Genomic DNA, 69,540 nt, shown 5'->3' on the forward strand with positions numbered 1-69,540 from the left:
TTCTTCTTTAATACACATCACTGATTGTTTAAAATCATGACATATTTTATTTTTGGATTATGTCTTTCCCATACAATTCCTCCCCCTCCCCTGACATTTCTGAGCCTCAAAGTTGGGAGAAGCTAATAAAAATTGCTAATCTTTTTTGAGCAACTGCCACACGCTGGGCACATTACAGAGTGCTTGACACATAATAATTAATTTAATCCTTACAGCTACCAAAGAGGAAAGTACAAGAGTATCCCCATTTTATGGACGAGGAAATTGAACCACAGAGAGGTTAGGTGGTGGAGTTGGGGTTTAATGCAGACTCTGCCTGGTGCCCATGTCCACATGCTTAACTACTATGCTCTTCTCAAAAGGGACGTGAGTCACCTTCACCACATTCCTAATCCATTCTAGCTCCCTACTCACTCTGTGTATTGCTCCCCTGTTCTAATTTAGATCTGTTTCTTTAAATTTTTTTTTTTTTTTTTTTTTTTTTTTTTGCGGTATGCGGGCCTCTCACTGTTGTGGCCTCTCCCACTGCGGAGCACAGGCTCCAGACGCGCAGGCTCAGTGGCCATGGCTCACGGGCCCAACCGCTCCGCGGCATGTGGGATCTTCCCGGACCGGAGAACAAACCCGCGCCCCCTGCATCGGCAGGTGGACTCTCAACCACTGCACCACAAGGGAAGCCCTGTTTCTTTACACTTTGACCACGTCTTTCTTGTCCAACTATTAACGTTTATTTTAAATGGGCATGTTTGAAGGGCCATTATTTTGCCTTCCACATCTGTGGAAGAGGTCCATGCAGGTCCTGGAAGTGAGTTGGGACCATTTGGTCAGAGAGTTCTGGGTGCTGGGTATCGCATGCATAGTTTGGAAAGGGGAGATGTCACAGACTGTGTTACCATGTTCCCTTGGTTCCAAAGACTCCTTGGCCCATGGAGAGCGGTGCAGCCAGCAGAGGGTCACAGTGCCCCCTAAAGCATGGGGCCCAGAGAAGACCCTCTGGCCTGGGTCTAAGGCCAGTACTGTTTTCTCCAAGTGGTTTTTGTTTTATTTTATTTATTTATTTATGTTTGGCTGTGTTGGGTCTTTGCTGCTGTGCTCGGGCTTTCTCTAGTTGCGTTGATTGGCGGCTACTCTTCGTTGCGGTGCTCGGGCTTCTCATTGCAGTGGCTTCTCTTGTTGTGGCACACGGGCTTAGTTGCTCCATACCATGTGGGATCTTCCTGGACCAGGGATTGAACCCATTCCTCTGCATTGGCAGGCGGATTCTTAATTACTGTGCCACCAGGGAGGTCCCTCCAGGTGGCTTTTAACAGCTTTTCAAAGTAAACCCATCCTCAAAGCTCAGTGATTTGCTACCACTGAGATGATTCAAAAAAATGTAACTTGAGTTCTGACTGTCCAGTTGTGGGCGACCACTTAAGGGTCAAACCTGCCGGACAGCCTCTGGAGTGCCAAGGCAAAGGGTGCCCAACCCTATCCAAAATCTGATCAGAGGCAGATGCCAGAAATCGCTGAGGCATTTCCCAGGAGGAAGGGATGCTCTGAGCAGCACATCCTCTTGGCCATGGGGACGCCTCACCTAGAAGGGGCTACTGAATACATTGAAACCAGGAGAGTAAGTCACAATGAGTTCCATTTACAGTATGCCCAAGTAAGCTCCAGCTAGACTGATCCTCCTGCCGACTGCAGCTATTAACCTCTGGACAAAAAATAAAAAGATAAAAAAAATTTTTTTTAATAAAAAATAAACTAGGGCTTCCCTGGTGGCACAGTGGTTGAGAGTCCACCTGCCGATGCAGGGGACACGGGTTTGTGCCCCAGTCTGGGAAGATCCCACATGCCGCGGAGTGGCTAGGCCCGTGAGCCACGTCCGCTGAGCCTGCGTGTCTGGAGCCTGTGCTCCGCAACAGGAGGGGCCACAACAGTGAGAGGCCCGCGTACTGCAAAAAAAAAAACCAAACAAAAAAACCCTAAAAATCTTATCTGAAGCACTGGAGAATAAACAAAGGCAGACAGATTCCAGAGAAGAGTCAACACCTGGAGGAAGGGAATGGCACAGGATGAGTTTCTCATTTTTTAAATGCCTTTCATTATACTGCAGTCAGCACCAGTTTGAGGTGTTGAGTAGAACACCTGCAGTATTTCTGGCCTGAAAACTTAGAGGACAGAGTTGAGGGCAATCATAGCCACTGGAAAGTGAGGCGGAAATCTTGGAAAGGTGAGAGTCAGAGGGAAGACTTCTTTATAAACTCTGTACAAATCTCTGGCCAACCTCTAAATTACACATACATAGGACAGACTACAAGCAGATCAGCTAAGGATAAAAGAAGTGAACTGACGTTTGAGCAGCTTGCCAAAAGACTGTTTGTATTTTTAGTCCAACCAAGTTAATTACCTGACAAAACGAGCACAAAAATCAACACTCTGTAGTGGAAATATAACATAATCCAGGGTCTTCATAACATAATATTCAAAACGAAATCCAGAGTTATTTGACATACAAAGAAAAGGAAGATGTGATCCTTTTTCAAGAGAAAAGATAGTCAAAAGAGACTGACCCTGAGGTGACTGGTTAATGATTTTAAAGTAGCTATTATAGCTGTGCTTTTTGCTGTAAAGGAAAGTATGCTCATAATGAAAGAAAAGATAGGAAAAGCTTGATAGAGAAATAGAAACTATAAAAAAAGAACCAAATGGAAATTCCAAAACTGTAAAATTCAATATCTGAAATTTAAAAAGACATTGGGTAGGCTTAAGTCTCAAAGGATCATGAAGTGAGGGTGTTAGGTAACATTGATGAGTGAATTACAAAAGCAAAAAAAACAAAATGAACCAGGAAAACAGAGAATAAGGAGAGGCTAGTTTGGCAGAGACAGAGTGTGTATCTGTGGTAGCTTTTAAAACATTCAAAAAAAATTTTTCTCTCTTCTGTTTAAAATATAATGCAAGTTTATACAGATTTTGAAAATGCAGATGAGAAAATAAACATCAATTATAATCCCACCACTAGAGAATTCACTGTCAATATTTTGATGTTTACCTTCTAGTCTTCTAAAATATATACAATTTTAATTTTCATTAAATAAGTTTACACTTTATATACTGTTTGAAATCTGCCTTTTGATTTTTAAAAAAATTAATTTAATTTAATTTTTATTTATTTTTGGCTGCTTTGAGTCTTCATTGCTGCCCACAGGCTTTCTCTAGTTGAGGCGAGCGGGGGCTCTCTTTGTTGCGGTTCTTGGGCTTCTCATTGTGGTGGCTTCTCTTGTTGCAGAGCACGGGCTGTAGGCGGGCGGGCTTCAGTAGTTGTGGCACATGGACTTCAGTAGTTGTGGCTCATGGGCTCTAGAGTGCAGGCTCAGTAGTTGTAGCACACAGGCTTAGTTGCTCTGCGGCATGTGGGATCTTCCCAGACCACGGCTCGAGCCCACATCCCCTGCGTTTGCAGGTGGATTCTTAACCACTGCGCCACCAGGGAAGCCCTGCCTTTTGATTTTTAAAACCTATCCTGAATATCTTTTCATGCCTCTAAATATTTTTTTGCATCATTTTTGATGATAGCGTACCAGTCATGATATGATTGGATCATAATTGTATATTAAGCATATTAGCCTTATATTTTCCATAGAGATCACAAATATTTTTCTCATTTGGTTTTTGCTTTTTAGCTTTATGATGAGCCGCTCCTTTCATCAGTTGGCCATGGTTTAATAAAAACCAGTCACCATCTTTCTGGGTGGCCATCTGAGAAATGGTATTTCCCCTGTGGGCAGGGCCCATGTCTGTTTCAGTCATCATTGTATCGCCAGCATCTAGCATAGTGCCTGGAGTGAAATAGCTACTCAATAAATATGTGTTGGATGATTGACTAACTTCTGATTTGTGTCCCTGAGGGGAAGGCCAGGGTACTATCAGTTAGTTCCCTTCCACTCCTGCCGTGTAGCTAGTCTGCTTTTGACCTAGTAATTCATGTCCTTTGACTCAGTAATTCCTCTTCTAGAATCTACACAAGAGAATTTTTCAGAGATGCAAGCAAAGATTTATATATGAGGATGTTCATCCCAGTCTCATTGACTAGTGAAAAATTGGAAACTATTTCTGGGAACATGGAAATGATACAAGTTACATGATAGATAAACACTGGAATGCTTTTTGGTGATGTGAGAAAATTTTTATGACATCATATCACAGGAAAAAAACTCAGAATGTAAAATGATATGTAAGACTTCTCAATTCTGTTAAGACTGGTAGGAAATACATCCAAAAAAATGTTAACAAGTGGTGTGTGAATTGGGAATGCTTTTAGCTCACAGGATGGGAAAACCTGACTTACGGTGCCTTAGGCATAGAGGGATTTATTTTTCTCTCATAAGTTGTCTGGGGGTCTGAAGGCCTGGCATCAGCAGCATGGTGATGTTGGGCTGGCATCTCTGCAATCTGCTTTTTATAATCACAAGATGGCCGCCCAGCTTCAGGCACCGTGTCCACATTTGAGGCAGGAAGGAGGAAGGGGGGTTGTCTGGGGCTTGCAGTGTCTGTCCCTTCTGTTGAGAACGTAAGCCTACCAAAGAGCCCCAGCAGATTTCTGTTTATGTCTCTTTGACCAGAACTGTGTCCTGTGGCTGCCCCCAGCTACAAGGGAGCCCGGGAAAGTGAATATCTCGTTTTCCAGTCTTGCGAGTGGAGGTGGCAATGGGGAAGGGTTGGAAATATCTGTTAGGCTAGTTAATAAACAGTGTCTTCCATTGTATTTATTTCTGGTTGGAGGGCTTATGGATATATTTTAAAAAAATTTTATTGAAGTATAGTTGACTTACAATGTTGTGTTAATTTCTGCTGTACAGAAAAGTGATTCAGTTATACGTATATACATTATTTTTCACATTCTTTTCCATGATGGTTTATCACGGGATATTGAATATAGTTCCCTGTGCTATACAGCAGGACCTTGTTGTTTATCCATCCTATAGATAATGGTTTCTGTCTGCTAATCCCAAACTCCCAATCCTTCCCTCCCCTCCCTGGCAACCACAAGTCTGTTCAGTTTATGAATATTTTTACTTTTCTTCTTGGTTCTCTTCTGTCTCGTCCAATTTTTCTACAGCAGCCATTTATCATTTCTATCATTGGAAGAATACAACAGATGCTACTTTAAAAATCCCTTGTGAGGTTGTGGACTCCTGTCTCTGGAAGTGTCTGTACTGTCATCAGTCAGAAAAGTGCAGAAGGAACTGTTGAATTCTGTGGGAGCTGGATTAGTCCATCTATCTTCCCCAGCAACTGAGACTACGGGGAATGGGTGGGTGGGGAAATCTGTCATTTATTTCGATCCTCTCAGGCACCACGCTAGCTACTCGGCAAGCATCCCCTCATTTAATTCTCACAGCAGCCCTCCTTTACAGACGAGACACAGAAACTTTAAATTACTTAATTAAGGCACATATCAAGTAAAGCAAAGCTGGATCTCAGATGATAGCACCAAGCTTTAAATCTGTATATTCCTGCCACATAGTAAGCTCGGGAAACTTGTGCTGAATGAATGCAGTCAGCGAATCAATTGGATGTATAACGTTTTTTTTTAAACTACAGCCACGACTTGATAATTATTTCTTGTAGAACATCTCTGGTACCATTAATTTTAATTAGTGTGATTGAAAAATAGCTGGCTGTATACATTGCCTGCCAGAGAGGAACCCTGTGCTCACTCGCCTGTAACTAATGTCCTTGACTAATTGCTGGATGAGTAACTCATATGACTCCAGATGAAAAGACTGCCAAGGGTTTGTCTCCCTTGGCAATGGAGTCTTTAAGTATTTTTATCATGAAAAAAATTCCAAACATATACGAAAGTAGAGAGCATGGTACCCATGTACCCATCACCAGCTTCAAGAATCATCAATGTTTTGCTAACTTTTTCATTTATTTCTCTTTATTTCATTTATTTCTCTTCCTCTTACTTTTTTTTTTCTTCTTTTTTTAAACTGGAGTATTTTCAAGCAAACCCAAAGTCTCATTTCGCCATGAACATTTCTATAATTGGAATGAAAAGGCTTTTGTGTGGCCCCGCGTTTCTCTTTCTTTAGATCTGCTATAGCACAGGAAGCGGTGATATAGAAGTCAGCCCAGGGGCACAAGGGTTTCTGGGAGGCCCAGGAGAGGAGGGGCGCATTCCTCACGGGCTGTGCAATTTGTTTTGCTCTCAACCCAGGGCACTTCTTGGCTGAAACTCCTCCCGCCTCAGAATTGAAACTTTTCTCAAATGCTGAAAATAAACTATCTGGCTTCCTCTAGCTAGAGACATCTGGGAAGTGATGCTTCTGAAACTATTTTTGGCATGAAAATGTCACCCCAAGCTGCTGGAAGTGATTTGGAAGTTTTGAGGTATTGAAAGCATCTGATGAGAAGTGGCGGAGGCCAAGTGAGTAGAGGTTAATTATTACACAGGCCAGGCGTTTCCCATCAGGGTTCTTATTCGTCATGCTCCTCCTGTTTACGGCTCTCAATTCTTTAGGCCAAGGATGGCACTGGGATTGGTATGTGAAAGGTGGCAGAACAGGTGTGGGGAGGGGCGGCAGGTATGATAAAGGGGGAACACACTGGCTGGCTGGCCTTCCTTCAGCCTGCACGCCCTGCCTGGCTCCCTGGAAGTCCAGCGTGCCAGGAGATCCACGGAGGGTTCCTGGAGAATGCCAGGACCATGTGTTCGCTGATGGGTTTCACGAGATAAGAGACAAAGTTTCTGACTTTCTGAGTCCCATGCAGGGTACCAGGGATCAGGCTGGACCAGCTGAGATGCTTCCCAGGATGAGCCAGTAAAGAATAACACAAGGAGCAAGTGGGAATTGTAAATATGGAAGAATCAGAGGGGTCCAGAAATGGGGATGCTGGAAGTGGCCCAGGCCAGGGGCAGGAGTGGAGGCCACTGGGAACAGGCTAAGGAGAGGAGAATAAAGTCAAGGCCAGTGAAAGATGTGAAGATGTGGAGTCTGGCTTTGTTGGATGATGGTGTGCCCCCGCTACCTACCCTGGGCTCAGGAAATATAGAATAGATGAAGATGGGAAAGACCCCTGGGGAGGTGGTTGATTCATAACTCTAGCTGGTTTGGCTCACAACACTTCGGACACCAAATGCGTGGGTAATTTTAACACCAACAACCAGTTCTCCAAATATCCAGATACCAACTGGGTGTCCTACAATTCAATTTTTTTTTTTTTTTTCTTTTGCAGTACGCGGGCCTCTCACTGTTGTGGCCTCTCCCGTTGCAGAGCACAGGCTCCGGACGCGCAGGTTCGGCGGCCATGGCTCACGGGCCCAGCCGCTCCGCGGCACGTGGGACCTTCCCGGACCGGGGCACGAACCCGTGTCCCCTGCATCGGCAGGCGGACTCTCAACCACTGCGCCACCAGGGAAGCCCTTCAATTCAATTTTGACACTAACCACCCACAGGTAGAGTCAGACTCCACAAGGCTGTCACCTGTACTTCTGACCAACCGGCAATAAGTCAAGGGTTCCCTGGGAATCCTGTTGCTTAGCAGTTTTTAATGGAGCTTTCAGTACTTAGGCATGATTCTTTAAATCATTGGCCATTGGGGATTAACTCAACCTCTAGTCTCTCTCCCCTCTCCAGAGGGAAGTGGAGGTGGCTGGGGGCAAAAAGTTCCAACCCTCTAGTCCTGCCTTGGCCTTTCTGGTGACCAGCTCCCATCCTGAAGCTATCTAAGGGCCCCCAGTCACGCCATCTTATTAGTATACAAAAGACGCTCTTTTCACCCTGGAGATCCAAAGGGTTTTAGGAGCTGTGTGTCCCAAACCAAGAGCAAAGACCAGATATAAAATTTTTTAATTTTATCACAATGTCCTTTAGCAAGGTCCTTTCTTCCACCTGAGTGGCACTTGGGGTTTACTTGGGATTAAGTGGGGGGAGCTAAGACAGAGAACAGAGAAAGGTCTCAGGGACCTCCATCCCCACTGCCCCACCCTGGACCTGCCCTGTCCACAGTCTTCCTAGGTAGGAGGTAGCGTCAGCTGAAAGGACCCTCAAAAATGACCTTTTAGACTTCTTGCTTTATAGATGGGAAATTGAGGCCCAGACAAAGGAAAAAAAAATGCCCAAGATCACCCAGTGAGTGCTTGGCTTCAAGCCTGGGTGTGTTTGCCTCCAAGACCTGCGTAATCCTCCATACTCCTTCCCAGCCAGGGCACGGCAGGACACCTGGCCCCCTCGCCCCCCTCACTGAACACCTGGCCTGACTGCACCTGTAGCTGCTGGGGGTATAAGTTACCCATCATGCCTTGATGCGCGTGTAGGTGGTAAATGTAGGAGTGATTCATTCTACCTTTAAACTCAGAAATCATTTCAGAAATCAGAGGTGGGTGTTATGTTTTGATGTTGGGAGTACAGATGAGTTTTATTTTCTCCTTCAACATTTTTAAGGTTTTCCAAAATTTTACAACAAACATCTCTAACTTTATAAACCCCACCCCTCCCAATCTGATTTAAAAAAAGAAGGAAACTGGAGGGTGGTGAAATGCCCAGCTCCGTACAGAGGTCCAGTAAGCAAGGCCAACCAGTATCTGTCCCGCCAGGCAGAGGCCCTGAGCTGGAAGTACTGAAGGTCATCCAACTCTCTAGCCTGGCATCCGGCCACCCAGGCAGCATCACCCCTACGCCTCACCTTTGCTCTCACCATCCCCTGCTCCTGAAATCTCTTCCCACGACCATCGCCAAATCCAACTTATTTTTTCCGGGCCCAACAACCAATTCTGCTAGTTCCGTGAAGGTGTTTTAAAGCTCACCTTCCGTAGTTGGGATGAACACCTCTCTCCCTCCTCTGACCACCCGTGGAACTTTACGTGGACCTGCTTTATAATCCTGATCATCTGACTTGTCCTGGAGTCGTTTGCACCCAGGTCTGACTCTCCTCCTAGGCTGAGGTGTCCTTGGGGGCGGGGTCTGCATATCATGTATCTTGGTGCTCCCAATGCCATCCGCAGCCTGGCACAGGCTAGACTTCACGTGAATGTTCGTTGAACTTAAGTGAATTGAAAATACAGTATCCAAAGGGGGGTATTGTGATAAATCCGTTTATGGGGGCGGGGTACATCAACCTCGGCACTATTGTCATTTAGGGTTGGATTCTATGCGGTGAGGAGCTGTCGTGTTTAGCGGCATCCCTGGCTGCTACCTACTAGACGCCAGTTGTGACAACCCAAAATTTGGACACTGCCAAATGTCCCCTGGGGGACGCAACTGCCTCCTGTTGAGTATCACCGGTGTACGGTTTCAAGTGTTTTCATAAACAATCCCTAGGAGTAGGAATTCCCATTTGATAGATGAGAAAGGCAAGGCTCGTGGAGAGTTTAGAGTTGGAACAGTTTTGCACGTAGGCCTCCCATTCCAAGTCCAGTGCTGAGGCCTGGAGGCCTCCCAGAACCCCAGCAAGGTCTATGCTTCTCCACTTTGGTGTAGCTACTCCCCTCCCATGTCCCGGGTCCCACAATGTCCAATCCCCCCGCCCCGCCTCCGTGGCTTGTGCCAGGCTGTGAGCCACTGGTTGACCCTTGTAGTCCATGCAGACCAGACCTCAGGCTGTGCCTGAATCCGACCGTCACATCTTCAGCACCTTGTCCTCCTCCCCGTGCTTGAACACGCTGATGGTGACCTGGCCCTTCTCGGAGCCATATTTGTTCTTGACGAAGACACCGTAGCGCCCGCTGTCCTCACTGTTGACCCTCTCGATGGTGATGGTGACCTCCAACCCCTTCACCTCCATGTGGTAGCGGTCAAGGAAGGTGACGGGCTGGTCATTCTTCAGCCAGGAGACTTCAGGGATAGGATCTCCTGAGATGACGCAGGTCAGGCACAGGGTCTGTTTGAAAGGACAGGAAGGGAACGCTCAGTCCACACGCTTGGAATAACCCTTGGTAAAGTGTGAAGCTTATAAACCTTCGCACTCCCAGGGAGCTCCCAGTATAAGCTGCTCCTTGTGGTAAGTTCATTATGTGTGTTTTATTGTGACCCATAAAGTAATAACAGTAAAGGGAGATGTTCTACTCTAACCCCACATCCTCCATTCTCAACATTTCTACGGGAACACTTAACTATTTAGACTGTCGGGCCATTATTACTTTAGCAATTACCTGCCCCAGAATGGCCTGGACTTTGCTTTAATGCTTTTATTGTATATTTCATTATGATTTTACCATGCAAATAAGGCTAGATTGCTTTTTTTTTTGCGATACGCGGGCCTCTCACTGTTGTGGCCTCTCCTGTTGCGGAGCACAGGCTCCGGACGCACAGGCTCAGCAGCCATGGCTCACGGGCCCAGCCGCTCCGCGGCATGTGGGATCTTCGTGGACCGGGGCACGAACCCGTGTCCCCTGCATCGGCAGGTGGACTCTCAACCACTGCGCCTCCAGGGAAGCCCGGCTAGACTGCTTTAACATAAAGATTTAAGAATTGAGTTTGAAAATTCTCAACAGAGCAATTCTCACTGCAGAGGCACTCTAGTGTAATGGCCGTCTGGAGCTGGGCTGCCAGGCTGTGAATCTCAGCTCGGCTCCTTTAAGCTGTATGACCTTAGGTAAGTCTCTTAACCTTTCTGGGCCTCAGTTTCCTCAGCTATAAAGTATGGCTAGTAATAACACACTATTTCACGGGGTTGCCTTGATGGTTAAATAATGGAATAGTGTCTGGCACAAAGTAAGCAACATGAAAACGTTAACCATCATTTTCTAGAACATTAGACTTGAAAAACTTCAGTCCTCAAAGGGCTTTTTAGGTATCATCTAGTCAAACTCCTGTGGAAACTGAAGTTCACACAGAGAAGTCCGTGACACCCAGGGCCACCTGGAGAGATGGGGTAGAACTGGGGTGAGCACAGGCCTGTCACCGCCCCCCCCCCCCCCCGCCACGGGCCTGACACCAGGCTCAGTGTCTTTCCTTTATACTACATGTGACCAATGAGGTGTGGTCACTCGGCCAGACTCTGGTGCATCCAGCCCCTTCGGCTCTGGAATCCACGGTGCTGCGTTGCTTCGTGCTCTTGGATGGATACAGGAGGGAACCCAGGGTGGGACTGCCGGCTGTGGGCTGGGGAACAGTCAGTACCTTATCTTCCATGATCGTGGCCACGTCCGGCAGGCCCCTCACCACTTTGGCACGATCTGGAAGGGAAAAACGAGACCCCCAGTGATGAATGTTTTCCTGCCAGCTGCTTCCCAGCAGCAGGTTCCACGAAGTTGAGGTTTATTTTGAAGCAATGCTTCTTTTTCTTTTTGCATCATTTTGGGTGGACATCCTTAAACTTGTGTTACGTTACTTCCTTGCCTTTATAAACACAAGATAGGGACGTAATGTGTTTCTGTCGTTGACCTGAGGTTATTATTATGGCTGGTGGTACCTGGAGGTGACAGTGAGGTGCCCCTCCCCTGAGGACCGGGAGAGAAGGTGATAAGGTTGCTCTGAGCCTTAAACTGGCAAAATGCACACAACAGGTGTGACGAACCAGCTCAGGGAGTGAATAGGAAGGGAGCTTCCGGGACACTGACTCTGGTCAAGGGAGGGGACCTGGTGGCCATGGCGGCTGGGCAGGAAGAGACTGTGGTTGTAAATCACTGAGCAGAAAGCCAGCATGTCGCAGTCGAGGCTGTGGGAACGGACCCTAGACCACGATCAGGGATGTGCCAAGAGCCTGAAGTGGCTGGTGTCTGTGCAACAGAGGTAGGGGAGGAGGAGCCTGAATCAGGGTTGAAGGGGGAGGGGAAGGACGGCCCCAGAGATGGACACTGTTGTGGGAGGAACGTTCACCAGGCCCATCGTGGCGGGCGAAACAATCCACTTCCCCTGACTCTCAACTCGGCCAGCCCTAGCAAGCACAGGTGGTGAGCTTAGGCCCCTGTGTTAGGGTCCTGGGGGGGTGTCCTGTGCAGAGACTCGGCATTCCAGGATGGGGGGGCAGGTGATTAGGAGGTGTGACGGGCTGAGTCAGGTCTGCAGGCTGCGCTCCGCCCACCGAGGTGGCCGCCCGCTGCGAGGGCTCCTCACTGCTCTTGGACCCCAGATGGCCCCCTCCCAGATGGCTATTATGAACGGCCTGCACTTCCCGCCAAGTGGGGACACTCAGGGACAAGACGCCACATAGGGCTCGTGCCCCCTCCTACCAATGGCCCCAAAGGGTCAGTTTCCCTCCTCACTGTCAGGTTGAATGGGGCTGCTCTGCTCTGCTGCCAGGAGGCTTCCCCTCATGGAAGGTCCTCCACTGACCGGCTGGCTCACTGAGACCAGAAAGCCAGCCTCCGGGAACTGGGTGCTTTAGAACTGGTTGCAGGGACCCGGAGAAGCTCCAGTGCGTGGGCCTGGTGGTCCCCCTGGGCAACTCAGAGGCTGTGTCCTGGATTAGATGAGGCCCTAGGGCCCCACAGCCAGAACCAGCTTCAGCTTTGCAGTCGTCCCCTCCCGGGCCTCGCTTGGAAGACAGGGCCTCGGTCCTGTCTGCCCCTGCCTTTGGAGTCCCACCGACATCGGCCGTGTGCCTCCTCGCCACCAGGCCCGCACCAGGCACGTCCACATCCACGGTCTCAGGTATCCTCGGACTCCTCATCCACCTGTCTTCACGCTGCCACCATCCGGGTCTCCCGGCAGCTCTGTGACGGCCCAGAGCCACACAGACCCCATGGGAAACTGGGACTCCAGCTACCTGCCAGGAGGCGTGAGCAGCTGGGAAGCCGCCCCAAACTCAGAAGTGGAAACAACAGAAATATGGCTGGACTTACTCTTCTCGATGATGGCCAAGGCTCTGAAAAACGGAAATGGGAAAAAGCCTCGGTGTTTCATTTGTTAAAGGACAGTCCTGCCCGGGTAGGGGGGAGGGGGTGACGGGGGAAAGGTGGAGCTGTCCGGCCTCCCAGGAAGGGTCCTGTGCTCGTGCACCCCAGGGGCCTTGATCACACTGAGAAACGCCGAGGACACTTACTTCAGTCTCTGGTGCTCAGCCAGGGCGTCCTCAAAAGCTACAAGAAGGAAAAGGGGAAAAGGTGCGTCAGGGCATCTACCCCCAATCTCCCCCCTTCCTGCAACCCACAGGTATAGAGCTCAGCACTGACTGTTCCTTCACTCTGTTCCAGCATTCTCTTGGGGGCAGTGCTAGGATTGGGTGGGGAGATGGGAGCCCCCCCAAAAGACCATGGGGTTTTCTAAACAGGTTTCACTGAGGACAGACAGGCGGAGCGCTCACCTTGCCCCGAGAGATCAGCTGAGAGCTGCCGGACTTCCTTCCCGGCCGCTATCTCTAGGGTGTATTTGCCCTTGTCTGAGTCTTTGGGGTCCAGGATGTGGAGCCAGATGTCATCCAGGGTGGTACCAGCCCTCACCCGATCACCACTCTCCAGGCGCTTCTCTCTGAACGTGAGGGCGAAGAAATGGTTAACACAGCTCAGTCCGGGACGGGCTGTCCGCCCGCCCATCTACAGGCACCCCTGCCCCAAACTCCTCTCCCGGGGTTTTGTTCCCAGATGTGTGAGCTGACAGTGGTGACCATGCATGAGCTATTTGATATATATCTATCCACTCATCCCCTCATCATTCATTCATTCATCAAACCTTGTGGCCGTGCTGAGTCTATATTTGTGACATGTCCTGCAGGCTGGGACTTTGAGGAAATGGTGCTCCAGGGTCAGTGACCACCTCCCCACACCCCACCAGTGGGAGCCGCTTCCTCACTTCATCCTTTTCCTCATCGTAAAACCTCCGAGCATTTCTTCCCACAATCACTCTTACGTAATTCTTATAAACTATATAAACTCCTTTCCTTTACTTAAATTTCATTCCTAAAGACACCTGGCCCATGTCAGTGTTTTGTCACAGAAGTGACACCTCTGGGCTTCGTCATGGGGCTCAGAAACTCTAGAGAAGGAGCTTCACTGTTCTGAAATTCAGCCTGGCCTTGGTCTCACTCACATGACCAATTTGACTAAGTCCGTCTAGCCTTCTCCATAGAATGGGTGCAGTAATGTCTGCTCCACAAGGCTGAGGTTTGCAAGTAAGAAGCACTGGGAAAATTCTGCTCCCAAACTCTCTGGGGTCACTTAGCTCCTGGCGGAGTCTCTGATACCTGATCCTGCCTTCAGGGCCTGGCCCTCAGTTAGTCGTCAGCCCCCCAGGTCCCTCTGCCTGCACCTCTCCCCTCAGCCTGGCTGCCTGAGTTTGCTAAGGCTGCAGAGACCCACAAGGGCACTTGATCATCTGGTTCCCCATCGTTCCTGCATCCTTCTGTCCCCCAGTTTGCAGATGGTGCTCTAAGACAATGGTCCTTCTCTGCCATGGATATTCTGGGAAAGTGATCTTAGCGCCAGGGTTCCCACCTTTCCTGGGGAGCCTCCCTTCTGTGCCTGTAATAGCTGTTCCCTGTCCCAGACTCCCTCTGTGGACAGCAGGACCGGCGAGAGACCTGTCTCTGCCAAGCCCTTGGGACTGGGCTCTGAGGTGGGTGCTGGGCCCCCTCCAGCCTGGCTAGGGCTCCAGGGCAAGGCCAACCTACTTGTGGAACCAGGTGGTTTTCATGTAGCTCGCGTTGTAGTACTTGACTCTGCTGAAGAGCCGGATCCCCTCCTCGGTGCCCTGGATTTTCAGTGGGGTCGCAGAGAGGGCTGGGGAGGCACGGGAGCAGGGTGAGTCCTCCCCAAGGCCCTTTGGGCAGCTCATCTGGGGGGCAGCCAGCTCGCCCCTGCTTTGGGGCGTGGTGGGGGGAACACAGTGTGGTGAAGAGGCAGGAGCATCTCCCCCCAGTCTTTGAGGCTGGAAACTAACCCCACCCCCAGCAGCCAAGGATGGCTAGAGGCCCCCCGGAGGCTCTGCGGCATCACGGCAGCGCTGAGCAAGGAGGGGGCCTGCTTACCACCAATCCTGCCCAGCTCAGTGAAGATGGCATCCAGGGCTGGAGGGAGACAGAGGGAATGGTCAGCTGATGCACCAGGTGGGGCCGTCCTTGGAAAAGGCTGGGGGACCTTATGAGCAGCTCTCAGAACACAGGCTGAGGGGTGGGGAGGGGATCTGGGGCACTGCGTGACTGATGGGGCAGGGGGGCAACACAGATGGAGGACGAATGGGCCGACACGACAGTCTTCCTGCAGGCTGAGACGACCAGCCTGGTGACGAGCCTGGGGTCCGCTGGGGGTGGGGGCGGGGGGCAGAGCAGAGAACTCAGGCTCCGGGTCTGGAAGCCTGGGCTCGCTGTGGGATAGTGCAGTGAACATGGGCACCAGCGTCACACAGACCAGGCCCTGCCACCGACCAGCTGTGCAGCCATGGGCAGGTCACTTAACTCCCCTGGGCCTCAGTTGCCCCAAGTGAGGATCCCAGACAGTTTCCCCACAGGTCACACTGCATCTCTTGGTTCAGTGTGAGGCCCTCCTGGCCCGTCTCTGATGTCGCCGGCTCCTACCTTCACCTGTGAGGTCCAGGATGGTGTCGTCCTCCCCTCGCTCATCGGAAACCTCTGCTCTGTAAATGCCCTTGTCCTCTTTGGAAAGCTGGAAAGAAGGATGTGAGAAGGCGGTGTCAGCATGAGTTCCAGAAGGAGCGATGGACAGCAAGTCAGGAGGCCTGGGCTCTAGGTCTGCCGCTAACTCTCCTCCCTGGGCCTCAGTTTACCCCCCTGCAATGGGTGATCTCTGAGGCTCCTTCCAGCTCCAGAGCCCTTTGATCCCAAGCCCAGGGCTTGTCTGGGCCTGGAGGTGGGGCGAGAGGGGGAACTGAGGGCAGAAACAGACGCCCCGCATGTGATTCTCAGGCAGCTGCTCTGAGCAGAGCAAAGCGAGCCCTCCTAGCAGAGCTGGGCCGAGCAGGGCGCACCCTCCACCAGCGCTGCCCTGCTTCCCAGGGGCCCTGGATAGAGGGACCTCTCTGCATCTCTCAGAAGGAAGTGTGCTTTCTTTTGCTCAGGACAAGGGGGTCCTTACTGGCACATGCTTGTCAACCCCAAGTGAAGCCCGGGTCAACACTCAGCAAAGCAAGAACTTGGGTCATGCTTTGAAAGCAAGGTCAGAAGTCCGCTGTGCCCTCTCATTACACAGCATCTCCTCCAGGGGCTGCGGGGGTGGGAGCGTGATATCTGCCTCCCTGTCCCCTCAAAGGGCCCCTCTCACCCCAACCAACTCTACATAGTGTGTTTTGAGGCAGGATTCAAGGCAGAAGCATCTCTCAACTGGGGTATCAAAGGGCTGAAAACCCCAACAGTCTTCTCCCATGTCCCCTGCCCCCTCCCTCAGTGAAGGCTCCGAAGTCCCAGCCAAATTCCGGTGACAGTGCTTGGAGAAACTTCCGGCCCCGCTCTCAAGCTTTGTATCTTGGTATTTAAACCCTCTGAGCCTCAGTTTACTCATCTGTAAAATGGTGGCATAATCCTTGCCCTAGCTACATACTATAGTTGCTGTGAAGATCAAGGGAGATAACTTCGGAAGCCAGAAAGTTCTGCACCAATAGGCTGGATGATTATGACAAGACTCAGTAGCTATAAAGCACCTACTCGATGCCAAGCCCTGTGTGAAGAGTTTGCACTGTGATGACAAAGGCCAACTTACTATCGTCTTGGCCGGGATTTGGGAGAGGACCCTGAAATCATTATTTCCTTCCTAGTCTGCAAACCTGCATCTGCCATAGTCCTCCTTGGCACACGGTGGGGCCACAGAAATCAGGGACAAGGCAGAAAAACATGGAATGTTTAAGAATAAGTCTTGCATTTCTACCTTAACCAGGTCACACTCCTCCAAGGGCCATGGGGAGGTCGTGGGTGGGAGAAGTGAGCTCCAGGCCCTGTTTTGCTCTGCCCAGACCTGCCTCGCACGGAGACCGTCTTCCTGTCCTGAATCTCAGGCTGCAGGGGCAGGAAGGAATCTCTGAGACAGCATCCCTCTGACCCGCTTGTGTAACAGATGAAAACTGAGGTCAGAGAGGGACAGTGACTAGCCCAGGGCCATGCAGTCAGCGGCAGGGCCAGGACTGGAATCCAACTAAAAGGAAAAGTCAGTATTACTGAGCCTGTTTTTATTTAAAGTTTTGGTATTGTTTTCCCTCGTGGTCTTTTTTTTGGGGCATGAATTTTGATCCTTAAAAATACTGCGTGAAATACTATTTATCTTGAGTACTGAGCCTGTCAGCGCTTCCTGAGAGTTTGTGCGTGAGGTCAGTGCCTCACTTGCCTCACCCTGGTCCTGACTCCCTGCCCAGTGCTCCTGGCACTGCCTGGAGGCTGTGAGCCCTGAAGTCAGAGCTGCACTTACCTCTTCCATGCAGAGAAGCCCTGTTCCAGTCTGCGGGTCGTACTGACCATCTGGGAACTCTTTCTTCTGGAAGAACCACTGGAAGCGGGTTTCTTTCTTGGTGTTGGTCACCTGAGGAAGGTGGGGAGTGAGGAGACTCCTTCAGGCTTTCTCTTTTAAGTGAAGACTCAGATCATCAGAACTTTTTTTTTTTTTACAAACATGACTCCCCCCCCACCCCCAGGCTAAATCTCAGCCAACCCCTTCCTCACACCATATGTCTCCTCTGATGGTTTCTGGACTCAGGACTTGTGCTAATGCTATTCCCTCTGCTTCTTGATCCCTTTCCTACCCTACTTTTTCTTGTAAATGCCTGTGTCACCTCCTCCAGGAAGCCTTCCTTTATGCACCCCAGAGTGTGCCCCATTGTGAGTAATCAATTTCCTGCATGTCTCCATCACAGCAGGAGCTATGATGTTTTCGCCACGATCTTGCTTTGGACTGTGGGATCTTACAGGCCTAAGGAGACCACTTCTTCACCCTTGTATGCCCAGTGCTTGCAGAGTGTGTTACACAGAGTAGGTACTTAGGTTTGCTGAATGGATAGGCTTCTAGGAGTGCACCTCCCCTCCCCTGCCCTCCCCCAGGTATCTAAAAGGCTGCAGGGTGCTGAGAAACAAAACCCGCTTTGGAGTCAGGCGCATCCGGTTAAAACCTGGGCTCTAGACTCGGCCTGTTACCATGTAGCCTTCAGCTAGTTCCCCACTTGGTTTTTCATCCTACAGTGGGGATTGTAACACCACTCTCACAGATGATTGTGAGGCAGATGAAATAAAATAATGCTCTGAAGTGCTGAGAACAGTGTCTGGCAGGGCTACTGACAGACACAGGGACTACCACTCAACGTATAGAGCCCTCACTTGCTCCCAGACCCGTGACCCCCAGAACCCCTCCCGGAGCAGCAGGGAGATCTAACTCAAGGCTGACTCAGCGCACTAATTCACACTAACTCTGCTCCCTGGGTTTTTGTTTTCCAGTTAAATGCAAAATCCCTGGGGCTACTTCCTCTGCTTGGGATCACACCAGCACAGGGTGTGGAGTTGCAGGGAGTGGGGCAAAAGACAGCCACGGGGCTTGGGGACAACCACAGGTCTTGCCCCACCGGGCCTGGGGGCAGGGCTGGAGGCGGGGGCGGGGCTTTGCCTTGCACATCAGCAGCACTTGGCAGTCCTCGGTGACCTTCCACTGCAAAGGCTCCTCGAAATACGGACCTATGAGGGCAAAACAGCACGCCCAGCGGTCAGAGCGCCGGGCTCGGCCCGGGCGCCACCTGGTGGCGAGATAGGGGAAGGCAGCTGGGGAGAGGCACCTAATGACTACTGGCCCCTCGGATTCTGGGATTCCGCCCCCACGAGGAAGGGGACTGGGGTGAGGTATCTGGGAGGCATCTAGGGTGCAAAGTTTAGGGCGCGCACTCTTGGGGCTGGGCAAGTGCTGTTTCGTTCTGGCACAGGGACAGCACTAGATCAAATGGCAGTGGCCCTCCCTCAGGGGGGTCCAGCAGGGCGGAGGGATCTATTAATCCACTTGCCCAGCGGTTCCCCGGCGCTGTCTGCTGGCCTGCTGGCCGAGGTGTTTGAACTTCGCCCGAGCAGTTCTTACCCTGCTTTCTCTTCCAGTCTCTTCTCTTAGCATCTGCCTCCCTTAGAAGTTTGTCGAACTCTGTGAACACAGAGGGGGGAACGGGTGTGAACCAGAAGTAGCGCAGGTCCAGAGGAGGGCGTCCGGATGGATAGAGACGCCCAGGCTGAGACCTGAGGCCGGGTGCATGGGGCAGGGCGGGGGTCAGGGCACAGCTGACCGTCATCCACCAGAGCCAGGGTGATCTGGTTCTTGGCTTTTCCGTCTTGGAGCTGAGCAGTATACGACCCTTTGTCGTCCTCAGTCAAGTTTTGGATGATAACTTCCACCAGGCCCTTCTCTCGGACAAAATTGATCTTGCGGTTCTGGGGAGAACAAAACCCGAAAGTCTTTCTGCCCTTTTCCAATCCCAGGGAATTTGTGCTGTGGGGTGCAAATCGGGGTGTGGTTGGACTTGGGGGTAATAAATGCAGAGTTAGAAGTCTTCAGAGACTGGGGAGGGGGCCCAAGGTACCCCTCTCCTGTGTATAGACTGGGCTTTTCTCACACCCGGCCCCTGAGAACACCCTGGGCCCGGCAGACACTGGAAAGAGTCTTGTGTGCTTGTATCAGTTGCAATTAATAATAATCCCCAACCTCCTACTGTGCCATGTTTTTGGGTTATTTTCTACTTCTTTTGCAATTTAATATAAAAAAAATCTCCCATAAAACTGTAAAGGATAATATAAAAAAGCCTGGGAACCTGCTGCCCAGAATTAGCACTTATTTACATTTTGTCACATTCTAACAGCTTTCAAACGTTTTATTTTCCACATTTAGGGTGTATGTGTGATTTGAGAGAAACGTCTAATTTGATTTCTCTGTAGCGGCACCTGCTAGTATCAGCACTGTGTACCAAGAGTCCAGACTTTGTTACCCTGCCTCTACCATGAGCCAAGGTCATGCTTAATCTCTGTGCAGAACTTTCAGATCTATTTTTTTTCCAATTGCTCCTCCTGATTCTGGGGCAACCAACCCCATTGTACCGATGCAGAAACTGAGGCACAGAGAGGTAAAGAGACCTGCCCAAGGGCGCACAACCCACAGGAGATGAATATGAGTCTTCTGACATCTAGCCCTGAGCTCTTCCTCCTCTGTCAGAACCAGCTCCTCTCTTTATAACACACATTTTTTGATGGTCATCTGGAGATGAAATTCACAAATAAGATCTTCTCATGATTGAATCTCTCATGAGAGGTTTTACTCATGTACATCTTCATGAGTGCAAGAAGAACAGGAAAACGAATGAAAGAGCATAGGTAATGTGGCTAATAGAATAAAAACTCTCTATTCAGTGTATGTTAACACTGCAAAAAAATTTCTTTGTGTTTATATCTCAGAGTTAGGGTCTAGGCTTGGATAATTATAAGCATGAATGTAGGTTTTTCACCTTACAAATGTTTGACAGGACAGTGAACAATTGTGGGAGGTGTGGGAAGTTCTTTGTGGGAGTGTTCCTTGCGTTGGCAAGTGTCTAGCATCCCTACCACCCACCCCCCAGGTACTAAAATCCAGGTGTCCTCACCCCCCACTCTATCACTGTGACAGCCAAAGCTGGTGGCCGTTTCTGAAAAGTCTGCTCGGGGGAGGTGCAGCCAGTGGAGACCACTGCCTGTGAGACCACCTCCTGGGCCAGGAACCTCACTCAGGGATTCTGAGCCCCCAATTACCGGTGAGCTGAAAATTTCCTGCTCGTTGAAGATTAGATGCAGCTCAGCGGCTGGAGACAACTTTTCTACTTCCAGCCAAAGCCGCACCTCTCCTTGCTCGAGGATGTCAACGTTCCAGCCGGAGATCAGCTTGATCACTGGGAGGCAGAGGACAGGAAAGGGTGGGCAGGGAACCCTTCTCCCCTCCCCCCTCCCGACAGCCCCACCTTGCGCACACTGTGGGCATTTAATGTGCAAAATGTTTCAGAGTCTGACGCAGACACGACTGGGGATGAGGGGCTGGGGAGGGTTTCCCACATTCAGTCCCCCTAGATTGAATTCATCTCAGGGAATTCATCCTCTTCCCACAGCTTTGAGGTCATGCTTCTCACCCTGGCTGGACACTGGATCCCCAAGGGCTTTCAAAAACACCAGTGTCTGGCTCCAGACCCAGAGGTTCTGATTTGTTTGGGGTGTGGCCTGGGCATTGGGATTTTGAAAAGCTCCAGGGGTGATTCCAATATGCACCCAAATTTGCGACCCCTGTGCCAGGGCCTGCAAAAGCTACTCCTGGCCAATGGAGGGAAGCAGGGGTTTAGATGACCCACAATCCAAGAAGAAAAAACCAGCCACTCTGCCCTCCCTTGCATCCCATGTGCTCTCTGCTGGCCGCTCTGTTCCCTTCATGGACTGAGGACTCCCTGGGTCTCTGGCCTTCCAGCCCCAAGACATCCCCATCCTTCCCCCCCCCCCCGCCCCCCCCCACCCCCGGCTAGTTTCTGGCTCTTGGCTGACTCAGCCCTGCTCAGAACACCCCGGTGGGCCTGGAGGGACTGCCCAAGGCTGCTGGCTTGGACCACTTACCTGGGTTTCTAATCTCATGGCTCAGCTTCTTCAGCCTGTTCAGCTCTGGGACAGGGAGGAGCAAGGAAGAAACCAAAGAGAATGACATACCCGGGCCGGTGGGGCCCGTGGAAGCCGTCCTAGCGTCCACACTGGGTGAAAGTCCCGAGAGACTCGGCTTGGGGTCACTTGGCTACTGAGGGGTTGATGATGACCACTGTGGGCCTTGGCTCTGGGGCACTGAGGGGGCTGCGGGGGCTGCCGCAGGCCACCCTGAGGTTGCTTATTCTCCTGTCCTTCAAGACCTGATCAAGTGCCACCTCCCCAGAGAAGCACCTACTGTGTGCCAGGCTCTGCGTGATCTCAGCCGTCCTCACACCATGCTGTGGGGTGAGCATTACTGTCTGTCTCCTGAGGCTGAGCCATACTGTCCCAGCATCTGAGGGTCTGTTCTCCCCACTGAGCCATACTGTCATAGTATCTGAGGGTCTGTTCTCCCCACTGAGCCATACTGTCCCAGCATCTGAGGGTCTGTTCTCCCCACTGAGCCATACTGTCCCAGCATCTGAGGGTCTGTTCTCCCCACTGAGCCATACTGTCCTAGTATCTGAGGGTCTGCTCTCCCCACTGAGCATTTCAGTCTGCATGTGTCTAGGGCAGGTCAGCAGAGTGCTGTCTCACTGCTAACTGCTTCTTTGTGTTAGGTTTGTCTGTTCTGCTAAGCTGAGCTCTGGACCTGCATGGTATCTGGCACACAGTATGTGCTCAATAAATACGTGTTGCATGAATGAATTGGCAGGGGCAGGGCTCATATCTCATTTCCTCTTATAAGCTCTAGAGTCCTTACCATGATGAGTCTGGACACATGGCAAGCATCGAGTCCAAAAAAAAAGCAAACCCCATTACTTTTGTGGATGGCTTTAGTTTGCATGGAATCATCTAAGTATATCTGCATAACAACATTGTTTCACTTAGGACAGCAGGGATTATAATCCCCCTTTACAGATGAGGAAACGGAGGCCCAGAGAGGTGTCATGACTTATCCAAGGTCAAGCAGCTAGGAAATTGTGGAACCGGAATTGCACTCTGGACCTGCCTGGCTTCTGCTTCTTAACAAAATCAAATGGCCTCCAGTGCAATCATCAGGGAGGACAATGGGCTGTCCCAGTTGCTATGGAGACAGCAGAGGGTGAGTCTCATAGATGACCGCTGAGGCCCGGCATCCTCTCTCTGGTTTACCACAGTCCCCACTGCTCCCTTTTGCCATCCTCATTCCTCATCCAAATGGCATTCCTCATCCAAATGGCAGACCGACTGCCATTTGCAGTTTATCATTCTACTTATGCTGTTGTTTTTCTTAGGCTACGGAAGGAAGTGAAATAATTCACTGGTACCTTTGCTTTTTATCAAAAGTAGATAAAGTAAAGAGAGAGACAAGAAGAGCGTGAACTCCATCAGGCAGGGATTTCTGCCTGTTGAGTTCACTGGTGTAATTCAGTGCCTAGGACAGTCTCTGGCATTTGGTCGGTGCTCAGCAGATACTTATTCACTGGCTGACTGACTGAATGAGTGGGTGAGGGCCTACTTCCCTGGAAATCTCTGCTTTACTCATCTTTATTGCTTCTTGCTGGCCTCTGGGGTATCTGTGCTTGGGACCCCATGTCTGGGTCGTCTCTCTGGGGAGGTGGCAGTGGAACAGGGGCATCACCTTCCTCCGTCAGCGTGTGGCTTGCTGAGATATCTTCGTCAGCATCGGTGACCACCACCGAGTAGGTGCCCAAATCCTCGAGGCCAGGTTCTTTCAGGATGATCTTGGACCTGCAGAGACAGGAGGGCAGAGGCTCTGAGAGGGGCCGTGTGCCCTGGAGGCCTGGGAGCTGGGGAGTCTCGGTCGGCTTTGCAAGCCCTGCACCCCAGCCCAGACCCCGGCCAAGCCAGTAAGCAGGGGTGGCAGCCTCCTTACACCTCTTTGGGGTCCCCCGCCCAGGGCACGTCTGGCCTGCCACCTTCAGTGGTCCTCACTAGCCAGGCTCTCTGGAATGGTCTTCGTGCTGGCCACATCCCCCAGGCCTGCCTCTCTCCACAGGTCTCAAGCCATCAGCTTTGTCTCCTGCTGGACAGGGCCAAGGCCAGAGCTGCTGGGGGTGGAGGAGGGAGACCTGGGGGCCCTTGACATCCTAACCCCTCTTTTACTGTTGAGGAAGCTGAACCCAGAGAACTTGCAAGAGCGAGTCGCTGGCACTCAGGCTAGAAACCAAGTCCTGAGCGTCTCCTCGGAGGCACACACTTTCCTTCCAGAAAAGGGTCTGCAAATGAACGGCACCGTTTCAGCCTCTCCAGGCACTCTCCCTCACTTCTCCCCGGATGGCAGTCAGCATCCCTCAGGAGAGACCAAGCAGTCCTCTCAAGCTCGTTATCTGGGGGTCCTGCCGGATGGTCTCACCCACGAGCTTCTGCCCGACTCATCCGACAACGTCTGGGACCTGTGGACGAGTCGTGCTGCCCCTCCCTTCACTTACTTGTTAACTTCCTCCTCGACCTTGACCCTCTGTGGGTCCGGCGGGCCCTTGTAGTCCTTGGACCACTGAAACTCCGAGGAGTCGGGGGCCTCGGGGGCTTCGAAAGCCATGTAGATAAAGCCCTCATCGTCCACACCAACCTCGATCTCCCGAGCGTCTGAGGGCAGGATCCAGTGGAGGGCAACAGACATTGAGAAACAATAAACCGGGTCAGCGCCCTCCCCTGCTTAACCCCTCCAGTGGCTGCCCATTGCTCTTGAATAAAATAAGAAACCCCAGACTCCTTGCTGTGGTCTCCAAGGCCTCGTATAATCAGGCTCCTTCTCAGCTCAAACGTCACCTCCTCAGACCACTGAGGCTAGCGTAAAGCCCACCCCACCCTATCACCCTGTTGCACTTCCTTTATAGCACTTATCACTGACTTTTTCATCATTTACTTGTTTACTGTCCATTCGTCCTGCCCCTCCCCCCACCAGCGCAGGGACCTTGCTTTCTCATCACTGCCATGTCCCCAGTGCAGTGTGGGTGTCACCAAATACTTGCTGAATGAATGAATAATTAAAAGAATGGAAAAGAACACACTTTATAGTGAGGAGAGCTGAGTGATTCCATCGGATACTAGCTGCGTGACCTGGTCATTTAACTTCTCTGAGCTGCAATGAAATCAGTTCTAAAGTGGGGACAGTGACGGCTCCCTCAGGGGCTTATTGGGAGAGCCAGACAGTGTAAGGACCCAGCGCAGCATCTGGCGTATGTGGTAGGAGCGGACCTCGGGAGCCGTGACTGCAAGGCAGGCAAAGCCACACGGCATATCTGAAATAAAGTTGGCTGTTCTTTTAGATATCCACGGAGAGTTGTATGAGTTTAAGAATGTGGCACGTAAAGGATGGAAGACCCATCACATGGAAGGAAACCATATGTTCAAATCTTGGGATCCCACAGAAATAAACGAGAGCGTGGACGGGAGAGAAACAGGCAGGAAGGAATGAGGGGCAGGAAGGTGTGGCGGGGTGAGGGCCCAGCAGGTTCTGTCCTCCTGCTGCAGACAAGCGCCCTCCCCCTGCCCCTACCTGGCTTGTCCTCCAGGAGTATGGGGTCGGTGGGCATGGATGGCTGCCCTGGGCCCGCTGAATTCACAGCCTGTACATGGAACACGTAGGTCTTCCCCGGCTGTAAGTCAGAAACCTGGGGGAAGGGAGGGGGCAAGAGTGAGCACCGAGGATGGCAAAGACCCACCCTTCCTGCAGCCCTGGCCACGGGCTGCAGGGGACCCCCAGGAGGGCCAGGCTGCCCTGGGGGTGGGGGGCAGGCTAGGGGCACATTGCTCTCCTGAGTTCCAGCTTCAGGTGAGCCTCTCCCCTGAGATTACCTCCCACGCTTGTGATGCCTGGAACTCCACCTGCTCGGAACTAACGCATCATCAGCCTCTCAACAAGAAAACCCTTTCTCTTCCTGCGCCCCCTGCCTCTCCTCCATCTGTCTCCCTAGAAAGGAGCTTGGTGATCATCGTCTTTGACATCTTTTTCTTGAGCCCTACACATCTAATCACCGAAGTTCCCATTTTATTTCCCTAACGTTTCTTGAACGTGGCCTGTCTGTGTCCCAGCCACGCCTTTGACTGCAGCTTTATTTCTTCTCTCCTGGATTAGTCCAACAGTTTCCTAAATGGCGCCTCTGCCTCTAGACCCTTCTTCCCGGTTTATCTTTCCCTCTGCCAATGTTTCCAAGATGGCAGTCTGAGTACACTTAGCTCTTTCAGTGGCCTTCAGGGTAAAGTTCAGATTTCGAGGCTTGGTACCTAAATCCTTCCTCATCCGTCCATCCTCAGCCTTCTGTCCTCTTCTCCGCGCCCCCTTCACTCCCTGACTCCTCAGGGTCCCCCACGCATCACGTCGCTTCACGCCTCCCTGCCTTTGCCCTTGCTGAGCCCTCTGCCTGGAACACCCTCCCCTTCTCTTGGTCTAGCAACAACAGCTCACCCTTGGCCACTCAGCTTGGCCAGATGGGACGAGGCCAGGAGAGGCCTCTTACCTTCCTCCTTGGAGCTCCCAGAATCCCTCGGACCCTCCTTGATTGTACGGCACACAGTATTGTAATTGCCTGTTCCCTAAGGACTGTGACTATAGCTTTTTACATCCACAATCTAGTTCCGGATCTGGCACTAAGTAGGTGTCCAGAAGTGTTGAGTGAATGACTGAGTGAGTGAATGCCGGCCAACCACCCACATGCAGAAACGGTGCCAAGTCACCGAGGCTCCCCAGCCCTGGGCCAGCCTGCCTGGGGAGCAGAGGGACCATCCATCTTGCGTGGCTCTCTCAGGCCAGCTGTCCAGCACTGGCTGACTCTACTGTAGGGAGCCGAGCCCCGTGGTGGTGGAAACTGCACATCTCAGAGCATTCCATGGGCTGAAGCTTGCCCTTCTTCATTTGGTCTTTTTTAAAATAAATTTATTTATTTATTTTTGCTGTGTTGGGTCTTCGTTTCTGTGCGAGGGCTTTCTCTAGTTGCAGCGAGCAGGGGCCACTCTTCATCGCAGTGCGCGGGCTTCTCAGTTGCGGAGCACAGGCTCCAGACGCGCAGGCTCAGTAGTTGTGGCTCATGGGCCTAGTTGCTCCGCGGCATGTGGGATCTTCCCGGACCAGGGCTCGAGCCCGTGTCCCCTGCATTGCCAGGCGGACTCTCAACCACTGCGCCACCAGGAAAGCCCTTCTTCATTTGGTCTTAGATAGCCTTAATGTTATTGTTTCAAAAGGAAATACTTTTATTTTTTTCTGATTATGAAAGAAATTCATGTTTGTTGGAGGAAATATTAAAGCAACAGAAAAGAATATAAAATGAAGGGGTAAGGCTCTCCTGGCAGCCCCATTCCCAGAGATGACCAGAATTGACAATTTTGTAAAAATCCATTTAGACTTGCACATGCACGTAAACCATGCAGAAACGTGACATGTGCCGTATTCTGCTTGTTAGTATCTTCTTTCCATGTTGTTTTGGGCCTCTCAAGCCTGCTTTCTTTCCTCTTGGTGCTAACAGAGTGCTAACGTGTGGTCTTGAAACCCACACACCCTCCTGCCTGCTGGTGAAAGATGCCTCAGGAAAATGAGGTGGAGAACATACTCCCTCTCTCCCTAGAGCTGCAGAAGAGAAAACCTAATACACATCACAGAACTTTCCTTACAAACTTTCCTTACACAAAGAAGGCCTGTGAGACATGCTGGCTTCAGAGATGGATGCTGTGAAGGCTGTGGTCCTGATGGATTGTCTGTTAGTAATTTGCGTCTGCTAAGAATGCTTCAGTGGACACCTTTGTTTTCTGACATGACAAATGCGTGTGAGTTGTCTTTGTTATGCCAGGAGAGCACTGTTTGCGCTTTCCCTTCTACACGAGTGCAAGTGAAAACAACCACCACAGGTGAAGAAAACCGATGATTCTGCTAGATTTCTTATTTATCCAAAGAGTTTAGAGTTTGCTTCTCATTTAAATGAAGAAACGCACATATGCCTCTATGTTCATTAATATACGGCATGATATACATGTTCTAAATGTTATCTAACATATAAATATCCTGCTCTGGATTGTGCTTTTTTTTTCTCAGCCACATGTGGTGGATATGTTTTTATGTCACAACATACACGTAGCTCTACCTCATTTTTTTTTTTAATTTTTAAATTTATAATTTTTTTAGCTCTGCCTCATTCTTTATATTATTGCCACTCCTTCAGCTCCTGTAGCCTTTACACTCGCTGACACTGAGTCCACATTAAGGATACACTGTGATTTATTTAAGCAAACCCCCTACTGATGGACATTTAAGTTGTTTCCAAATTTTGCCTTTATAAACAACGCTACAACAAGCGTCACTGTCCTTAGGTCTTTGCACACTTGACTAATTATTTCTCTACAGTTCAATCCTAGAAGCAGAATTCCTAGCTCAAGGGATGTGCATATCCAAATGCTAATATACCTTGCTGATTATAAGTGAGGTTTTAGGGAGGAGTCTGCACAGCATGGAGCAGGTTAAGACCAACCACCGGCCAGACCTACTACCAACTCGCTGCGTGACCCTGGCTAAGCCACTCCCCCTCTCTGGTCCTCTGCTGCCATTAAGTGAGGGCAGTGATCTCTGAGGGTCGTTCCAGCTTTGGTGTTCTGTAGTCCTGCCATATCCTGTGGCAGGGAAGGCTTAGGGCGGGCCCATCCTTCATCAGAGGATGAAGGGGCAGGGACTCACCCTCAGGTGGGTGCCAGAGATGGGGTCTGGAGTGACCGGCTTCCATTGCTCAGAGCCTTCCTCCTGGACACTCAAGCAGTAGCCTGTGACCGGTCCGGCCCCTTGGTACAGTGGGGGCTCCCACGTCAGCATCAGGGATGTGGCCCGCACTTCAAACGCCCGCACGCCATACGGGGGTCCTGTGGGAAGACAGGGTAAGAGAAGGAGATGGATATCCAAATGGCCAGCCAGCCAGTCGGGCAGTGGGCGGGTGGCGAGTCAGCAAGCTTGTCAATCTTTCAGTCCCAGCCAGGCCTGGAAGTGCCTGCTCTGGACATGGTGGGGACCTGGCCGGCCTTGGCTTCATGGCAAAGCTTGGTCTGTGTCTGAACTAGAGTTAACTCTTCAAACTGTGCTCAGTATCACTTCCTCTGGGAAACATCCTTGACCCTCCCCATCCCTGTCCCAGACAGCATTAATCTTTCTAATCTCTTTGCCATTTCAGTGTTTAATGTAGAAGCTCAGGGTGTGGACTCCAGAGTCAGATCACTGGGGTTCATGTCCCAGCGAACACCCTTTTTCAGGCTATGGGGACTCTGGGCAAGTTACTTAGCCTCTATGTTCCTGTCTCCTCATCGGTAAAATGGGGCTAATACTAGTTCTTATAAAATAGTGCTGCTGTGAGCATTAATGACATAACTTATGCAAAGTGTCAGTACATAGGAAGTCCCCAACAAATAGCAGTTGTCTATAACTGTCGTTGTCTAAAGCATCACACGTAGTGATTATCTGCCATTCAGGTAAAGGTTTTGTACAGAAAACAGAACTGAGCTGAACAGAATGATGGAAGGTTGTCATCCTTCCTTCCTAAGGGGGAGATGAAGGGCTAGTGTGTGAGAAGGCTGATGGCGCTGCGGGAGTGGTGCAGAGGGGGACCAACCTGCCCTGTTTGTCCAGGATTGGGACACAGCTGGTAATACTGGGATGGTAATACTGCGGTGGTAACACTGGGAAAGCCCTGGGCAAACTGGGACGAGTTGGTCACCTAGCAGTGTGCCTTTGGGGTTTGAGATTGGTCTGTGTTGAGAATCGGAGCTCAGATGGGGTGTTGAGCTAGAGGATAGTTTGGATGGGGGTACAGGGCCAGTCAATGGCCAAGGTCAGGGCTCTTGACTTGGCAGAGTTAAGACTGTGTCAGAGGTTACAGGGGGCAGGGGTCTGGTGTTTGGGACCAACAGAGCAAGCTGGAATGCACAGCGAGCCCGGCGGCAGCGGCCATCTTGTTTGGGGGAGGGGAGGGGAGGGCAGGGGCTGGGCTTTGGCGCCTCCCAGCCGCTCACCTGGCTGAGGCATCGTCCACTTTTTGCACTCAAACAGGCTGCTGGGTGCCGACAGCTCTCCAACACCAGCCCAGTTTACTGCCCGGGCACGGAACTCATAGAAGTGGCCTTCATGAAGGTCACTGACCTTGAAGAGCAAAAGCACAGACCGTGAAGGCTGGGGCTGGGGAGGCAGGGGACGAGGTTCACAGCAGGAGGTCTATAGGAGCTTCACGTAAGACTGGTCTGCACTTGACAATCAGCTGGATTGTCGAGGCACCAAACCTGAGGCCTCTCTCAGCCTCAGGACCTCCAACCCTGACCCCCACTCTCCACCCACACAAATCAGGACACCAGGCCAGTGGCCGCATTCCAGCCTCACCTTGCACATCTGGGTGGGGATGGGCTGCTGGTTGACCGAGTGCCAGTCCAGTTGCTCTGAGTCGTGTTGGTCCAGGAAGTAGCCCAGGATCTTGCCCCCTCCACGCCGCTTAGGGGGTTTCCACCCAATGACCATATAATTTTCCCCACAGTTCAGGAGGGCGACGTCATATGGAGCAGACGGTGCAGCTACGGGGAGGCAGGGGGTGAGGGCCACTGCTCCCGAGGGGCGGCCGGACTGGGCGGTGGGGCCCGAGGGAGGCAGTGAGCCTCCCCCAGTGGGTGCCCACCCTGCTCTGGGGCACGGACTTAGCCAGTAGCGTCCACTGGTAATGCTGACTCAGCTGCGTGCAGGGCACCTGGGCCTCCGAGCTGGTCAGACTTCACCCCATGGCCTCAGGCCGTTGCTACTTCCTCCCCAAAGGAAGGGGTGGTGGGGGTCAGCACCAGATCCCCTGAGAAGGCTTCTGCCCCATGGCCTCTGGAGTTGGACCCTCCAAGAGGTGGTGGATAAGCCCCCTGCTCTCTGCTCAGCCCAGGTCTGTCCCCAGAGGTGTGCAGGCTGCACCTGCCCCGTGGACTTACCCAGAGCCTGCTTGACCTTGACGGGTTCGGTGGCGGCTGAGCTCTCCCCAACTCCAGCCTCGCTGACTGACCTGATACAAAACTCATACTCCTTCCCTGTCCTCAGCCCGGGAACTGTAAACCTGGGAGAGAAATGTACAGCCTTCAGGAAGGGCCAAACCAGCAGCAGGGAGACATTCCTGAACTTTCTAGAACAACCTTGTGGGGATAAGTGGCCACCAGCATGGTAGGAGTTGAGGCCTCAGTTCTTGCCTAAAGACCTTGCCCCTGCCCCCAGAGTGATGCCTGCCCCATGGAGGATGAGGTCCTTAAGGTTTTAAAGGATGTAGCTTCCAGAGCCCATCATTAAGGTGCGAATACGCTGGGAAAGTTACCAGTTGAAGGCCCAGGTAGCCAACCCCTAAACTGAGCAACTGGTACATCTCTAGGACTTTGGGCCTCGTCCTGGAAACACAACAAATGGCTCTTCTGATCTGTACGGTTGCTGTGACTGAAGCACAGAGTCCTTTTAAAGACCCCTGAATTACTAGCCAGAGACGTACAAGGACACTCTGCTTACAGAAAAATGTCCTCCCATCCTGTCTCTTCTTTTTTTTTTTTTGTGGTAGGCGGGCCTCTCACTGCTGTGGCCTCTCCCGCTGCAGAGCACAGGCTCCGGATGCGCAGGCTCAGCGGCCATGGCTCACGGGCCCAGCCGCTCCACAGCATGTGCGATCTTCCCGGACCGGGGCACGAACCCGTGTCCCCTGCATCGGCAGGCGGACTCTCAACCACTGTGCCACCAGGGAAGCCCCTGTCTCTTCTTGATAAGATCCAAACTGTGAACCTCTTTTTTCCCTTTTCACTTATCAACATTTTCCTGTAGCAAATCTTGTTCTACAGGGAGCTTCCCTCGGCCAGTTGACCCCGAGGAGTTGAATGTTGGAATGTCAGAGGGGCCTTTATGGATCAAACCATTCAGTTTCTTCATTTTACAGGTAGGGAAGGGCTTCCCCAGAAGGAATGGGGTGAGCCAAGAGCACACAGCCAGTTAGGAACAACCTGGACTGAGCCCGGGTCTCCCGAATCCCAGCGCAGCGCCCGCCCGTTCAGTATTCATTCATTCAGGTCTTTTTTGAGCATCTCCTGTGAGCCAGGTTCTGAGGAGCTCATGGAACGGTGGTGGACCAGACCCTACCTCCCAGCTGAGCTCCCTTCACACCATCACCCCAGGCAGCACTGCTGGGCTGTTTAGCCTCTTTCCAGCCCTGACACATGTAACCGATGACATGCGCACATGTGACGAGGTCTCTGGACGTACCAGAGGATCACGCCACGCCCCACGTGTGGCACGTTCTTCCGACATGCCACTTTCATCACATGACTCTCCCTCAGCCCCTGTCCTCCCCTTCAGGGACGGACATCTGAATGCAAGTCAGGGGAGAGATGTCATCCTAGGGATAACCTGGACTCTGAGCTCATTTGTCCAAAACCCAATTAATTATTCTCCAACTGGAGAACTTTAGCAGTGACAAAGCATGAGTGACCGTGAGGCACCGTGTGCCAGAGGGGCACCAGGTCCTGTTCCCTTTTCTGGGTGAGATAATCTTGGGGCTCGCAGCCCAGGGTGAGGGGAGCCCACAGGTGTGCTCAGGGCCCAGCCGGTCGTCTGATGGAAAGGGAAGGGGGGGTGGGTGTCACCACCTGAGCCCCTGCCCCCACAGAGCCTCAAAACGGAGAGAAGTCATGAGTCCAGAAGCCTCGAGGGTTCTGCCTGCAAGGACCGGGGCCACCGAGTGAGGAGGGAGACTCAGAGGGGAGTGGGAGTGGCAATAGGCAAGAGCACAGGAGTCTGGGCGGAGGGTCAGAGAGGGCGAGTCTCTGTGCAGAGGTGCCCGGAGAGTGAGGGGCGGGTGTGGAGCCTGAGCCCCAGCCGCCCTGGCTGCACTCTCTGCCTCTCTGTCTCTAAGCTCCTGGAAAGACAAGGCCTAGGCAGTCACCACTACCTGCAAACAGCACGCTCCTAGTGAGTGTTGCCGCAAAAGAGGCCGTCTGGGCCAAGTGCACTTACTAGCTAGGTGAGCTTTGGCAAACTCCGTAACTGCTCTGTGCCTCGGTTTCTTCATCTGTACAGTGATAATAGAAATAATAGTCCTAAGTTCAGAGGATTGCAGCTAGAACTGAATGACCTAATATATGAAAAGAACTTAGAACAGTGCCCAATGCCCAACGTACCGTGAACGGCAGAGGCTTCATTATTATTCCGGCCCTGCCCTAGGGCAGGAAGGGGGTGGGGGCAGACTCACCTGCTGCCCTGGATGGGTTTGTTGTTAACTGTTTTCCACTCAGATGATCCTGCCTCCCGGGAGTAGATGTAATAACCCAGGAGCTCTGGGCTGTCTTTCACAGGATCCCAGGTCAGGGAGACAGAGGTCTGCGTGTCTCGGAAAGCTTGAACTTGAGTTGGAGGAGGGAGAGTGGCTAAAAATCAGAAGTGTGGACTGAGTGAAGATGCTGAGTCACACGGCTGGGGAGGGGGAGGTGTGTGGGAGAGGCGGGGAGGTGCGCACATGGCAATCAGGGGGGGGCACGTGCGTTGCAGACATGCCCTGGGGCTTTGGGCAGCTCTTCCCTAGTCCCAGAGGTGTCCTCCAGACTCTTGTGTTCTGAAAGTCTTCTCTCATCTTACCTCCAAACATCTCCGCTTCCTCACTAAAATCCCCATTCATTAACCCTACTATCGCTCTCTCTCTTTTAAAAGTCACCAGATCTGACAATTTTCCTCAGCCTTATCTTTGATCTCTAGGAAACTTCATTTTATTTCCCTTGAAACTTTAACTTTCATGGCTCCCTGAGACTATGCTCCTTGAGGTAGGGTTTGCCATGATGTGTTAAATGGACAGATCTGGATGGATGGATGGATGAATGGATGGATGGACGGATGGATGGTTGAATGGATCAATAGACTAATGGATGGACAGGTGGATGAATAGATGGATAGACGGATGGATGGATGGATGTCAGATACAGGACCTTCCTAGTTCTCCTTTTCCTTCTCAAACTCCTTACACATCCTTTTGTGGCTCCCCCTCTTTCTTGTTGTTGTTTTTTTTTTTTTTTTTTTTTTTTTTGCGGTACGCGGGACTCTCACTGCTATGGCCTCTCCTGTTGCGGAGCACAGGCTCCGGACGCGCAGGCTCAGCGGCCGTGGCTCATGGGCCCAGCCGCTCCGCAGCATGTGGGATCTTCCCGGACCGGGGCACGAACCCGTGTCCCCTGCATCGGCAGGCGGACCCTCAACCACTGCGCCACCAGGGAAGCCCTCCCCTTCTTTCTTTTGTCACCACATGTGGGACTCCTCCAAGTGTCTGCTCCTTGACTTGCTCCATTTTTCTCCTCTTTTCTCATCTCAAGTGTCCACCTATTCCCATGTCTTCAGCCCTCACCTCTCTGCAGGCGACTCCCCAGGCTTTACCTCCAGGCCTGCTCTCTCTCCTGAATTCTAGAGCCTCATCTTCCATTTTTCCCTGGACGCCTCTCCTTGTGTTCTGGTGGTGCCTCAAAGTCAACAGGCAGAGGCTGAACTCAGCATCAATCCAACATAAATCCTGTAACTACTGAGTGCCTGCTCTGAGCCAGGCTCTGCATCTGGCCCAGGGGAAGTACTGAGAAACAGACTTGGGGTCCTGGGCTCAGGAAGGTCCTGTCAGCAACTTCAGCCTCTCAGGTTGAAGACAGGGTGACAGTGGATGAAGGCTGGGTGGTGGGAGAGGGTAGAAGGAGGGCACTCAGGGGCCCCATGTGTCCAAGAGACCTGATTCTACCCGTAGGCAAGAACTTGAGCTGAGGACATCCATGTAGGGAGTAGTACTCACGCACCAACATCATGATTTCAAGACCTGAGGATATGTTTGTGGTATAATGTTAATTGTAAGAGGTAGAATGCAAAGCTCTACACGTGGTTTGATTGGACTTTCAGAAAGATGCATTGGCGTGCATGCGTCAGAGACCAGAGGCCCAAGCGCCTAGATGTTCACAGTGGTTACCCTTGGTCAGCGGGATCCTCCCTCCCTCCCTCCCTCCCTTCCTCTCTCTCTCTCTCTCTCTCTCTCTCTCTCTCTCGCTTCTTTTGTATTTTCCCATTTTTGTACAATAACTTCACTTTCATAATACAAGTAAATGTCTTTTCTTTTTTCCTCTCCTCCCCTCCTCTCTCTTCTTTTCTTCTCCTTTCCTTTTCTGAACTGTACCAGAACCTTGCCCTAAGGCTGCCTTGTGGTCCAGAGACTGCCCACATCCAATCACAAACCAGTCACTGGCCAGGCCCCTGAGTCAAGACTAAATGTTAACCAGACCAGAATTAAAGAAAAACTCCATTTGCCCACCAACCTATTTATACTTACTATGAATATATATCTATATCTATATCTGTATCTATATCTATATATTTTTTTCTACATTATTGAAACAGTACAAATCTAGGACTTTGGAATCTTCCCAAACAGGCCTTGCAGCGTATCAGGCTCTTTTCAGATGGGCAGCGCTACAGCTGGTTCCTTAAAGGACTAGCTGGTGATGGCAGGGAACCTTCTGATCTTATCAGAATCCAGAGGCCTGAGAGGAGAGAGGGAACCCCGGGAAGTCAGGACCAGGATGGAGCTGCCGCTGGGAGATTCGGGAAGGAGCCACAGGTGGGGGCGATAACCAGGCCTTCAGAACAGCGGGTTTGGCAGGTGAGGACACCGAGGTGCACAGCTCAGAAATGACCTGCCCAGGCCCACGCTGTGCTGCAGATGAGAGGGGTCCCACCTGGTGAGGCGGATTGGGGTGGGACCAGGGAGAGGGCCGGAGGCCTGCCCTGGGGCTCACTCCTGGCTGCACAAGGTGGGTTCAGGCCCTGGTTGGAGACGTTTAGAACTGAGGGACCACTTGGTCACACTCAGATTCTGTGCTGGACCTGGCTGGATTCTGCAACCTGTGAATTGTTGATCTAGAAAAAAATGTCTATACTTTCAAGAGCCTCTTGCCCAGAGAAATGTATCAATAATTCTTGATGGTCTAAAGTTTTACAGGCCTGTGATCATGTTGCTTTTCAGCTTCGTGATAGGTAGAAGTGGTCAAGGACAGAGAAACGGGCACGGCTGCGTCCCTGCAGCCATGGGGTCCCGAGCCCCGGATGCTGACAGCCTGGTCTGGCCTGGCCTGGCCCCACCTCCTGCATCACACAGGTACCTGGCTTCCCCCTCAAGGCGATGGGCTCGCTGGGCTCCGAGGGATCGCTCATGCCGTACTGGTTTATCGCTCGTACTCTGAAGACGTACGACTTCCCTTTCTCCAGATCCAAAAGGGCGAATCTCGGGGATTTCACAGGCGTTTCTGAGTTGATGGCCTCCCAGGTGCCGCTACCTATGACCGACTGTGACAAGGGAGAGAAACTTGCCTTTGGTTAAGTGGTTGCCTTCCCACATGTGCTCTCACTAACTTCTATCCTTGGCCCAGGCTGCCCCTCAACACCTGAACTCTGGATCCACCTGCCTCCATGACGTCTCTACCTGGATGCCCATCGAGCATCTCACATTCAACAGAACTGACCCTGGAACTTGCTCCCCTGCCAATGCAGCCCACATCGAGTTAGTGGCACCCGTCCTTTCAGCTGCTCAGGCCAGAACCCTGGGAGCCATCCTGGACTCTTTCTCTCATTTCTCATCCCCCGAAGATGCTCTGTCAACAAACCCAGTTGGCTCTACCTTCGAAATTTATCCAGAGTCCAACCATGGCTTTTCACCCTCATGCTCCCCTCCACAGCCTTGATCCAAGCCACCATTGTCTCTCACCTGAGTTACCTCAATAGCCTCCTAACTGGTCTGCCTGTTTCTACCTTTAACTACCTTCAGTCTTTTCTCCAAATGACAGGCAGAGGCATCCTTTTACAACACAAGTCAGATCACATCCGTGTCTGCCCAGAACCCTCCCAAGCCCTGCATCTCCCTCAGAGTGAAATTCTCCATGGCTTGACTCCTGCCACCTGTCTGGCCACATTCCATGCCCCCCTTTGCCCACTCACCAGGCTCTGTGTCCCCCTGCTGTTCCTTGATGGTGCCGGGCCCAATCCCTGCCTCTGGGCCTTTGCACTTGCTGGTCCCTTTTCTTGGAATGTTCTTCCCCCAGAAATCTCTGGTTTGCCCCTCACTTCCTTTGGGTCTTTACTCAAAACTCACCTTCTCAGGGTGGCCTCCCCAGCACCGCCCCCCATATGAAAGGTCAGCAGCCCCTCCCTCAACACTTCAAATCCCCTCCATGCTGTCTGTCTTTCTCCTAAGCTCCTACCATTAGCAAATGTGCCAAATACTTTTCGGATTCATCTTCTTTGTCATCCATTCCCCACCCCCTACTCCAATCTCAGCTCTGGAGACAGGAGCTTGTCTGTTTATCCACCACTGAGAACAGTACTGACGCATGAGAGGTGCTCAGTCTATGTTTGTGGGATGAATACATGAGTAAATGGATGAATTCTCACAATAACTCTGCAAAGTAAGGGTTAATTTCCCCACCAATGAGGAAATTCAGGTTCAGGAAGTTTTGGTAACTTGGCCAATAGCTGGCATATTTGGTATTTAAGCTCAGGTGTGGGTACCCCCAAACCTGCTCATTCTACACAGCATCAGGGGCCCCAAAGGCAGCCATAAATCCTGTGTCTCTGGGTAGATAGAGGGTGAAGAGCCGAGGGTGATGCATGTTAATAGGCACCCAGAGGCCACTTCTGCCGAGTCTGGGTGTGAGAGTTAAAACCTAGAAGCCCTGGGGGGACCCACTGACCCTGCCCTCTCTGTGCTTTTCCCTCCCAAGGCCCACCTGGCTGTCAGTAGCCTAGAACCCAGGTAGGCTAAGAAATCGCTACAAAAACCAAGGAACACGGCTGAGCACCCACTGCGTGCCAAGTTCTGTTCTAAGTCTTGACGTGCTTTAGTTAATTTGATTCTCACATCAACCCTATAAGATGTACAATTATTATGTCTATTTCATGGAAGAAGAAACTGAGGCACAGAGAGGTTAAATTTCTTGCCCAAGGTCACACAGCTAGTAAGTAGCAGAGACAAGATTAGAGCCCAGGCAGTCTGACTCCAAGGTCTTAACCATTATACGCTATAGCCTCACAAAACAAATCCTCCATTATCCATAGCTTTCCCATGTCAGAGAAATAGGATCACCTGTGAATGTGCAGAGAGGCCCATCTGGACAACGAGAGCCACAGACTCTTCCCTGGAACCTTTTTATTCTTTGATTCACTAAACCTGTACCGTCCACCTGCCATGTGCCAGGCACCGTGCTGGACCCAGCGAGTAATGAGAAGGTAAACCTGGTGTCTTCCTTTAGGGGGATCAGAGGCAAGAGCATCTCCTTGGGAAGGGTTTACAGTCCCAGGGCTGCGGGCCCTGGCTATGTGCTGCTTTTATTTCGCCCTCACAGGGTAGGGTGTCCATTCTATGCTGGAGGGAACTGAGGCTCAGAGAACTTAGCAAAGGAGCTCACACAGCAGGTCAGGAATGAAATGGATCTTAACACCATGCTGTTTTTTACTCTGCCACAATGCCTCCCCTCCACTGTGAAATCCATTTCACATGAGCTGCCCCCCTCCCCAGTCTCCTGCCCCTACTCTGCCCCCAGGGAGAACCGCCTCCTGGTGCTACCCACCTCCACCCCCCACGCCCTGTATGTGCTGTCTGCCAGTGACCCTGGCAGGTGGGCACCATCCTGGCTTCCCTCCCACCCTGGCCCTGGCGGAGGTTGGGTGTTCGACCCGATGTGTGACCAGGTGCCAGACAGACTTGGGGTGCGGGTGTGCGCAGGACATGGTGGACCTACTGTTGCTATTGTCTGTGTCTCTTGATTTTGTGTATTTCCGTGAACAGCTTCCGGAACTGCCATCAGTAACTGACCTCTCAGGGCTGGAGGTAACCTCGAAAGGTCATTTAATCCACCCGCCTGCCTCTGTGCGGGGCTATGCTCGAGCCTTCCAGGCAGGAAATTCTCTTCTCTTCAGGCCTCCCAGGGGACACTGTCGGGGTCTCCCAGCGCCTCCCTGAACACCCCCCGCCACGTCCTGGTAACACAGCGCGTCTGTTTCTCAGGCCGGCCTGGGGCTGGGGCCCTTGGGGTCTCCGTACCTTCTCCAGGAAGTACGTCAGTGGGGCTTTGCCCCGGGGTCTTGGCTTCTCCCAGCCCAGAACCACATAGGCCTCGTGGATCTCGCTGGCGTGGACATTGGTCGGGGGCGACGGAATGGTCACGAAGTCTGGAATCAGAGCCATCGGGGGTGGGGGGAGATGTGTGGGCCGTCGGAGACCCCAGATCTCAGCCCCTCACTTCATTGAGGAGGGAACTGGGGCCCAGAGAGGGGCAGGAACTTGCTCCAGTCACCCAGCAAGGCCGGGCAGAGCCAGGGCCAGAATCCAGGTCTCCCCACGTCCTGCCGAGACTTTCCCCGACGTCTACTTCCTCCGCGAGGGGCGCAGTCGCCCACCAGAGAGCCTGGCCCCTCAGCCTGGATCCTGCCCGCGCTCGCCTCCCCGCACCCTGCACACGACAGCTTCTGCCTCTGGGTTCAGTTTGTGGTCCAGAGTTTCCAGAACCGCAAAGGGGGCTGGAGTCTTGAGACAAAGCGTCAGGAGGTTCACACGTACCTTCAGAATCATCTGTGCTGACCGTGATCGTTTTTCCTGTATCAAAGGGGATCTCTAGTGGGGAGAAGGGAACATGTTAGGGGAGAGCTAAGGGGTACAGGGTGTGTGTGGTGGGCGGGCTCAGCAGGCCACAGGGAAGGGCCTGCCCCACTCTGGGTGCTGATTCCTCCCCCGCTCCTGGTCCTGGCCTTCCGGCCCCTCACTGTGTGTCCTCAAGCAGGGCCACCTGGGCCCCAGCGATCTCAGGGGTCCAAAGTGCAGCACTGTTGCTCTTGGACCCCAAAGATGCTCTGTCCTCTCGGGACAGAGAGAAGTGATGGGGTCAGATCCCTAGGGCACGGCAAACCCAAATCAGGCTGACTCCTCAGAGCTGAGAGGGCTGTGTTCCCCCCACTGTGCAGGCTGGGGGCTTCTGAGGCGGGACGGTTTTCCTCCTTCAGATTAAGGGCATCCGAGGAGGGTGCTGTGGTTTTACCCCAGATTAGCATCTTGTGTGGACAGGTTTGTGTTTCTTCCATCAGACGTGCTGTACCTTCCCCCTCCAGCTAGGGGTTGCTAAGGACAGCACTGTCTCCTCCATCAGATTAGGGGTTCCTGAGGGCTGGGCTGTGTCTCCCCTCCTGGATCAGGGCTTGGCATGGGGGCTGTGTGCCTGTCTCCTGAGTGAGGCAGTCCTGAGCATGCCCTGACTGATGCTCTGGAATGTCCCTGCAGGGCCTCTGTGCCCACCTGTCTTCTTCCAGGCTTCCTCAGGGTCACCCATGGCAACCGGTTCTGAAGCCTTGGAGGGGATGCTGCTGCCCGCTCTGCTGATGGCTCTCACCCGGAACCGATAGCTCTGGCCTTCGACGAGGCCTTGGATTGGGCACCGACAGGTCCCGCCGGGGGCCTGGTGGCAGGGCACCCATTGTTCGGACTCGCCCTGGCACCTGTGGGAGAGAGGCCTCGGCTGCAGCCCCTGCCCGTGACTCACATCTTCCCAGGGTGAGCCTCTTCCAGGGCCCTTCCCCCGCCCTGGGCTGCCGGCCCAGCTCATCTCTCTCCATTTAGAAGCCCGGCTCCAACCTCGGGCCCCAGGAGGTCTTCTCACCATCCTCCACCAAGCGCGATGCTAATCAAAATAGCTAGTGCCTCCCATGAGCTTTCCTGCGTGTCTGGAGCCATCTGTGTCCCTCCGCACCTGCTATCGCGTTTAATCCTGACGGTCCTCACGGTTAGGTGTGATTACCTTCACTCTACCAACGGGATCCGCGTTTAGAGAGTGAGACGACTTGCCCAAGGTCATATGGCTTGTGAGTGGGCGAGTTAGCCTTTCCCCAGAGGGCTGTCCACTCCCTGTCGGAGTGCCTTCCAGAGTGACCCTCGGAGTCTGGGCTCTCTGTGCCCCCCTGGGTGCCACTGTCCTCAGTACTGGCTGGATGGGGCCATGTACCTCAGTTTCCTCATCTGTAGAATGGGGCACTAGAGAGTCCCCCTGCCCCCTTAGATAGGGATTGTTGGAAGGATTCGAGTGGCTGGTTTAGCTTACCTCCAGCTAGGGCCCCGGAGCCGGCGGCAGGTGAGGGAGGGGGGGTGTTCTAGGCCTCCCCTTTCCTGGTGTGCCCCCTCCCTCCCGCGTCGGTGCTACTCTGTCTCCGGCACTCAGGGAGGACAGCATCCACACGTGCTCAGGTTTCAAGCACTGATGTTTGCCCCTCCCAGTGGCAGCTCCTGCTGTAAAGGGTCTAGAGGGCAGCGGCTGACTCCAGGGGCGGACACCCTTCTATTGCCCCTAAATAACACATTTACCTCCTGCCCTATTCCAAGGACAGGCATGGGGGTCCCTCTTTCCCGTGGCCCCCACGTTTATCCTCACAGAGCCATCTACCCCCATGGGCTCTGCCACGGAAGAGACCGACTCACAGCTCAATGGAGTAGCTGGTGATGGGGTTGCCACGTGTGTCGCTGGGCGGGGTCCACGTCAGGATGAGGCAGTCCCTGTTCACGTTCAGGCATCGAACATTCAGGGGGGATCCTGGAGCCCCGGGCTTCTCGGCTGCAGCATCTGAAGCCCGGGGTGGGCGGGGGTGGGAAGAGAGTGGGGGGAGGCTCTTCCCGTCAATGTCCACTTGGCGACAGACCCCCTCCCATTCTCACCCCTCATCCTCTTCTCATTCACCACCCCCCAGGGGCTCAGTTGGATCTCGAGGAGAACGACCTGAATAACAGCCTCTTCCTTTCAAACAACAGCATCTGGGGGTAGGGGTAGGAGTACCGTTTATTAGGGGCCCATTCTACGCCACACACCTGCACAATTGGCATAATTAATCTCTGAGTCCCGGCGCAACCCCCCATCTTGCAGGTGGGAAAACTGAGTGTCATAGAGGAGAAGTGAATTTCCCCAAATCACCCAGCTAGTGAAGTGGCAAAGCCAGGAGACAGAAATCAACCAGGACTAGAATGGTCCCAGCCCACGATCAGCCCTCCCTTTCCAGCTGGCTCCGCGTCTCAGACTCTCAGGCTGTGTCCCTTTGGAGGGTCATGGGATGCACAGGGATTCTTAGAGAGACTCTACCCCAGCACCCCCAATATATAGCATGGAAACCGAGGCCTCAAGGAGCAGGGATTCGCCCAAATGTCCCACAGCAAATCAGTCAAGGCAGAGCCCCGGTCCCCCACCGCCCCCTCACCTCTCACAAACACATAGGCGCTCTGCTCCCGGAGCCCAAAGGGCAAGGGCACCTGGACCGTGTAGAGACCCTCGTCCTCCTTATAGGCGCAGGACACCTTCAGGGACGCCTGGCGGTCTGCGTAGAGGATCTGCCGGCGGCTGGAGGACTTCAGCAGCCTCCCTGCAGAGGGAGGGGTCCAGGGTGAGCCCGTGGGGGATCTGGGCCTCACCTGGGAACCCACAGATGCTCTGGGGGTCTAGGCAGAGGGGAGTTTGGCCTGGCTAGAGCCTGAGGCTCTGCTGGGCAGTTGGGGAGGGGGTGGTGACCTCCAGGACTCTGCCAACGTGGTCTCTGAACTCTCCTCTGCAGAAGGCTTGAGGCGGGCAGGGGGTAGCAGGGCCGGGCCCAGGGCAGGGGCTGGGGCTTCAGTGAGGTAATGAGGGTTCAGGGAAGTGGTCAGCGCTGGGTGAGCGGCTCGGTAAGGAGTCGGAGGTCCTGTGAAGAAGTGGGACCAAGAGAAATGGGGCCTGTGTGAGGGTCAGGGGCTCATTGGGACGCCTGGGGCTGGAGAAAGGAGGCGGGGCTCGGTGGGCAGGGGGTGTGAGCTTAATGGAGGGAGGGGTGCCAGTGAGGCGGGTGGGGACTGGGCAGGCGGGACCTTAGTGAGGGGAGGGGGAAGGGGCTCTGGGGCTCTAGGCCTCGCCCTGCGGTCCTGCTGTTGCACCACCCTGCTCTTTGTGCCAAGCGAAGGCCCCTCCCTCCTGCCAGCGCCTCTGTTCCGGAAGACCTGCAGGTTTGGGAAAGCTCTTTGCCTGTTGTCGCAGCTGTTTCTCAGGGCTCGCGGCTTTCCCTCCACTCCTCCACTCCAGCCCCCAGCAGGGGCAGCTTCCCCAGGCTCAAGCTCTGGGGTGTCAGGGGGCTGTGCTCCTGGCCCTTTGGCTGCAGGTCTGGTCACGAATGGGGCAGGAAGCCCAGCTGTTCCTCTCCTCCCTGGCTGACCGGCCTTCCCCAGCCCTGGCCCATGACCCCCCGTGAACCTTCCAGCTCACGAGTAGCAGTTATGTACCTGCACCTACAACCCTGACTCTGAAAAGCCCGAGGCAATTGTCACAACCTGCCGGGACCCTCCTCAGGCTGACCTGCTCCTGGCCTTAGCCTCTGTTCTTGTTGCTTCAAATGTCATCACCTACCCCTAGGGTGCTGATGTCGAGTCCATAGATGTAAAGGGCTGGGCTGGTGCCTGGCCAACCACAGGCTCTCAATGGGCAGTGTGCAATTGTGTTCTGGCTTCCTGCTTCCTCCCGGATGGACAGCCCCTTGAGCTTACGCATGTCTGTTCCTAACCCTGCCCCGGCACCCAGCACAGGGCCTGGCACCACAGGTGCTCGGTGACACTTTGCAGGGTGACTTGATCTGAACCCACCTGGCTGTGCTCTGCTTCCCTCTACCTCATCAGCACCCATCGCCCAGCTTGTACCAGTTAGGGGGCGGGTATAGCTGAGTTCCTCTCTCCACCGGGGGTCCCAGGGGTGGGAATGGAGCCAGAGCTCTAGTCCCTCTCTGGCTTCCACCTCTGCCTCTGCAGGTAAGGGGCCAGGACTAGGGGTCCTCACCATCCCGGAACCACTGGATGTTCTGCTCGGCGTCTAATACATCTTCAGAAAATAGGCAGGACAGGGAGAAGGGTTCCTTCTCACGGGTGAAGACTGGTTTCAGCACCGATGTGAATTCCACGTTGGAGCCAAACATCAGTCCTGGGTGGGAACAGAGATTTAGGGCAGAAGTCTTCTAAGGCTGCCAGCTCAGCCTGGGGCTTAGATGCGAGTGAGGACCCTTCTGGGGTGTCCCCGCTCCTCTGGGTCAGGATTCACAGTTTTGCAGGTGGTGTTAACAAAGAGAAGAGGGGGCCTGATCCTGGGGGCCGGGGGTGGGGGAGAGATTTCTCTGGGTGGGACCAGATGAGCTGAAACGGCAAATACTGGTTTGTCTTTTTGGATTTGCCTTTTTCTCATTCAGTCTTGGCCACTGAGAGTGCAGCAGCTGGAGGCAGCTCTGGGGTGCCTAGGGACCCCAGAAACCAGTCTACAGGTATGAACAGTTTATAGGCAAACCACACGTGGACATCCCTTTGTGGGCAGTGGATGGCGATATTCTAAAGGGGACTGTTGGGGGCCCTGACGAGGAGCCCCAGACACCCTCCTCCCTGAGGGCCCATCCCTCCCCAAGCCTCCTTACTTTTAAAGATCTCCGAATCGAAGCCAGCATCCTTCCCCAGGTAAGCTGAAAACCCAGAGCAAATGGAGTTGGAGAAGGCTCAGAGCCCACGTTCCTACTGGATTTTGGAGGCATGGCCTTTGGTCATGGGTCTGAATCCTGATCTGGCAGTGGCTCCCCCTTCAGCTTGGGGAAAGTTCCCTAGCCTTTCTGTGCCTCAGTTCCTTATTGACTCCTCCCTGATGGTGGTGGCGGGGGGGGGTTCTGAATACATGAGTTCACATGAACAAAGCCCTCAGCAGGAACCTGGCATACAGTCAGTGCTCAATAAATGGTGGTTTCCTTCCTTTACCCAAATCCACCGCCAGAATCACAGTCCTACAGGTGGAGCCTGGTCAGACTGGGATTTCTGGTGGGTCCAGGGCAGCGCTAAGAGAGCCTCCTGGAGGCTTCAGGGTGAAGTCCAAGGTGGTGTGGACACGGACCACCAGGGGATAGTGAGAACATTTTTATTCACATAGCGGGTACCACGTGCCGCTTATTAACTCGTTTAATCCACAGCAGCCTTGTCTGTTGTTGTCATTATTATCCTTTCATACAAATGAGGAAACTGAAGCATAATCACCTAGCGAGCACCCCAGCAGCCTGAAGCCAGGACATGACACTGGTCCCTGGGATGGCCTTGATGGAGGAGGGATGGGGATATGTGGATGAAATGATGGGAAGGACGGGTGGACAGAGGAAGGCAGGGCCCAAGGGCCCGATGCCTGACCTTGCAATCGACTCTGGGCACTGCCTATAGGGACGGCTCAGATTCCACCCAGAGAGCCTGGCCTGGCAGCGGGGACAGCTGCCTACCAAGAGCGATTTGGGGAACAAGGCAGAGGGGTGGAGAGGCTGTGAAGGACAGTTTAAGAAGGTCCGATGAGAGGCTGGGGACTGTCTGCTGCTCAGTGTGTGTGTGTGTGTGTGTGTGTGTGTGTGTGTGTGTGTGTGTGTGTGTGTGTGTGTGTGTGTGTGCAGCTTCTCTCAGGGCCCTGAGGGCAAAGCCTTGGGCTCAAAGGTGTGGCCTTCTGGGCTGGGCTCGGCCCTGATCCAGCCAAGTTTTACCTAAACCATCTCATTTAATCCACAGGAGTATCTGAGGGAGGCGGTAGGATGCCCCCTTTGCAGGTGGGGAGGTCAGGTAAGTGAGACGGCACCCAGGCTCACACGGCCGGTCAGCGCCAGAGGCAGCAGGTGGACGGGGGCCTGAAGGAGTCCTGAGTGTCTCCTCTGCCTCCTGCTGTGATTAATCTATAGGAGGGACCTGAGCCCACTGGGGAATATGCACCAGAAGCCAAAAGGGGCAGTGGGGGTCAGGAGGGGACTTGGTAGGCATCGACCTTTGCCCCTGAGGACCGCTGGTAGCCAGGCCGCCCTCCCAGAGGCCCTGAGCTGGATCTGGACCCAAGCCCAGCTCGATGGGATGAGCATGCTCTTTGGGGACAGGCAGGTGGGGTCCCCTTGAACAGGGATATAGGTTGTACAGTCTGAGGGCGGAGGATCTCACTTGCTCTGAAGGCCCTGGGGAGCGGGAATCCCGGTGGCTGCCCTGGTCACCTGATCCCAGACCAAATACCCCTGGGCTGAGGGTCCCTCCCCGAGTCTGGCGCAGACTCATGTCCTCATCTGCTCATCTGGGGTTTGCTGTGGGCTTTCTGGCCTGTTGGTGATGGCAGGACTCACTGCGGACAAGGACTTTGGCGAAGGAGGAGGCCTGGCCGTAGGCGTTCTTGACCATCACTGTGTAGGTGCCTGCGTCCTCAATGGTGCATCTGAAAAGCAGGGAGGGAGATGTTCCCCCTGAGACGGCTGGGCTCCACGGGAAACTCAAGTCCCCGTGCAGGTGGGGTGTGGGGGGAAGGGGGGGTTAACAGGAAGGCCTGGGGGAGGACGTCAGGCTCTAGGTCAGGGCCTGCCTCTGAGAAGCTGGGGGCCTTTGGGCTGCCACTGTCCCTCTCCAGGCCTCCAGGTCCTCCTTTGAAAATCTCGGGATGTAACAGCAGCCTAAACCACCTCAGGTGAAAATACTTTGAAAAGATGATTGTTATCAGAACACTTAAGCTAAGTGACTTGTCCAGAGTCCCAGAGCAACTGGAATTCAACCGAGCTTCGAGGGGACGAGCCCTCCCCCAGGCACGGCCTCTGGCCCTATCAACACCTCCAGAGCAGAACCCTGGAGCTGGAGCTGCCCCAGGTACACTGCCAGTCTGTGCCAGAACCGGGCCGGATGCCCAGGGGTTCTCAACCGCAGGCCTGGTTTTCACCACCAGCCAGGCCAGCCTTGTCTTGTTCCCAGTGGAGGCTTGAGCCAGCTCCACCCCAGGGCACCACGGTGGCAAAGAGGGTAGATGGTAGGACACAAGTCACACATCCAACCCCATCAGCAAGCAGAGAGGCCCCTCGGTGCCCCCTCCCCTCCCCTGGCTGCTCGGGGCAGGAATCCCTCTCGTTTCAAGGGCCGGTTCCATGTGTCCCTCCAGGCTGCCCAGCCCTGCATGCTCTCCCCAACTGTGCAGCCCACGGGGCGCCTCCCTTTGTAGCCTTGGATGGTCAGGTATTTATGTCCATGTAGCCTCACTTTGCTTTTCGAGGGTCCTGTTCATATTTGTGTCTCTGAAGCCCGAGTTGCTTGAGGTGGAGGGTTTGGTGTATTGGAAAGAACCCAGATGGAGAGAACTGACTCAAACCCAGGCCCTGCCCTGTACAGGCTGCGCAAGACACTTAATCTTTCAGAGCCTCCGTTTTCTCACCTGTAACACGGACAGAACAACGCTTCCCTGCATTGTGCAGAATGGTGGTGGGCATTATGTGTAAAGCAGCGAGCGCAGGGCTTAGCACCCGGAGGAATTCAACCCCTGGCAGCTCGTACGCATAACGCACACTTCGGGGCAGACTGCGCTCAAATGCTCCCTCCATACATCCTGCCTCTTCTTTTAAAACCATGCTTAAGACTCACCACCTCCTAAAAGGCCTGCCTAACTCTCTCCTTCCAGCTGCTCCCCCTTGCACGTGTGTGTGTGTGTGTGTGTGTGTGTATACGTGTGTTTTCTCTCCTCCAGCAAGGAGCTCTCCCTGCATGCCTAGCTCAGCATTCATTCAGTCCTTGCTGCTAGCCTCTGAGTCCAAATTTTTCACCGTGTATCCCAAGGCTTTAGAATCACATGGGGCTGTTTTTTAAATACAAATGCCTGGGCCGCACTTCAGAACTATTTAATCTGACTCTCTGAGGGCAAAAGGAGGGTACATCCCACAAATCAGTATTTTAACAAGCACCCCAGGTACTTCTGAAGATGAGGCTGACTTGGTTCATAGCTCCGAGGAAGGGTTTGGATTCATTGCTCTGGCTGTGGTAGTGCTAGGACTGGGGGCCGTGCGTCTCTAGGGCTCATGGTCCTACCTCCTAATCTCCAGTGTCAGCAGTCCATAGTTATTGGTGATTCGGTACTTTCCGGCAGGGAAGAGGCGGAGATCAATTCGCATGTCATTTTTGTACCTGTAGAGACACAGTGGTGTGTGGAAGGCAGTGTGATTCTGTGTGGGAAGGATCCCGAGCCTCTCAGACCTGGATTCCAACCTCGGCTTTGTGCTGCTTACCTGTGTGACCCAGGGCAGCACTTTCACTGCTCTGAACCTCAGTTTTCCTCATCTGTGAAATGGGAATAATAATTGCACTGACTTTGTAGGGTTGTTGTGATGATTAAATGGGATAAGATATGTAAAGCTTGAAGACTGTACATATCACTGGTCCCCAACCTTTTTGGCACCAGGGACCGGTTTCGTGGAAGACAATTTTTCCACAGACTGGGAGGGGTGGGGAGGGGGATGGTTCAGGGGTTGGGAATCCCTGCTGTAGATGCTCAAGGGTTCATTCTCTTCTGGAGGGCGAGAAGAGGGAGCTGTCATTAGGGGTATCTACCCCTCCCCCTACCAGTGGTATCCCCCAAAGACCAGGCCCCAGCTTTTCCTTCCTCTCTGAAGGGGGTACCAAGGAAAGTTCCCCATCCCTACCTTCTTGTCAACCCCAGGGACAGCAGTTCTTGATCTCAGTTCTTGTTAAAATCACTAGAGGAAGCTTTAACAATCTCCATGCTCAGAGTCTGAACATAAGCCTTTGAGAATTTGCACCAGAAACTGCTCATTGGTCTCCAGTAGCCATTCTCCCTCTTATTCTAAAGTAAATATGACATGTTTCTTAGCCTCTCTTTCTGCTAGGTGTGGCCATGTGACTAAACTAAGTCTTGTCAGCAGAAGGTAAGTACGAGCTTCTGATGACATCCTTTGCCCCTTTTCCCATCATCTTTCCCTCCATTCTGCGGCAAGAATATGGCCATGAGGGCTGCATCTCGAACCAGGAAGGCCTGTGCCCTGAAGCAGTGTGAGGGAACAGGCCTGCGTCCCTGAGGAATCTGTGGTGGAGTTGCCACAGCAGCCCTGCCCTGTCTACATCAGACATTTACATGAAAGAAAAAAAAGATCTATCTTATTTAAGCCTTAAAAAAATCTCCATGCCCAGTCTCAAGCCCAGATCAATGAAATCAGAGTTTCTGGGCATGGGAACTAGGTATCAGTAATTTTTAAAATTTCCCAGGTGATTCCCGAGTTTGGCCCCGCAGATCGCCCTGCCCCGCTCTACCCTGGATACTTCCTTTTGTTTTCTGTGAACTCTGGGATCTGGTTTTATCTGCCACAGGCACTGAACAATGAGGTGGCCTTGTGTCTGTCCACAGCCCACTGGGGTATGTTCTGGAGGCCTGAGGAGTCGGGGCTGGCGAGTGAATGTCTGTGAAAATTAGCTTGCTGTGTGACCTTGGGCAAATCAGTCCCCCTCTCTGGGCCTCTGTGTCCATGAGAACTTTGCATGAAAAGTCAGCCCCAGTGGTGGTTGAGTTCAAAGAGGAGGCCTTGGCCAAGAGAGGGCACCCCAACCTCAGTACATCACCTTCCTTGGACAGCACACCCCCCCCCCGCCCCCGTTTGTCTCCATGGCAACCAAACAGTGCTGTGCCCACGCCCCACTACACAGCCCCCAGGCTGTGACCTCTTCTGAAAGGAGCCCAACTAAGTCTCCTGTGGGGAGGATGGTGCCTAATCTGCATGCCCAATCTTTCCACATCTCCCAGGCCTGGGGGCCAAGGTCAGCCCCCCCACCCGCCAGCTGTCAGGAACATTCCAGACAACTCAGCCTGGCCAGCTTTCTGCCTTTCCCAGAAAAAGCAGCAGCTGCAGCTCTGGGCACAACCTGGGCAGCCAGAGACCTGAGGTCTCATTTTGCCCCCCTCTGGGCTTCAGTCTCCTGCCTGTGCGGCAGGCCCTTGAAGGATGAGACTGAATGGCAGCCAATCATAAAACAGCATTAAGTGAGACAGCTAAGGCGAGGCACCCAGCCCAGAGCCTGGCTCAGAGAGGCCCACATAAAAGAGTGAGATTTTTATTATTTTTCTAGGTTTATTTTTCCCCTACATATTCTGGTGTGTTCCCCCCCCCCTTTATTTTTTTAATTTTTAAGTTTTTGGCCATGCGGCTTGTGGAATCTTAGTTCCCCCACCAGGGATCGAACCTATGCCCCTGGCAGTGAAAGCGCCGAGTCCTACCACTGGCCAGCCAGGAATTCCCCATATTTTGGTGTGAGATTTTACTTTTGAAGGCGGCTTGGCCTGGGAGAGTGATTCTGACATTAATGAATTGTGGCCAGGGCCCACTTCTGCAGTATAAACATAGCCAGCCTGGGCCTTGCCTAACTCGCCTGAAGTTGCCCCTGCATTCAGGAAGTGCTCAATAATTGGTGAATGAATGGACTCGCCTGACAAGCCTGGGCAGCCAGTATCTTCCTGCTGACCGGGGGGCTGGGTCTCTACCAGGGCCCGGGCAGAGCTCTGGAGGCCAATCCCAGGATGATGTGTGGCCCTGCCGGAGGTGATTGATGAAGGGAAACCAGATCCCAAAGCCAGGAGCCCCGGGGGCCACCTGAGTCCCTCTGGCTGGAGGTGGGCCTGGCCTTGGCCTCTGCCACTTACAGAGAATGCTCAGCTCCTTGTTGTGGCAACCTTGCTGGCAAGGGTGGAAACAAGACTCCCTCCCAAGAGGCTCCCATGGCATGGCTTAGATGTGGGCCTCAGTGCCAGGGCAGGGCAGGGCTTAGCTGCCAGGCCAGGCCAGCTGAGCAGCTGACCCCCACTTAGCCCAGGCTGGCTGTTGGGAGCAGTCCTCCTACCGGACTGCCTTGGTTCCCAAGGAATGTGAATGAATGCCACCTGGCAACGGCCAGCCCCAAGGCCACCTCCCTCAGAACACTTTTCTTGATTGCTCTTGGCCTAAGCTCTTTTTCTTTCTCTGACTTCCAAGGTATTATATATGCTTTAAGGAAAAAAAAAAGAAAAGAAAAGCCAACTGGAATGATCACTTTCCTACTCTCCACCCCCACCTCCACCAGACCCATTCAGGAGGCTCCTGCCTCTGCCCGCCTCCGCCAGCAAGGCTTCGACTCTGTGGTTCTGTCACGGGTTCACTCCCAGGAACGGCACCTCCTGCTTTCCCAGCACCTTTCAAGTTCTGAGGGCTTCCACGTTGTCGTGGCATTAAATCCTCACCACGTGCAAGCCGGACAGGAGGTCTTCAACCCATTTTACAGAACAGGATATGGAGGCAGGACCAGAGAGGTTAAGAGCCATAGTTGAGACCACACACCAAATTGGCAGAGAGAAAGCGAGGCCTGAGCTCCTTCTCACTGCAGGGCCCCTGCCCTCCCTGCCTCCCCCCATCTTCCTGCAGCCCCAGGGATGTCCAGCTCAGAGCAGCTGCCTTCACATGCCACCAGAATCATATTTTTACAAGCGCTGGCTCCCCAGGCAGCCCAGACTTCTAGCCCCAGGCTGGCTGGGAGGCAGCTAAGAATAACCCCTCTTGAGCCTCCCCAGCAGCTGCTGCTCTGTTTGGGGAGGGCAGAGCTCAGGGTCTGTGGGTCTGCAGCTTTTCTAAGGCGGCAGGAACTTCTAGGGGAGGGGCCGGGTCCCTGGAAGGGAGGTGTTAGGTGTAAGGAACTCACACTCAGGGAACCCCCAGAGGCCCAGAGCATGGGGGCAGGGCAAGGACCCCTTCTCTCCTGCCCCCTGGGGGCTTACCAGGTGACCTGGGGTGGAGGCGAGGCCTGGACGGTGCAGGTCAGTAGGACCGTGGTGTGCTCCCAGACGGCGTGGGAGCGCAGCGGGATCCAGAACCAGGGCCCGCGTCCGGAACACAGATCCCTCAGCTCCTTGGCCTCCCGGACCTTCTTCTCTGTCTGGAGGTGGGAGGGGGCCTGTGACTTCTATGAGCCGGGGCACCACCTCTCCCCAGTCTTTGCTGTTACCTTTTCCCCGACACCCAGGCTCTGGAGTTGGGCCCACGTGGGCTAGAGCCGCGCACCCCCCAACCAGCGGCTGAGAGGCAGCGTGCCACAGAGGGCAGGGCGTGGGGTCAAGGCCAAACGCTGCTACTTACTAGCTGTGAGACCATAGGCCAGTCCTCCATTTCCTTATCTGTAAAATGGGGATGATAATAATATTCCCCCACCCTCCTGTGGGGTTGCAGTGAGGATTAAATGAGTTAATATGTGAAAAACATAGGCACTGATAACACCCATGTAAGTATTACAGCTATTGTTGTCCTGCCCAGGGAGGGGGTATGGAATTGGCTTCAGATCCCTGACGTTTGTTAGGAGTAGCATTCCCTGAGGGTCTTCTGTGTTCCAGGCACTGGGAAAGTGACTTTACCAGCTTGATCTCATTTACTTCCCACCTCGACACCAAGCATTGGTACCACATACACCCATTTTACAAATGAGAAAACCGAGGCTCAGTTAGAATTATTGCTTGACCAAGGTCACGCAGCTAGAGGGTAGGGGCACTGGGATGTCCAGCTCTTCTTGAGAAGGGGGTAGGTTGAGTTGGCTGGCGTGTGATGGGTCTCAGTTTTCAGGGCCCTGGAGGCCCCAGTCCATCCCTCTCACCTGCCATCTCAGCGCCTTCCGGTCTCGCCTCTGGCGCAGCAGCCACTGGGTCCGTAGGAAGGCGATCTCCGTCCTCTCCCACTCATTGCCGAAGCCCACCCGCTTCTGCCCTCTCTCCTCCAGCTGCACGGTGCTGGTCTGGCGCCTCAGCTGGGCCTCCCTGCGGTGACGGAGGCCATCAGGGGTGGAGACCCTGGGGGTGGTGATGTGGGGACGCCCTGGCCCTGCCTTCCCCACGCCCAGCACTGCCGGCCACACTGAAAGCTTCTTGAGGACAAGGGCAACTTTTAATCCTCTCTTGCCTCCAGAATGCCCTGCGTGGGTCCGGCTTTTAGAAGGTGCGTAATGAATACGATTGATCCAGTTCACGAGGCTCTTTCACAAGCCATCGTTTCTCTTGTTTTCACTGCAAGCAGGTGGACAGGTCTTAGTCTCCCCGTTCTACAGGGTAGGGACCTGAGGCTGGATAACCTGCTCCAGGCCAGCCAGGACCAGGACCCAGGCCTCCTGCTGCTCTCAGGCTCAGAGGCCTTCCCATCTCGGGCCTCGTGTCCAAAACATGGGCTGCTTTCCTTGTTCCTCCTCTCCCCATCCCCACCTCCTTCCCCGCCACGGAAGCCGGGTGGTGAAGTACAGACCCCCACCAGCCTCTCCCCCGGGGACGCTCCCTCACTACCGCCTGAGGGCTCATCCAGAGGGTGGTGCGGCGGGCCTTGTGGTCAGTCAGCCCTGGGCTTAAACCTCCGACTAGCCGCTTACTCTAGATGTGTAACTTCGGGCAGGTTCTTTAAGCTGAGTGTGGGAGCCCAGTGGGGAGGCAGAGGACTGGACAGGACGACCTCTTCCCGGCCCAGGGCTCTCTGGCAAGGTCACCTGACTTACCACGACGTCTCTGAGGAGGCCGTCAGAGCCAGGGCTGCTGCGAGGGCGTAGTCTGCCGCGCTGAACCGATACTCTTCCTCGCTGCCCCCGGGAAAAGAGAGGTCATGGCTCCTGCAGGTTTGGCTGGGGGTCTGGCTGGGGGATCCATCCTCCTACCTCGGGGTACTAGCAGGCACCCTCGTTCCTCACACCGGGCTCTCAGAAAGCAGGGCTGTGCCTGTCTCCTCAAACTCAAGTACACAGAGGTCAGGGCTACGCCTCCCCCCGCAGACCGGGGCCTCCAGAGAGCAGAGCTGCGCCTCCCCGGCGGGCCGAGGGCCCTGGGGGCAGCGCAGGGGCTGGGCTGGGTCCCCGAGGCTCCCACCTGCTGCGGAAGGTCCGTTTCCGCGCGGAGGAGCCCATCCGCAGGCTGTGCTGCTGCTCAGATTTCTGCTCTTCCTCGTGGCGGTGCTCCAGCCTGTGCATCGCCACGGCCTGGGGTGCCCGGGGCTCCCCCACACCTCCCGGGCTCTGAGGCAGAGTCATGGCTGCAAGAGCGACAACCTGCCGAGCCAAGGTACACGGTCACTCCACCAGGCGGCCACCTGCCCCTTCCCCGTGGGGTCCGCCAGCATCTCTGGAGGTTTGCCGGTAGGGGTTCTCTCTCCCGTGGGCAGACAGGGGAGCTCAGGCCCGATGCGGGGGGACCCGCCCAGGTGACAGAGGCAGGCTTTGCGCTCTCAGCCTGGCTTGTCTACCACTCCACGTGCTGCCCCAGTGGCTCCCGGCTTCCAGCGGCACCTGCCCCCAGCCCCCACCCCCCCGCCACATGACCTGGGCAAGGCCCTCCCTTCTCCAGGTCTCAGCTTCCCAGACGGTGAGGGATTGAGCACTCTGATGTTCAGGACGTGGAGAGGCAGGCGAGGAGAGTGGGGGACCCCCAGCTAGCTAGCTCTGGGTTCTTTGCACTAAATTCCTTCCCAGATCTGGGGTGCGGTGTCACCAGCAGGCCTCTGAGGGCCCTCTGGTGCTGAAGCTCTAGGATGCCTGGTGGAAGCCCTGGAATGGCTTCCAGTCCTTCTCCAGGTGGGAATTCGGGGCCAGGCCTCTGACCTGGGAGGCCCTGAGGTAAACCCTGGCCGTGAAGGCGGAGGAAGAAGGGGGGCCCACCCCCTCAGCCCTCTCCTGTCTGCTTCCATGAGGCCCGGCTCTGCCCTGTCCGTGCCTCTCCCTCGGGGCCTGTTGGCTACGGCGGAGTGTGTGTGCGGGACTGTGTTCTGACCTGGGTGTGAACTTGCCCGTGGGGGACCATTTCTCTAAGTCCATGATGTGGTAGGTGGGCCCGCTGACCTCATCAGAGATCCTTGGCCTCAAAGGGCCTGTTCTGAGGTGTCAGGGGGCTCAGGCTGCCAAGGGTCAATTTTATTGGGATTTGATCCTTCCGGCTCCTAAAAGTTTGCTCACTTTGGACATCCACAAAGGACACCCAGGGCAGACTGGGTTGCTGCAGAGTGCTCGCCGAGACCAAGGGCTGCCCGTGAGGCTTCTGGCCTCCTACAGCGACCTCAGCTGAACACAACGGCACAGGCACCCCTTGGGCTTCCCATCCGCTTCCTCCTGAGAAGGAGGGTCTGCCTGCACCCAGAGAATGACTGGCCTTCCCTTTCTGTCCCTTCCTCCTCACAGCCAAGGAGAGAGCCGCTGGGTACCACCCTGCGGAGGGAGGCCCCTGGCTTTCCTGGGACACATGGCCCCGGCCCCAGCAGCTGAGGGTTAACGTTCCCTGGCATCAGCTGCTGGCTCCCTTCCCCGGATGCTCTGCTCCTGATTGGCGCAGCAGGGCAGGCCTGGCGCTCATCCCTGACCTCCAGGGCCGCCTGCAACCAGACCCCTGGCTTTAGTGGATGAGCCATCGATTCTTTTTAAAGCGATGACTGAGGCTAAGGATTAGGCAGCAAGGAGGAGATCGCAGCTTCCCAGTCCTGTCCCCAGAGTGCCGTGCGCCTGCTGCGGAGGGGTCAGCAGGGTGTGGTCGGCCAGAAAGGGAAATCGTCCCCCGTGCCCGCCCCGGAGGGTGCAAAGCCGCGGGCCAGGGGTCCTGCTGTGTGACTTTCCCCACCCACTCCACTTTCCTCCCAAGCCTCAGTCTGTCTGCCGCCCACCCCCAGCCCTGCCCCGCCCGGTCCCCTGACAGCATCCCTCAGTGAGAAGGGGCAAGGAGGCCTCTCCTATTCCTCAGGAGTGGAAGAGACGTGCACCAAGCCACAGTGACTCAGAGCCCTGATGGCAGAAAGCTGGGTCCTGTGGGCGGGAGCGGAGACACAGCCTGCCCAGCCTGGGATGTGCTCTTAATGCTCCCACCAGCTTCCGAGGCTGGAGTGCTGGCCTCGGTTTCGTACCAGCGAGCCCAGGCTGGATGAACGCCCTCCCCGCCTTGCCGTGCGGGCCCTCCGGGCTTGCGCTCATCCCCTGCCTGCCGGGCCGGCCAAGCAGGGCTCCGCCAGGACTGCTCTAGGTTTGCTGGACCTGCCGGTCCACCCCGGTCCCTGCTGATGCCTGCTTCCTACAGGAAAGCCTCCACTGCTCAGGGCATCCCCAAGTGATGTGCGCGCGTGTGTGTGTGCTTTGTAGCTTTCGCATCACAGAAGGCTCAGCTCAGAAGACCCAGGGCCACACAGAACAGTGTGATGGGGCAGAGATTTTTTCTAGAATCCCCTCTCATTTCCACTTGGGATGATACCCAAGCACATGTATACTTTTGCTTTCCAAATCTCCCAGGATCCTTTCCCAACACACACACACACACACACACACACACACACACACACACGCACACGCACACACACACACACACACACTCCACTTGCCAAAGGAAAGCTGAGGGTCTCATTATCTGGAGGTCTCCCTCTCCACCCCTGATCCCTGGAGGTGACTCACAGAAGCAGCCGTGCCCGCTTAGTGTCTCTGGGGAGAAGATTCCAGAGGATGAGAGGGTCCTTGATTTCTTCTTGCCCTGGACTCAGCGAGGACCGGGAGAAGAATGTGATCTTGGAGCCTGCACGGGCCTTAAATATAGCAGCGCTGAAGCAGTGTGATGATAATGGATGAGAACTATGGGGGGGGGGGGGTGCCGGCAGAGGGAGGGGCCGTTCCCTGGGTCCAGCATTGCCAAGACGGCAGCAACAGGTGGAGCTGTCCCCACCCCCACCCCCACCCAAAGACAGCTCCTCCCCTCGGCTCCATCCCCACTGCAGTGGAAAGGAGCTCATAGCTCAGACCTGGTTGTATGGAAAACAGATCAGGGGAGGTTTTCTCAGCTGCTGGGAGCTCTGATCTGAATTCCACCTCCCCCCACCCTGCCCACCACCGTGACAGGTGCTTTGGGGAAGACCCTCAGCTTCTCTCATCTGATTCCCCTTCTGAAAATGGAGATAGTGAGACTGGGCCCCCAGACTTTGTGAAGACATGGAGGGGATGTGACCTAAAAATGAGTCTTCAGTGCTCATAAGTTATCACTGGTGAAAATGGAAGTGGGTTTCTTCTCATGTCTCTACACAGCCCCCTCCAGCAGCTACTGACCAGCCCCGCCCGGTCACAGTGGGGTATGTGCGAGGGTGTGTGCAGGGGTGTGGCACAGGCAGGACAGGAGGGGAAGCCTTTTCCTCCTTCACTGTCCAAAGTTCTCAGGCTTCCCGAGTGGCCACTGTGGGAACTTTCTTCCCCATCTTTGCTCGCCCTGCTCCCATCTCAATTTTTTCCCCTCATGTTCATTCATACCTAGGCCTGGTGGGCACTGGGGATGCAGAAGGGAAAAGATAAGATGCCTGACGTTAGGAAATAAGCCCTAATCTAGACGGGGACACAGGCAGTTACAACAGGACGTGATGAGGAAGATACACCTGAGCCAGGTCTCGGGGGATGAGCAGGTTTGGGGGAGGCTGCGCCCCAGTGCAGAGACACAGCTTCCCTCCTGGCCTCCTCCTGGGACCTCGGGGGGGCCCAGCAGCACTGTGCCTGTCATTCTTCCTAGTGCCTTGGGGACCCCTCAGGAGAGGGTGTTGGGGAGAGAATACACAAGTGAGCTCTTCAGACAAAATCTCAGTCTCCTAAAACAGAACCCTCACGCACTACTGGTAAGAATGCAAATTGGTGCAGCCACTATGGAAAACTGTATGGAGGTTCCTTGAAAAATTCAATAGAACTACCATATGATCCAGCAATTCCACTCCTGGGAATATATTTAAAAAATGAAAACATTAATTCGAAAAGATACATGCACCCCAGTGTTCATGGCAGCATTATTTACAATTGCCAAGATATGGGAGCAACCTAAGTGTCCATCAACAGATGACAGGATAAAGAAGGTGTGGTGTATGTATACAATGGAATACTACTGAGCCATAACAAAGAATGAAATTTTGCCATTTGCAGCAACATGGATGGACTTGGAGGGCATTACGCTAAGTGAAATAAGTCAGACAGAGAAAGAAAAATGCTGAATGATATCACTTATATGTGGAATCTAAAAAATAAAACGAACTAGTGAATATAACAAAAAAGAAACAGACTCACACATATAGAGAACAAACTAGTGGTTACCAGTGGGGAGAGAGAAGGGGGGAGGGGGAAGATAAAGGTAGGGGATTAAGAGGTAAAAACTACTGTGTATAAAATAAATAAGCTACAAATGTATATTGTATAACACAGGGACTATGCAGTATTTTATAATAACTATAAATGGACTATAACCTCTAAAGTTGTGAATCACTATATTGTACACCTGAAACTTATGTAATATTGTACATCAAATATACTTCAATAAAAAATATTAAAATAGGGCCTCCCTGGTGGCGCAGTGGTTGAGATTCCGCCTGCCGTTGCAGGGGACACGGGTTCGTGCCCTGGTCCGGGAAGATCCCACATGCCGCGGAGCGGCTAGGCCCGTGAGCCATGGCCGCTGAGCCTGCGCGTCTGGAGCCTGTGCTCTGCAACGGGAGAGGCCACAACAGTGAGAGGCCCACGTACCGCAAAAAAAAAAAAAAAAAAAAAATAATAATTAAAAAAAAAATTCTCAGTCTCCTGCCCTATTTGAAACCCCCTTCCTACGCATCTCCCTTCCTTCCTGGATGCAGCATTAAGAGCATCTTTGGGTGGAGACCATTTGATGGCTCTCTCCCATTTTTTTTTTTAATTTATAAATTTATTTATTTTTGGCTGCATTGGGTCTTCGTTGTTGCACGCGGGCTTTTCTCTAGTTGCGGCGAGCGGGGGCTACTCTTCATTGTGGTACGCAGGCTTCTCATTGCAGTGGTTTCTCTTGTTGCGGAGCACGGGCTCCAGGCACGTGGGCTGCAGTAGTTGTGGCACACGGGCTCAGTAGTTGTGGCTCACGGACTCTAGAGCGCAGGCTCAGTAGTTGTGGCGCACGGGCTTAGTTGTTCCGTGGCATGTGGGATCTTCCTGGACCAGGGCTTGAACCCGTGTCCCCTGCATTGGCAGGCGGATTCCTAACCACTGCACCACCAGGGAAGCCCTCTCTCCCATTTTATACTGACCCAACATAGGAAGGGATTTCCAAGACCCACATTTATACATTCATTGTGAGGAGTGAGTGTGAATCTGTTTTACAGCCAAGAGGTGTGGGCTTCCAATCCAGCACGAGACAGACATTTAAACTGGTTCTATAACCCCTTCCCCCCAAAGCAGCCTGATGGAGGTGCCCCCGCCTACTGGCTCTATGACCTTGGGCAAGTCACTTAGCCATTTTGGTTTTATCACCTGTGCAGTGGGCTCAATGATGCCTGCTTTGCAGTCTGATTGCAAAGATTCAAATAGGGAATGTGGAGCCTGTGGTGCAATGTCTGGCACCCAGCAACATTTGCTAAGTGAGAGCTCCACCAATAACTGCACGACTCTAGGCGTGCTGAGAGCTTTCTCTGCCCCTCCTTCTGGGTGTGGGATTCCCATGTACTCCATGTACCCTAACCCAATGATGGCCTCCCTCCTCCTGATGTGCCTTAATGTGAGCACAGCTAGCCCTCAGGCCATGAGGCTGAGCAGAGGTCAGACTTGGAGGTATAGGAACCTTGGTTTAAATCCCAACCTCAGGACTTCCCTGGTGGTCCAGTGGTTAAGAATCTGCGCACCCAATGCAGGGGGCCTGGGTTCGATCCCTGGTCAGAGAACTAGATCCCGCATGTCACAACCAAAAGCCTGAATGCTGCAACGAAGATCCCGCGTGCTGCAACTAAGACCTGGCACAGCCAGATAAATAAATATTAAAAAAAAAAAAATCCCCACCTCTGGCACCTGTACTAATGGGGGGATCTTGGCCTCCTTTCTGGGCCGTTTCTTTATCTGCAAATTGTATGCAAGCTCTAAGACAACAGGGAACTTGCCTGCCTGTCTTGTTCACTGTATCCCTAGCCCCAGGAACAGTGCCTGGCATACAACTGGGTCCTTGATATATGCTTTTTTCCTTTCTTTCTTTTTTTTTGGTCACGCCATGTGGGATCTTAGTGCCCCGACCAGGGATGGAACCCGTGTGTGCCCCCTGCAGTGGAAGTGCGGAGTCCTAACCACTGGGCCGCCAGGGAATTCCCCGTGTATGCTTGTCAAAAATGAACGAATGAATACTTATCTTGCAGAATGTTTATGATACTCAAATGAGGTTAAAATGCATGAAATGCCTGGTATAGTATTTAACTCATGGCTAGTACTTCTTAAATATTTCACTCTTTCTCCCCTCCTTTTCCCTTTCGTTGCCCTCCCTGGACTTATGAATATTACGGACAATCATTTGAACCCTATTCCACCTGCCAACCACCCTGAACCTCCACACCATTGTCTGACAGCAACCAAACTGTTTTTGGCTGATGGCCCCACCTGGTGGTCAAGTGGAGAACTGTCTGGTCCAATGCGTTCTCCCGCTACCTCCTTTCTCCCTGCTTTAGTCTCCCTTCCCTCCCTCTGCTGTTCTCACACTTCAGTTAATTCCAGTTACTGTTCTTCTCATACTAGCAGGTCAAAACGCATTTTCCTTATGCCCCTTCCTCCTTAGAGTGGGAAGGGAAGATCAGCTGAGGGCCTGAGGGTGTGGGGATGGGGTCTCAGAGTTGTGTCCCTCTGTCCAGGCTGACACACAGACTGCGGATGGGCACAGAGGGATCCGGCCTTGCCCTCCAGGACTCTGGAGGAGCCCTCGTCCCCGACAGCCCTATTCTCTGGGTGGAAATTCAGGCAACCCCTGTGTGTTCTTGGGGCTGGGGGTTTGGGAGGCCAGGGATCTGTTGCCATCCCAGGGTGAAATACCACCCCTTGTTGCAGCTCCCCAGCTCCCATACAGGGGAGGAGATGGGGGTGGCTCTAGGGGGATGATTTGAGGCCACAAGGTAGGACAACTATTGGTATAAGAGCATGGTTCCCTCCACTTGCCTAAGAGGAATCGTCAAAGGAGTTTACTGAGAATCTGGATTCCCCAGTCGCTATGGATTCAGCAGGTCTGGGTTAGGGCTGAAGAAGCTGAATTTTTAGTAAGCTCCTCAGGGGATTCTCATGGTGAGGCAAGTTTAGGAAACCATCTTGGGCAAGAAACCCCTCTGAGCCACATTTTCCTCCTCTGTAAAATATCTGTAATTCGGCCTATTAGGGCAGGTGAATGGAAGAACGAGGCAGCGAGGACAGGAACTTCCCAGCAGCGGGGTCGAGTTCCTCCTCCTCTGACTTCTCCTCGTGCAGCCACTGCTGGACTACTATTCGTTTGCTCCTGGGCTGGGTTCTGCCTGCCTTGGAGGCAGGTGATACCTCGCAGACTCACCTTTCTCTGGACTGCGCGGGGCAAGGCTGTGGAGAGTCCTGGTGGTGGAGTCAAAGCCTAGGACACTCAGGAATGCCAGCGTCCCCACCCAGCTCTGGGGCCTTGGACACTCTGTCCCCTAGCTGGTAGCCTGAGCTGCCTGCCTGGGAGGCCAGAGACCTGAGCGGGTGTGCAGCCTGGTGGGGACAGGGCCAGCCTGAGGAGGGTCACAGGACCCAGAGAGTCATGGACTGTAGGAACGACTGTCGCCCCAAGGAGCTTAGAGAGCTTTGTGGCTTGTGAGTTGGAAGAGGTGTTTATGACTTTTAGTAAAAAATCCTCTGACACCCTGGCCCTCTCACCTGGTGAGAACAGTCCAACTGTTAAGCTGTTTTCCACGACTAAACAAGGTGAGACAGTCAACCTTTGGCCAAGTTCACCCTGAGTGACAGGAAGCCGGCTTGTTTGTAGTTTGGGGGAAGGGAGCAGTCATTAGGGCCAACGTAGAAGCTGCCGGGAGGAGAAAGGGCTGGGGGTGTTGGAGAGGGCGGTCCCTCCCTCTGCTATGGAGATATTGGGTCTAAACCAGTGACCCTGAAGAGATGTTAAATATTAATTACAAACAGATAAGGACAGTGCTCCCGGGTGCTGTGTCGCAGGGAGGGGAGGGGTGAAGAGGAGGGGGCACGTACTGGGTACAGAGGAGGGAGGCATTGCAGGCTCCGGAAAGGGTCTCACCGGGGCAACTGGACTTTAGTGCTGTTTCTCAGAAATGTTCAGACAGGGCTTTGGGACAGGATGGGGTTGGGGGTGCTTGCCCCTCGGGGACCCCATGGGGGCCTCCCCTCCTGATGCCCCAGGAGTCTCATCCTACAAGAATCCAGACTGGTGTGGAAAGTTCCTTCTCTTGATGAAGACAAAAATCGCTAGGTTTGAGCTCCAGCTGTGTCACGGCCTCAGTGGGGGCCTGTGGGGGGGAGCCCCTTCTCCTCTCTGGGCCTCAGTTTCCTCGTCCTAGGGGTCACGTGAGATGCAATGATACAAAGGATGTGACGGCGTGCTGAAAGCTCGGACAAGGACCCTGTGCCAGGGCAGGAGGACAGGGTAGCCCTGTGCTGCCTCTGGTGGGGTGTCGGGGAAGAAGGTCCTCTGAGAATGCTGCTGCCACGCCCAAAACGGCTTCCACCTATGAACTCAAGGAGAAGGTTCCATGTGTCCCTGGACCCTGTTTCCTGCAATCCCTTCCCTCGCCCCCTCCTAGACAATCCAGCTCCTTCAGCTTGGCCTGGAGCAATCCTGAGGAAATCAGGATAATTTAAGCCCATGAGAAAATGCCTGATTCAAAATCAAGCTGAATTGGGGGAGTGGGTCACTCCTGTACTGTCCTATTTTTTAAAAATCACAACAAGAAATACTACGGTGTATTGGGCACTGCCCATGAGCCAGGCGCTATGAAACACTTTGCCGGCATTATTTAATTTCATCCTCACCACAACCCTGTGAGGTCAGTGTTATTATCCCCATGACACAGATGAGGAAACTGAGATTTTGAGTGATTCATTTGCTTGAAGTCACATGGCTTTTAAGTACAAAGTCCGGAATTTGAACCCAGGTGGGCTGAATCCAAGGCTGAGTTTCCAAAGTTGTGAAGTAGGTACAGTTTGTAGTTGTGTCTCCTTCAGTTGCCCCATGGCCCTATGTTCCTTTCAAACCCCGCTGCCAGGATAGGGTCTGAAACTCCTGTCGACAGAAGAGGCTTCTGTGTTCTCCCTCCCTGGTGGACCTGCATTTCACTTGGGATAAAGCCTCTAGCAGAGGAATGAAACTGAAATGGTGCAATTCCAGGCAGCAGCCTCGGTTGGGGATGAGCCGCAGGCCGCACCCCTCCCTGGAATCTTGCCATCAGGCTGCCTCTGGACTTGGCAGAAGTGCAGGTTGTTCTGGTTCTGCCCAGTCTGCTATGAGGTGTCCTTTTTCAGGCTCCTTTTCTCACCTTTGGGGAACCACAGAGGAGGCAGAGGCCTCACGCTGCTGAACTAGATTATGAAAGTGGCCGGGAATGAAGAGAGGTAGGCTCATGGAGAACTTTGCGTCCAGCGTATTAGGATCCTGGGCCCTGGATCTCCGGGAGGTTCCCCATGTTAGCTCCTGCACTCTGACTGCCCGTCCTGTCCTGCAGAACTTGGCGAGCACATGCTCATTTGCACTCGCTCGTTTGTATATGAGGCACTTCTGTAACTTCTCTGGCTGGAGCCCTTCTCATGCCTGTTTCTCCAAAGGGAGCTCAGCCACGGCAGGGGTCCGGCATCCTCCTTCTGCTGGTTCCTCAAGGGCATTCACCCGGGGCTGGGCTGCAGAGTGCGCAGCGCCGCTGGGTGCGGGAGTGACGGCCAAGGATGCGAGGTGAGGGTGGGGACAGGAAGAAGCCCCAGGCTCACCCTGTTCCCGCTCAGGTCTCCCACTGCACCGTCAGGGCCAGGCCTCTGAACAGAGAGTCCAGCTCCATGGGCGACTCCAGGTCTGGGGCCCGAGGGCCTGGGCTCTGGGCCTCAGTCTCGGTTGTTGGACCCTCATCACTGGGACACACGAGGGACTCCAGCAAGCCCCAGGGACTCGGACCCTTGTCTGTGGGGGAACATGGGCGGGAAGCAGTCTGCAAAGGGAGGGACACGGGGTGACCCTCGATCTGGACAGAGGAGAGGAGGGGCAGCTGGCCCTTTACATAGCTTCGTGTCCTTGGCTCTCCTCTGCGTACGACATCAGAGTCAGGTTCTCTGTCCGTGTGAACCCCCAGATGCTGGTGGAAGGATTTTACTTCTTGGGGGTCCTCCATATTTAAGGAGGTCACCTGCTGCAGAGAAAGGCCACCTGGGCTGCAGCTTCCAGCTGGTGCCTCTTTCTGGAGCTGACCTTTGGTTCCGAGGTGTTTGGGACCAGAGGGTGTCATAGGTGGGGGGTCTCTGCCAGAGCCTTCCCCGCATATCCCGTAGGAAGGAGGCCAGCTGTCCGGAGTGGCCTGAGGGGTGTAGGAAGGAGGCTGGGCCTCCGAGATGGCCTGGGGAGTGTAGGAGGGGGGTTTAGTTTGGGGGGTTACCTGAGGTGCATAGGACAGGGGCCCGCCCTCAGGGGCAGCCTGGGGGGCATAGGGCAGTGGGGGGAGTGTCTGGAGAGGTGGCCCGCCAGAGGGCCGGAGGATGGAGAGGTCCGGCTGCCCAAGGTAGGCGACCTCAGACAGGCTGTGTCGCGGTGGGGCTCCTGGAGGCTCGATGGGCCCGGAGACCTTGACTTGGGAATACTGGACAGGCTGCGTCAGGCTGCTCGGGCCACTGAGGTCAAAGACGGGGCTTAAGATGTGCTCCTGGATGAACTGCAGAGGCTGGAAGGTCAGTACGTGCTGGACATCCTGTGCAGGGAGAACAGTGTGCCCGTTAGGGTGTGTTCAAGCTCCCTGAGGGTGCCGTGCGTGCCGCGGTCCTCCACAGGGCTGGGGGTGGAGGGGAAGGGGTAGACCACCTGGGGGCTTTTCCACGATGTGTGAGCCCTGTATCCCTTCCCAGGGATTCCTCTAAGTGCTGGAGCCTCTGTGAAGGGACGGGGCTCCCGGCCTGTTAGCTGAGGGCCGCTTCCAGAGGCTGGTTGTCTAGGGAGAGCGGGTAGGCTGTGGTTTCTCTAGGAGGCGGGCACTCTGGAAGCAGCTGGCTCGGGTTTGGGGTGCCCTTGGGGAATGCTCCCCAGTTGCTGGCTCAACTGCTCCTGAGCTCTGGGTCCCTAAGGGCCTCACGCGGGGAGAAAGGTGGGGAAGAATGGGGGACAGGGGAGGCCCGGAGAGTTCTACAGGAAATGGCTCATCTGGTCTTGACTTGGAGGGGCGGATGGGCGTGAGCCGTCTCTGCGAGCCCCAGACTGTGCAGGCTCTGCAGCGGGCATGGCTGCTTTAACGAAGATGCAGCTCTGGTGGCCAGACTTGGGTTGCCGATGTGACGTGTATGGTTTGCAGGGGTTTAGTTTAAAAAAATTAAACTAAGATTTGAAACATGGGAGATTTCACATTACAATCTGAAATTCTGACTTCGCTGGAGAAAATGTGAAGATGTGGCAACAGTGGGCCTGCGATCCCAGGTGGCAGTACCTGGGCTGCCGGTTCAGACAGGGTGTGCGCCCCCTTGAAGCCAGGTGGGTTTTCTATTCCATGCCTTGTCTTCCTTCTCCCTAGATCTCTTCCGCACACCGGGGGAGTTGCCAGCCACATCTTTAGGTTGGAGGGAGAAATGAGGGAGAGCCGGGGTCCCGGGGCCCGTGCCCTCCCCTCGGCCTCTCCATCCTCCCCGGGGCCCCTGCTCACCAGGGAGTTGGGAGGCGGAGGCGGCTTGGTGATGTATCTGTAGCTCAGGTAGCAGAGCCCTGCGACCAGGAAGCCCATGGAGAACAGGAAGGCGCCGGAAAAGGAGTAGGTCCACGTCTGATCTAGGTGAGTAAGAGGTCAGAACAGGAAGGGTGAGGCTGCCATTGTGGGTACCGCCAACTTGGGCCTTTTCCTCCCCTGCCTCTCGGGCCAGGCTTGGGAAGGCCTCTCCTATCCCCAGTACTTACAGGGCCCGGTGCAAATGGAGGGCCACACACCATACGTCTAAATATTCGGAATTTCATCATGTTTTTACATTGTTAAATAAAATACGTTCTGTGCTCCCACCTTGACAGATATACTTTTCATAACAACCCGGAAGGCTTGATTTTTGATTCTTGGACGCCTCAGGGTGCTGTGCGGAAAGGTGGAGGTGCAGGGGGAAGCTCCCACAGGCCCAGCCTGGCTCCCGCCCACACCGCCAGGGGCCTCACGCCCAAGGATATGGGCTCATGGCCAAGCTCATCCACGCCGCCTACAAATACCCACCCGCTGGCCACCCTTTGGGCCGAGGGCCTAAACATCAACAGAGTGTCTGCCCTCTGGAAAAAAGACCCAAGGAGGAGATCTGCCGAGACTGGACACAGGCTCTGGCCATCTGTATAGGGAATTTCAGAGCTCACAGGTTCCATGGGGATATGCCCATGTGGACCTAAGGACTCTTCATCTTGCGGGGAGGGCCACGGCCAGAGCGGGGCTGGAGCGGGGCCCTCTAAGGTGCGGGGCTCAGAAAAGGGTCCCTCTTGCCTGGGTCTAAGGACAGTCCTGCCTTCCTGGTGGGGGCAGGGGAAAGAGGCAAAGGGAGGGGAGATGTGACAATGGGAGGGGTCTGTCCTCCCCACCTGTCTACCAAGATCTGAGCTGGGAAGACCTCACTCAGGAGGGAGCCTGGGGAGGCACCACCTTTTTGAAAACGGAAGGAGAGGATGGCTAAGGGCTCTATGCTGAGCCTCTTCCCTATGGCCCTGCATCTTTGGGATGGGTGTGTGCAGCCAGGTCTTGGCATGACACACTTCCTGTCACCAATTCAAGTGGGACTGGCGAGTGGCTTGGTAAGGAAGAGGTAGCTGGAGTTTTTGTTAAAACTGGAGGTTTGTATTACCTGGGGGTCTTGACTCTCCAAGTCACCCTCCTTCTGTTCCTGGCCCCTGTGTGGCTTCAGCTTGGGGAGTTGATCATCAGTTGCCAGTGACCTTGGCAATGACTGCGAACCCTGGGAATTGCTGGAGCCTTTACTTCTAGCCCACTCCTCGCTCCTCCCCCAGCCCCTGTGGCTTGGGCCTCTCTCGTCAGCTTCCCACTTCAGCTTCCCACTTCCCCTGTCACATGTACTTCCACCAGGGAGAAGACAGGACCCAAATGTCTCTACATGACATGCCTAATGTAACTGGAAAACTGTTGCTCCCTGTACCAGGACAGGGCAGGGACTTGGAACATTTCTGCCATTTCACTCACAGGGAAGTAGGAAGAAATAATGGAAGCAACACTGGAATGTCGGGCGTTAGAGGTCTGGCTCAGCCACTGATGAGACCCTCATCTTCTGCACGACCCTCTCTGGTCTCCATTTATTAATAACAGTAGCCAGCGATGATTGAACTCTTTCTACATGCCATGCACTGTGTGGGGTGCTCTACCAATGTTATCCCACCAAACAGATGGCCATGGATGCTCGCTCCTTACAGATAATGAAGCTGAGTCTCAGAGAGGTTAAGTGACTTGAACAAGGTCACACAGCTACTCAGTGGAGAAGCCAGGATTGACATGTATAATTCCAAAGCTCATTCTCACAGCCACTACACAATGATGACTCCGTTTCCTCTCTGTAAAATTAAGATATGGGGTGGGCCAACACATAGAGCCCTTTCCAGCATCAAGATGCTGGGATGGGGCTTCCCTGGTGGCGCAGTGGTTGGGAGTCCGCCTGCCGATGCAGGGGACATGGGTTCGTGCCCCGGTCCGGGAAGACCCCACATGCCGCAGAGCGGCTGGGCCCGTGAGCCATGGCCGCTGAGCCTGCGCGTCCAGAGCCTGTGCTCCACGACGGGAGAGGCCGCAGCAGTGAGAGGCCCGCGTACCGCAGAAAAAAAAAAAAAAAAAAAAAAAAGATGCTGGGATGATGGTCCAACACATTCTGAGAGGTAGATAAAGGAGGGCTTCTGGGCTCTGGGGATAAGACAGACCCCTGGATACACGGTCAAGGGCAGGACGTTTCATTATGATACGGAAGTAAGAGGAATAAATGTGCAGTAGAGGGCATAGGCTCTAAACAAAATGGCCAAGTGGTGATTAGAGCCCAGGCTTCAGGATCAGATGAACTTAACTAGGTTCACTGACCAGCTGTGTGGTCACCGGCAAGTTGCTTAACCTGTCTGAGCCAGAGCTCCTCCTCTGTAAAAGGGGGATAATGCTATACAACTTGCGGGATTGTTATAAGGGTTCAATGGGATAATATACGGAAAGAATTTAACACAGTGTTTGGCAATAGAGTAGGTACTTAATAAATGGTAGGAATTGTTATTAATATACTTGATTATAAAGGATAAGGTGCTTTCTATATGTCACCAAGAAATAGCCACCATGAAGTATGATTCATTTAAAAGCAGCTACAGTCTTAGAGAAAAATGATATATCATGAGCTAGATCACGTAAGGACAAACGAACAGAAGGATATGGGTGGAGTGGCCCACATGTTGTCAATAAGCAGGAGGGCAGGGGCGGGTCAGGAATGAATGACAGTTATCTAGAAGGTCCAGGGGAGAGTCACAAATCATATACACGCTCCCAACTCAGTGCCTGTGAAGTTGGTTTCCTTTTTCTAGTTCTCTTATTGCCAAGTTCTATTCTGGTCTTCATGTGGCCCTTTCCCTGGGAAGGGCATGCCCCGTGCAAGAGGTCAGTGCTGGCTGTTCTTCCGCCAGGCATATCTTCCCATGAAAACAAATGCACTGGGGCTCAGGTGGAGAACTCAGTCTCTTGTGGGCTTTTGGGGAAACCGATGAGCTGAGTTTCTGATCAAAGCTGAGAACCAGAACCTACCCTATGATGTTTCTACCAAGCTGCAGTTATACCCTCGGGCCCAGCCTCTAGCAGCTGCCTCGCTTCTATTCATCAGAACAGAAATCACCTACTGACATCATTAATCTAAACAAGATGACTAAAGTAGAGACTGTTTTCCAAATCCATCCAGTCCAATGCGATCGCTTTTTTCATCCTCTAAACTTGGAGCATTACATTTCTATCTCTATGAAAATAAGCAGTAATAAAAACATCATGATGCTTACGATGAGAGTCGAGTTTCAATATGCTAGAGTCGAGTGGGATGGGACACCATCCCGCTGAGCCAATGACTCAAAACTCTTTCTATAGTAGTGCAGTGGTGAGAACGTGTTCTCTGGAATTAGGCCTAGTTCCATTCCTCACCACCTGTGCAATCTTGGGCAAGTTACTTAACCACTCTGAACCTCAGTTTCCTCAATGGAACAAAGATGCTTCACAGAAGCACGAGAACTGTGTTTCGTAGTGTCTGGTCCCTGGTTGGCACTGCAGAAATGCTATTATAATCACTGTTATTTTTATTTGACTTTAGAAGGTCCTGAGGGATCTTTGTTATCTTCTCTGCTCTCCCATCTGCAGATTATTTCCTGGGATCTCTCACTTGAGTTAACATCAAGGTGAATTTGCTTTGCCAGGATACACATGCAGCTTGCCAGAGAGAGGAAATTCAGACATAGGCTGGAGGGTGTAGATTAAACATTTGCTACGACAACCCAACAGCTAACTCGTTTACGAATAAACAAAGATTGACTTTAATAATACACTAGTAATCCTTCTGTGGTTTTCTAGAGCACTGTCAAGCCTCACCTTGGTTACAGGGGGGAAAGCACAGAGTCAAGGTTTGAATTCAGGAGTCCCAGTTCCCTCTGGCTTCAGCTGAACTTACCTGGCAGCGTCTTCGCTCGGTACATGTAGGGGATGCTCTTCTTGGACCAGGTTGGAACTAAACTCACGATGGTCCCAAGGAACTCCGTGTCAGGGGTCAGGCCAAAGAACTCAAATTCTCTCTGCTTGCCTCCAAGGTGCTGAATTTGACAGAGAACACAGAACAGCATCTCTTACACACCAGCCTCTATGTGGAGCCTGCCTACACCTCTGCCTGGGTTACTGCACTTAGTAAAATGGTACCACCAGCTGCCCAAACCATAAACGGGTAGGTCAGCCTGCAGTGCTCCATTTCCATTCCCCTACCTTCGCTTTCTCCCTAAATCCAATCAGATGCGAGCTTCACGCACTGTCCCTTGGACAGTTTCTGGCACACAGCATGCGCTCTCTAAATACTAGCTGCTGTTATTATCACCACCATCATCAACACCCCACCATTCTTCCTTCTTCCAGTTCTCCTCTTCCCCCCCTTTTTCAAAATAAAATATCAAAAACGCTTTGAATATCCATCCCTCTCTTGTCTCCTCATTGCTTCTGCCTTAACT

General features: G+C 53.5%; 2 protein-coding genes across 2 annotated transcripts in view; both read right to left on the reverse strand.

Annotated features, from left to right (window-relative positions):
* Positions 1–7,831: 7,831 nt before the first annotated feature.
* MYOM3 (myomesin 3) lies at positions 7,832–53,479 on the reverse strand. The gene is made up of 36 exons (XM_079930292.1): positions 53,245–53,479; positions 52,881–52,961; positions 51,999–52,158; positions 51,133–51,290; positions 47,412–47,507; positions 45,698–45,786; positions 43,991–44,035; positions 43,369–43,509; positions 41,774–41,935; positions 41,007–41,148; positions 39,834–40,033; positions 39,105–39,158; positions 38,589–38,716; positions 35,656–35,839; positions 32,730–32,904; positions 30,445–30,566; positions 29,861–30,048; positions 29,500–29,626; positions 28,181–28,359; positions 25,019–25,133; positions 23,949–24,105; positions 23,138–23,247; positions 21,451–21,495; positions 20,608–20,744; positions 19,119–19,263; positions 18,920–18,979; positions 18,461–18,528; positions 17,279–17,389; positions 15,442–15,529; positions 14,896–14,934; positions 14,539–14,647; positions 13,237–13,400; positions 12,976–13,012; positions 12,776–12,798; positions 11,112–11,167; positions 7,832–9,870 (listed from the first exon to the last, which is right to left on the reverse strand). Exons 1-36 carry the CDS (start codon positions 53,403–53,405, stop codon positions 9,610–9,612), a joined length of 4,317 nt encoding a protein of 1,438 aa, XP_079786418.1. The 5' UTR covers positions 53,406–53,479; the 3' UTR covers positions 7,832–9,609.
* A 9,624-nt stretch (positions 53,480–63,103) lies between these two features.
* IL22RA1 (interleukin 22 receptor subunit alpha 1) overlaps positions 63,104–69,540 on the reverse strand; it is a gene marked incomplete at both ends in the record, with an annotated part of 18,227 nt that continues 11,790 nt past the window's right edge. Inside the window, 4 exons of the mRNA XM_079922432.1 lie at positions 63,104–64,057; positions 64,784–64,903; positions 64,997–65,118; positions 68,997–69,135. Of these exons, the coding sequence (XP_079778558.1) occupies positions 63,104–64,057; positions 64,784–64,903; positions 64,997–65,118; positions 68,997–69,135 (1,335 nt within the window). The remainder of the gene's footprint in view (positions 64,058–64,783; positions 64,904–64,996; positions 65,119–68,996; positions 69,136–69,540) is intronic.

Source organism: Stenella coeruleoalba (genome assembly GCF_951394435.1).
Source record: "Stenella coeruleoalba genome assembly, chromosome: 1".
NCBI lineage: Eukaryota > Metazoa > Chordata > Mammalia > Artiodactyla > Delphinidae > Stenella > Stenella coeruleoalba.

What these genes read in the sequence shown, in the direction of transcription:
- MYOM3 (XM_079930292.1), bottom strand. Translation starts at nt 53,405, where the DNA reads ATGACTCTGCCTCAGAGCCCGGGAGGTGTGGGGGAGCCCCGGGCACCC. An exon ending in GGAAGGCGCTGAGATGGCAG is followed by an intron (nt 51,291 to 51,998) that starts GTGAGAGGGATG and finishes TCCCACCTCCAG; the next exon opens with ACAGAGAAGAAGGTCCGGGA. An exon ending in TGAGCTGGGCAGGATTGGTG is followed by an intron (nt 14,648 to 14,895) that starts GTAAGCAGGCCC and finishes GTGCCTCCCCAG; the next exon opens with CCCTCTCTGCGACCCCACTG.